The sequence below is a fragment of the Strongylocentrotus purpuratus genome, unplaced genomic scaffold (assembly GCF_000002235.5).
Source record: "Strongylocentrotus purpuratus isolate Spur 01 unplaced genomic scaffold, Spur_5.0 spur5_scaffold_9, whole genome shotgun sequence".
Taxonomy (NCBI): domain Eukaryota; kingdom Metazoa; phylum Echinodermata; class Echinoidea; order Camarodonta; family Strongylocentrotidae; genus Strongylocentrotus; species Strongylocentrotus purpuratus.
In genome coordinates, this window is record NW_022145615.1 from 9,868,426 (window position 1) to 9,922,256 (window position 53,831).

Consider the following 53,831-nt stretch of genomic DNA (forward strand, 5'->3'; position numbering starts at 1 on the left):
CGCTAATTTGTGCATGTTTAAATGTCCCGTTATTTAATCCATGATTTACAATCTTCAATAACGTTAACTTTGCTAATGCGTGTTTTCGCGTGTTTTTTGTATTTTTGAAGTTAAAAAAGGGATGAACTTACACAAGTTTATGTTCGCTTCTTCTACTCTTTACACATTCAACAATGGATGAGAAATCATTGAAAGGGACAGCGAACAGTTACTGTGATAACATTTTCTGCTGTAGGAATTCTAAGTCCCGAAATTCTATGCGCTCTTTTATCTCACCACCTGGTCAACAGTTGCAGATTAGCGCATAACTTTTTGGCGGCGTGGAGCATGGGGTCAAAGGAGAGCGGATTAATTCCAGTCCTTCTCTACCACGTCCCTGCTTAAACGAAGCAGGCGACAATCGGCGTAGCAGACGACACTTGATAGTAATTTTGTATGTGAGATTGCTTTGCTAAATATAAATTACTTTGTTAATAAATATCAACTCAAATTTCTTTTACATATCTTTAAACCATCATTGATATTTAATAATTCATGAGTGAGTAAAAGAAACATACCAAACTACATAATGATATAAAATACTTGGTGGCAATTAGAGGAGTTTGACGTGATGACCGATTGCACCCCTCTGTTAATAACCGAATAGTCCATGGTGTGTCATGAATATCCATGTTTTTGCTTACCTCGGAAAAATGTTTGCTTTTACTAAATGGAAAAATTACGGTGGGGGTTGGATGAAATGGACATAATGAACAAAGCAGAAGTGATCTGTGATAATTCATGCTTCTTATCCTTCGTGTGCTTGACCTATAATCTTACAATCGCTTGGCAGACTGAGTCCAAAGTTCGACTTGTTTCACATGTGTATTATAGGCAATGGCGAGCTTGCAACCTATTTTGAAGAATTACGGTGGGTGAACTTTCAAAATTCAATGGAAATGAGGGCTCCAATGAACGATCTAGTGATAACGTACGTCGGGGTAGATGTGCTTTTCGTTTAAACAAAAAATGAATTTTTAACGATTTTTTTTTTTAAACGTCCATAGGCTAACATGTTAGGCTGCTGACTCTGACGATAGGGGGCGTTGTGAAATGAGACTAAACGGAGCAATATGATAGGCAAGAGGTATAGCAATTGAAAACAGCTAGCCTTATGACGTAGATGACATGCACGAGATTAAAATATGGGGTTTACCAAAAAAAAATCAAACGTAATTTACAAAGTGAAGCAAAAAGCTCCTTAAGAGTTTTTCATTAAATCCAAGAAACATTTTATTCCGTGGTACTAAGGGAATGTCTATTGTTGGTTGGAACCTTCAATAAATAGTGAAGAAAAAAGAACGAAATATCTAATGTGTGGTTTAAGTGAGAATTACAGTTACTATAATTCATAACAAATACACGGAAAAATATCTGCAATATCTTATAATTATTAAAGATCATAAATTATTGTATGTGTTTGTGCTTATGGTCGGATTTAAGTGATATATAAGAATTACAATCAACTCAACATCATGTTTCTTTTCTTGAGTGACAGCTTACATGATTTCGCTCAAAGAAGTTATCAATATTGCAGTATGCAATTGATCGTGAAAATGAAATCGCATTCGTCCCAAGCCCGTTAGGATTACAAATTCATGTGGCGTGAGAAAATTAAATGGACTATCAGTAATGACGTGAGAAAATTAAATGGACTATCAGTAATAAAGGAGGCAGTAGCTTAGCTCGTTGGAGCATGGTCATAATCTTATTGTGATAGCTTACAACATCGAATTACATGCATCATTGACTTGAGATTCTTTTTTTTTTAATTATTAAAGCTCACCACCATATTAATGATGAAACAAGAAAATGTATTTGTTTAGCACGATCGACCAGTTTTGTCAGCTTTTCATAAAGATGACCCAAAATAAGTCGTATCATACTCAATGTAATTAGCAAAATTTAGGTGAAGCTACTTTTCTAGTCCTAATTAATTCTCCTTGAAGGAAAAACTAAATATGATGACATTTGCTGAATATGTCTTAATATTGCCCACTTGTATCAAATGATACATGTGCTAGCTATTTTCCGTCCATGGTTTCCGATATTTTTTTAGCAAGAACGACCTAAAGGAACTCAAGGCTATCGGCAACTTCTGTTTGCGCCAAAGCACATCGCTCTGGAATATTTTACAAGGAAGTTGGAATGAAACTCGTACTAATCCCCCCCCCCCCGGGGGGGGGGGAGGGGAGGTGCGTACTCAGATTTGGTTTGGACGAGGTTGTGCCGCTCAAGTCTCGAAACTCCTACCTAGTTTGAAGGCCCATTTGAGGAATTTTTCTCGAAATAAAGGCCCATTTTTCACAATTTTAGGGTGTGATGACAACACCCGAAAATTTTGGAAAAACGGACCCATGTTTAGTGATATTTTGTTAAAAATAGGACCCATGTTTAGGTTTTTGTGGAAAAGCGACCCATTAGAACGGCACATCACGGTATATCTTAATATGTGAGTGCCCCCCCGGACTAATCCGGGCACACACAGATCCCAATCAAATAGGTTGTTCATGTTGTACATGACATTGCCGCACATCCTCCCCCCCCCCCATTGGGTTAAATATCTGATTTTTTTTTTCTTCAAATGTAAATGGGGTCTGAAAATATGCACGCCCCCAGCTATCCTGGATCCTGGTAAATAGGCAGAAGGGAAAGTAAAGAGACAGAGAGTGAGCAACGACCCACTTAGGGTTGGACAGAAGCTACTCCTCCTGATGCTAAGCCGACATCAATACTTTTTAAAAGCCTGATCCTTTTTTAAGTCCATGAAAACAGAATGCATTTTGATGCTTTGAAAAAATAGGATTTCTCTTTTTGGGAGTGGTCTCTACCCTCTCGTTCAAATGGACTTTTGGTGTGTACCGGAAAGTCCCGTCACTGCCGCCATCGTAACAGATTGTTAACGAGTTACACCCTATTGATTGCATTGATTTAAACACTGAGCTTGCTCGCGCTTCTAAAAGCCTCGATCATAATAATCCAGATTTTCTTTAAAAAGGGTTGATTTAAATTCGGATATGATCACTGACACTCGAACTTATGGGGAAAGTACTGGCACACTTTCCAGCTTCATTAGCACGAGTCGAGAAGCTTTTAACGGAGATCAATAAGTGTTAAAAACCATGGCATCTATGAGAGCATATACATGTACATGTGTCAGCAACGCCAGCTGAACGCCATTGATTAGTCATTTTAATTGCACCTTGTTTAAATTAGTTCAGAGCTTATTAATGCTCTCTTGGTAGTTATATCCTTTCCATGGCCATCAATAATGCACGATATACATATATAAACCAGTTACATATTGGTGTGGGTTTTTTTATATTAAAGGCAGAGTATGCTGTCTTACACCATCGGGAAAGGTTGTAAAAAGTGAGTTTGACGCCAAATTAACCCCCCAAAATAAATATATTATTTTACGTAAAGCAACACGAAAGCGTATGACTATAAACACAGTATACAAAATATTGTTTGATTTCATCAAAATCCATTATGTAAAATATATCGACGCATTAAATTGTTGGGAATACAATAATTTTGAAAGCATTCATTAATAATTTAATTGACTTTCAAGATGTTAAACTAATTACCGTGACATATTCATAAGTCCTGCAAAGTTCTACAGAATTCGATGTTGGCTGCAAATGGGACATAGAACCTTTAAAAGGTCGCGAATATGAAGCATTACGTAACAATCGATGACAAAAATTCTCGCTAATTGAACGACCTGTAATGGCCATGCCTCCCTATGCACAATCGCAGCAAAATCATCGCCCTCGTATTTTTGGCGGGCTAAGGATACTGAACAATTTAGGGCTTTGCGTAGATCGTCCGTCTGCGGAGACATTTGCGGTGCTGACAGTGAGAATATACTTCTAATTTGCTAATAAACTACTCAGATTTGTGCTTTTTATTACGAATTCTTGTGTTTAGTCGGAGAGATATTATCGTTTTCCAAGATGAAGAGTGTGGTATTTTTTGCGGTTTCGTTTATTGTCATCGGAGCTGGTAAGTCTAATCATTAATATTACATTATCGTTAGGCGATATTTTGTTTACAGAAGTAATACTACGTAGAAACGTTTTTTTAAACACAGGTGTTTTCATACCAAATAATAATAACAGCACAAGAAAATATTGTGAGGTTTCTTTTTCATTAACGGGAATTATATAGAGAGTTCCTTCTACAGTCGATGAATTGTTAACTTTACTCGGGTGTGGTCTTTCGGGGACAACCTAAGCCGCATTAGTAAATAACATGAATAAAACGCTCATTTGCGAAAAGAAATTATTTTCAGTACAGTCCGCATAGAAATAACGATTGCCGAGGAGGAGGTAACTTTTACGCTTTAATTCTTTTTTTTATGGAAGTGTTAATTTAAAAGGGCGACTATAGGTAAGTCAGTAAAACAAGAGATTTGGAAACCCATACAAAATATTTTTGCGCCGCCCCTAACCATAAAAGTGGTAAAAGGGACACACATAAAAGGGTTTGGCGTGACGTGAAATTCCGGATATTTTGATGATGTGTCTTTGCCAGTAGATTAGTAATTCATTATTTGCTTCTGAAATGAGCACAAAAGTATTGTGGTTATTTCATTGAGCCCGCCTATCAAACACTAATTACTTTGTATATATACGAAATTTGGTCAGCGGTCAAGTTTAAAAACAAATCAAATGTCTAGCTTCCATCAAGAAATCTTAGGTGTACGAGACGGGAGAGGGAGTAAAGATACTGCCGCCCTCCCCCCCCCCCCCCCCCCCCCCCCTCGGTCCTTTGTTCAACTCCGATATGATTCCTCTTGTTGTCTAATGCAATGATTATAAGAAACCGTTTTAAAGATATTTATTGAAGATTTCCCTGTTTTGGAGGGTTCTCGTTGCAGCTTGCGAAATTTAGGAGCACTACGGATTCGGGCTGCATGAAACCCGAATAGCTTGATATTCGGCAGGGACGTGGCCGAATATATTACATCTTATCACTTCTTTTTCTCTCAAAACATCGAAACAGGTTGATTGCGAGCAACGAGTTAACAAGTAGCTCGAATATCCTCAATTAGGCTTCTAGAATGTATTCTGATGCTAAATAAAGCCTTCTTGTTTTCTTCTTTTGGGTAGAAACAGTGTGCTTGCTATTTAAGCAAGAGGCATCAGCCTTCCTTGCGAAACTGTTCATATGCGGTATACGCCTAATAGCTTTACATGGGCCTAATCTAATATTCCATTTATTAAAGGTAATTTAAAAAAAAATTGGTGTGGGGTCATTTGGTTTAAATGAACATATTGGAAGCATATGCGATTTTACAATATTCAATGATTGTTGTCGTGGTTGAAATCGAGTCTAAAGTGATGAAACTTTAGGTAATAATCTCATTATGTTGTATAGCTCCCTCTCTAGACTCATATCACTTTAGCTTTAAAACAATGTTTATTGACTACAATCGACCGATTTGCTATTCCCGTTTGGAAATTATATATCAGAACTGCATATTCTGAGATTTCCATGGTCGTAGCTACCGAAGGCGCGATTTGAAATATTTGACATTTACCGGGAGCACCGGTAAAATGTTGATTATTCAATTACTCAAAAGAAGGAGTGGTTTACAGTCTAAATTTTGTAGTGTTTATTATATATCCAAATGGGAATCCAACTATCAACATTTTAAAGAATTACTATCCATCCAATTTTCAAAATTTCCTTGAAGGTAAGCACGTGCTTGTATGTTTACTTGTTTTACCCATTACTTGTTTACTTGTTTACAAATAGGAGTATCAGTACAGACTCAAACTACGGATACTGTTCGCCTGTTCACGAACCTGTTTGCTAACTACTCTAAAGACATCCGACCTGTTGAGCGAGCCTCACAGAGTATCAACGTTTTCTACGGAATGGCCATCAGGCAGATCATCGACATGGTAAAACCTGAATACTTTCCACCCAAGGAATAATAATATTTAGAATTCAACTTATAGATACCCGGTAGGATGCGACCGTCATTGTTGGTCAAACAGTTTTTGAGCGTCATGTAACGCCTGGCTGGAATGCTCCCCAGGGAGTGGAGATTGTGCACACATTGTGTGCTGGCAAGCACTGAATCCAAAGACCGGGGTATTTGTAAAACGCTTAGAGACATTTGTATTAAGCGCTATATAACAATTAAATACTATTATTATTATTATTATTAAAGTTCAGCTCTGGTCATGCGATTGCATTTTGAAAGAAACAATGTGGAGTCGATCAAAAAAGGTTGATCATCTAGCATATAATTAGTGGTGTGTACTGCAAGGTTCTGGAATAATCAAAATGATAATAAAATCAGCCCCGTATCGGTATAGTTACAAGCACGTTGCACAGAAAGATATATGGGACTACACGAACATGTGGCGACCAAAAATCCGTCACGTTTGTATGCTGTTACATGTCATATTTAGAATATTAAGGCATTTGAAGAGCCATGCTTTTCAGGGAACATTTTTTTTTGTCTGACGTTCTCCTACACTTGCATAATAACAATGATAACGCTCACCAATTATTATTCGGCTCTTCCCAGAAATCAACCTTTTCTGTAAAGATTATTTCAATAATATATTGCATCGCATATCAAGTTCAAGTTCAAGTTAATTTTATACAGTGCGTCCCAGAAAAAAAACGAAACCGAGAATTATCGATGTTTTATCATAACTTAATCACAATTATAGTTGATAAATGACACATATTTGTAAAGCTTATATCCTCCTCTTTCATTTGATGCAACTTGTATAGTGCACATTTCACGCATGGATGATTAAAATGAATTTTGAAGAGAGGAAACCAAAAAGTCATTTGGCGAACGGTATCAGAAATTCAGATACCGTCCGCCAAATGACGTTTTGGTTTTCCTCTCTTCAAATTCATTTTAAACACTCATGCGTGAAATATGCATCATATGATTTGCATCATTTATTAATTATAAATGTGTCTAAGTTATGATACAACACGATAATTCTCGGTTTCGTTTTTTCTGGGACGCACTGTATAGAAAACATGTACGAATATGTCACTGTCATGTTCACAGAATCCAATAGGTGACGCACAAGGCTATTGATATTGCCCTAGGTTAGTTTTTGGTTATCAATGAAAGAAGATTAATGTACCAGGCTAGACCTCATTCCAAAGTTTCTAATCATCATCATTTACTCTCTCATCGTCTAGAATGTTGACAAGCAAAACCCTGTGGCTTGTCCAGCTCTATATCTAACCAGTTAAAAACATGTTTTCTTAAAAACCTGTGTAACATGGCAAAATGTGTTTGATAGTGGGTACCCCTCTAAATTACGTGATGGAAGTCCCTACGTATCCAGCTACCCAGTGTTGGCATACATTTCTAAGACTCACTTGTTGTATTGTTCATTCATATTTCTAAGTTAACATCATTGTGAACTTTTCTAAACCATATTAGGAGGCCTTATTTAATCATGCTGAAATGGTGACGAACACTTAACATTTTGTCTGGGGATTCAGGTCATGCCGGCAACTCAGTTTTAGACGTAGGTTCCATGCCTTCATAACAAACAAAAAAGAGTTTCTATTCAAAAGGATGAATTGTGTGATTAAACAAGCATTAACTGACATGCCAAATACTTTGAAATTCAGCTTAAATTGGAACGGGAAGGTAAAATTTCATTTTTATTTTTTTTCCTTTATTTGTCAGGATGAACGGAATCAAATTCTTACTACTAATGTGTGGCTGAGACAGGTAAGAAATGTGTTTATTGTCACATCGGCTGTTCTCTAAAAATAAATTACGTTGTCTGATGTTTTCTCTTTCGTGTGTGTGTGTGTGTGTGTGTGTGTGTGTGTGGCTTCGTACCACACCCCTCCCCCGCTCTCCCTTTCTCTATTTCTCTCTCCCTCTCTCTTTCTTTCTCGATGTTTATATTTCCTATTTCAAGACTATCGGTATATTTAGGTTTTCCTGTTACGTCCTCATCTTCGTTTTCCTTTGCGTCATCATTTTAGGCTTCTTTTGGTGATTGTTTTATGTATTTCTATATCATCTTTTCAAGCAAACATGTTCATGTGATATTTAAATTTACATTCATATATTTAACATATATAAACATTTTCATATTTATAATCTACAATGTGAAAGCCATTATTATTTTGCTCTGGGCTTAGAATTTTACATACATGAACTTTACTCAGCCCTTACAGCAAATTTTACCCCACACTTGTCTTCAACGTTATATATTGCTTTATTTAAAAGATTTTTTTTAAAAGAAAAACATTCATATTGCTCCGTTTAGTCTCATTTCACAACGCCCCCTATCTTCAGAGTCAGCAGCCTAACATGTTAGCCTATAGACGTTTAACAACAGAAAAATCGTTAAAAATTCATTTTTTTTGTTTAAACGAAAAGCACATCCACCCCGACGTACGTCATCACTAGCTCTTTCATAGGAGCCCTCATGTCTCATTGACTTTTGAAAGTTCACCCACCATAATTTTTCAAAATAGGTTACAAGCTCGCCATTGCCTATAATACACATGTGAAACAAGTCGAACTTTGGACTCAGTCTGCCAAGCGATTGTAAGATTATAGGTCAAGCACACGAAGGATAAGAAGCATGAATTATCATAGATCACTTCTGCTTGGTTCATTATGTCCATTTCATCCAACCCCCCACCGTAATTTTTCCATTTAGTAAAAGCAAACATTTTCCCGAGGTAGTTTAGTTGATATTTATTAACAAAATCATTTATATTTAGCAAAGCAATCTCACATACAAAATTACTATCAAGTGTCGTCTGCTACGCCGATCGTCGCCTGCTTCGTTTAAGGCACATATTTATTTTCTGGACTGTAAGGTATACCAGGGAGATTTGTATTTTCCTGCGGTACAACGTACAGCAGGAAAATGTTGTATAATTATGCGGATCCTTTTAATGATTAAGTAATGGAAGTGACGAGGCGGTATGGTTTGAATAACTTAGGCAGGTGAAAGTTATTGTATTGAGAAGGAAAGGAATGTTCACACCCGACGGCACGGTGGCCTGTACTTATAGCGAAGAAGAAGAAGAATGTATAATTCGCGCCATTGCTTGCGAACACATCACAACCAATGGCATACACCCGGTACCCTGCAACATAGTGGAACATTCTAAGAAATTTAAAGTTTATCTACAAAATAGACCTCTTGAATCATCTGAGACGTAATTACCCTATTCTGATAACTTCAATGAATGTCAAGATAACAATGGCTGCGTTTCCATCCAAAAATAAAACTAGTTTGCAATTAGAAATAGTCCATTTCTCGATAATTTCACAAAATATATTTGCCGCCGCATTCAATATGACGTCATTGACAGCTGATTGGCTAGTTTAGTAGTGACGTCGAACGAGCTATGTTTGTGTTGCAGTGATCCACCGAGCGAAAATGAGACAATCGGAGCAATATGATCGTTTGCTTTGTTTCAACTCACACCTCTCCCGCTCATGTCCCGTTTTATCTGCTTTTCTCACAACCTCCTCCGTTCTGTATCATTAGGGCTGGAGCGATGCCAATCTTAAATGGAACCCCGATGATTACGGCGGAATTACCAAGATCAACATCCCTTCTTCCAATATCTGGAAACCCGACATCATTCTCTACAACAAGTAATGTTTTTTTTTTAATTGTGCAATACTTATTAAGAACAATATCCCTGTCATAGAAACATATTATTATTGTTACAGCTGGCCACGCTAGCAGCCCCAGTAAACGCTTGTTCACATAATTATACTGCGTTTTACCACGGCATTTGTTAACGTGCCTTCTGTTCCAAGTAGTTCAAATTACTTTACTGCAAGGCCTTCTCGGATAATGCAAAATATTGGATAAGCCTCCTGAAACGTTCATACAAGCTACGCTTTGTTAACATAAACGTTAAATAATTCATCAATTAATCAACCAAAACTTAAAGGGATAGTTGAGTTCTGTTTTCAGATCGCAAATGCCTTCAATGTGCATGTTTATTGCTCTTATTCTTATCTATGACATTTCTAGTGCTCTTTTAGAACCTAAAATTGCTATAAAGGTAATTTCAGGCCCCAAAATGTGTGCAACTTAGCCAATACGAGCATACCAATTTAGCTCCACTTTCAAAAATACACGGTGGCCGTTAATTAATTATTTAATTAAAAATAACAATACATGGGCCGGCTGGTTGTGCGTAATATAAGCAACAAGAAAATGCCAACAAAAAAGCCAACATTGGCATTGCCTGAAATACGACGTAAAAGGCGTTATTTCATTTTTTTAACGGTTCTTTCAAATTTTTCAAAATATCTAATATTTGTGGTGGTACACAAGTATCAGAAATTGTTATATTTCAGCCGTCTCTGAACCGATTTTGATCCAAAAAAAATGATTTTGTCATGTAAATATTATGTTCCTTCAAATTTGACACTCACTTTTTCATTATCTCACCAAAAAATTATTTTGAGTAGCGCCCTCTGCAACAGAACTCAACTATCCCTTTAAGTTTATTCGTATTTATATCATGACAGCGCCGACAGCTCTTTTAAGGGAGCCATGAAGACCAACGCCGCCGTTTCCAACGATGGCATCGTCACCTGGTTCGCTCCGGCTATCTTCCGCAGCTCCTGCAAGATCAACATCAACTACTTCCCCTTCGACAAGCAGGAATGCACCCTGCAGTTCGGATCCTGGGCCTACACCACGGAGCACCTGAATCTCCTGAACCGCTCGGCCTCGGGAGACACTGACAGTTTTCTCGTCAACGGCGAATGGAAATTGGAAGATTTCCCCGTGATCCGGACCCTGCCGCAGTATGGCTGCTGCAAGTACCCGTACTCCGTACTCGATTTCGTGCTCATTATCAGGAGAAGGTAATGGAAGGACATTGGTTTCGTATATCAGTGGAGGATCTAGTTTCTCTAGAAGGGGGAGGGGGACGAAATCTAATAAAGCTAAATCTAATGAAAAAAAGTACCAGCTAAAGGGGTTATCTCATTTTGTAAGTTGTGTACTATTCCAAAATTATCTGACAAGATAGTAAGAAAAAAATGCTTATCGCAGTTCAGATGTTTTATTATTATCTATTTGATTATTATTATTATTACTCTGCTTTAAGATTGGTGTACATCAGCACTATAGAACTATACAATTTTTATGTTAATGTTGTAGGCATGTATTTGTGGGTAAATAATGCCTTTGTTACGTACATCACCATGCACCAATTTATCGCAGGACCTATTCTTCTTCCAACTTTCCAGGTCGTTGTTCTACGTCATCAACATGCTGGTGCCTTGTATCTTGGTGTCTGCCCTGACTCTCCTCACCTTCTATCTGCCAGCTGACACCGGGGAGAAGTTCACCCTCTGCATCACCATCCTCCTGTCTCTCACTGTCTTCCTCCTCCTGGCCGCGGAGACGATGCCGCCAACATCCGAAGTGGTGCCCCTCATTGGTGAGTTCAGTTTTTACGCTCGTAATGCCTCAGTCACAAATTTGCGTATTTGGCTTGCGTATTACTGCGTATTTATGGCAAGCTGTATTAACATTTATTCCTATTTTTTTTATATAAAAAATTGAAAGAATTGATCTGGGCATTGTTTCATCAATACAATGCAGAGTTATGCTTTTGGATTTAATGATTTCAAGTTAGGTTTAGGATTAAGTTTAGGTCAGGTACAGTGTTGGGTCCAGGATTAGTGTGACAGGAGCATTTTGTCGTACCTGAATTATGCCCGTTGAACGCACGGCGTCATTTTGATTGCGTTAATACCTGCGCTTTATAATCACGCCTCTAAAAGCGTATCCGGATACCTACCCCCTGGACATCGACCCCCGGATAACCACCCCAGTCAACTACCCCCTAGGACAACTACCCCCTAGGGCAACCACCCTCTAAGATGACTACCCCCTAGGATAGTTGTCCTAGAGGATGGTTGTCGTAGGGGTAGGTGTCTGGGGGTAGTTGTCTGGTGGTAGTTGTCCGGGGGTAGTTGTCCTAGGGGGCAGTTATCCCATAGGGGATAGTTAACTGGGGTGGTTATCCAGGGGGTGGGTGTCCAGGGGTACAATGTAGGTGTCCTAGAACCCTCTTAAAGTGATTGGTGCATACACTAGTAATTCAATTCAAAGTTTGCGCTGTTTATTTAGCGGCCACAATTCGCATTAATGTACGACTTCATTGCGATTGCGATCACAATGCGCGCCAAACATCACACCAGTCGCTGACGCAATCCTACGTCAGCCACATATCGCCTTGTTTGCAACGGGCATTAGTACATGTGCCAGTAATTGAACACAGCCCTTTGACTATTAGTATTCAGTTGGCATTTACTTTTTGTACGGTGCCTCTCTGCCATGACGCATCAACTGCCAAGCGGGTCACTGACGCAATCCAACGTCGCTCATGACGCATCATTTGCAATGGGCATTATAAAAAGAACTACGTCAGGAAGCGTTTCACCAGAGGGATCCTCCAGACTATCTATCATAGGAACAGTGTGTCGACGTGCAAATCTAAAAATTCCTATTGTGATGTGGGTGAACTTGTCCTTTTGACGGCTTCTTGAAACGATCGTTGCCCTGCTGTTGACAACAAAAAACTCTAACCGAAGCAAAAGCAAGTTAAAGTAAATCGGGCTATTGGGTTTATTTTCCGATTGTCTTTGTTTCTAAAGCTAAATTACATGTATATTTCGAAATCATGGTGTATATATCTTTCCTTCGACCGACGGAATCTCCTTGTTCATTGTTTCCTTATCAGCCCAGTATTACATCACCACTATGGTCCTCGTGTCCGCTTCAACTGTCCTCACAGCAATCGTGCTCTACATACACCACCGCGGGACGTACGTGGGTAGGGCGCCCTCTTGGTTCCGACGATTCACACTCGATTACCTGGCCAAGTTCATGTGCATGGGTGACTGTCATAATCCGGATGTCAAAGATAAGGTAATGGTTATGTTCTAGATATTACAAGATCAAAAGGAAATTGTGGATTGAATACTATTTCAGTGGGGAATAATATGTCCACAGTATAAGTATGGTATACTATTTGAAGAGTGGAATCATGTGTTCACACTACCGAAAAGACCTACTGCATTTACAAGTGTAGAATTTTATGGAATGCTGTGTTAGCAGTTTTAAAAGAATGTGGTCCCATCTGCTCCATCGGACAATCATCCCGAGGAAAAAATCCCCAAGATCATATCACCTGTGAAACTATCCCAAAGCAACTGCCTACTTAATAGAGTATCTTCACCTGAGTGTATAGTGTTGTGGATATTCGTCCTAAAGATATTGGTCCCACAGGCTGAAATTATTTATGGACAGGACTAATTTTCATATAATCGTGACATTTTCGGATAATATTCGTCATACAACCCCTCTTTGATGTAACAATCTTATGAATTTCATTTTAGATCCCTAAAATCAACTTCGAGAATGCTTCAGGAAGCAGTGGCTCATCCACAGGGGTCGTTGAAGCCGGTCTTCATAGCAACGAGATGCCCCTCGAACTCGATGTCGCGAACCTGCCGACATCGCAGTCGAGCACGTGCGTTCAGCTTGATCGCCGTGGTCGTATCCGCTTCATCATGTCCCAGATCGCCTCCTGTCTTCAGCAAGTCGTCGAACATTCAGAAGACGCCATCGTCGATGAAGAGATCAAGGGAGAATGGATGCGGATCGCGTTCGTGGTCGATCGCTTCTTCATGTGGTTGTTCGGTCTCAGCACCGCCGTGGCTACGTGCGGTGTTTTGCTTCAGGTTAAGGAATAATGTTCACCCATCTCTCTCTCTCTCTCTCTCTCTCTCGCTCTCTCACGTTCTCTCTCTATCTTTCTATATCTCTCTATTCATTTTAAGAATAGTCTCGTAAGGATTTCAAGAAAATTCCAATGACAATTCTTTTCTTTTTTAATAATAGGCTCTCATCGTATTACTACCTTCTTCTAATCTGCTTAAAGTTGAATTGATCTGTGCCTATACAATTTCCATAATTTTACTTAATATTCATTCTTTATGATTACAAAATGCTACATCATGTTCAAATTCGTTTTCAACCTCAACGTAAATTGATCAAACTATACGAAAACGTTTCAAAACAATACACCTTTATTTACTTAGTTATATGGTGGATATACTCTACATATAATGCATTTCATTAACAGGATTTTTTTCATGGTAATATGATGTTTTTGAGAAAATGGTTTTTGTATTGTTGCAAAAAAAGGGTCTTATAAATATGATGATACGTATCATTTTTCTAATGATTCGTATCACTTTACGGGTGTAGTATTATTCTTACTGAAAAATAATACTAAATGTTGATCACAATTCTCGGCACTTTTGAGAATTTTTACCGTAAGTTCTAGGGCAAGTCATGAGGAAAAATCAACTACATATTTAGATAGATATTTATTTATTTCGTCCACAATGTGGAAATATGCTTCCCACCAGCGTTGCAATAACAGAAGAAACAGAGTACAATAATATGAAACATGCCAAACTACAAGACCATGTCAATTTTCAACATGTTAAAAAGTATCTGTTAGTATAATATTACTTTATGAAGTTACAAGATTTTAAGTAATGCAAAAAAGAAATTTCTTTTATGACATGCGCTATGTAAAATATACTTTTATGCTTTGTATCATTGTATTAATCATTATTATCATTCAACATAAAGTGTTATCGACTGAAGTACATGTATAGTCTAACATATTTTTAAAGTATTTTCCGAAATTTGCCTTCATTCTTATTTTTAGTATTTATTGTTATCAAGCCACAGAGTATTTGGATGTCTGATTGAACCACGTTGTTGTTCCTATAAATCTAATATAAATATGGTAAACAGAGGGCAGTGCATCTTATCAATGCATTGAAATCCCTGAATGTATTTGATAAAATATTTGTCTCCTAACATTCGAACCACAATGTTGTGATAACATCGGTCTTTTACAAGGGTTTGATTTATCATGAATCATGGTATTCTAGGATGAAGTGCTCGTCTTTATTAAAATCTACGCTGTATCCAGGGATAATAACTTTCATGAATTTGACGATGTATTTAAGTTAAATGAATTTATCAGTGAAATTATAGCAGACCCATTGCAATGTTACAGTGAGTCAGAGGTCATAGAGATAGTATCGACGAATTAGGAGCACTGGAAACAAAACAAAAATAAGTACCATAGCGCCTACAAAATAAAAGAATGTGAAAAGAGACATAAAATTCATAAAACAGGTGAATATGTTATATTTCTGACGGAAGTAGTATGTTTAAAGGGATCTTTTGAAAGCGGCAAGACAACTTAATTCTTCGATTGAAATGGGGATAATTTTCGAGGACCATTGTTTGTTACACATCATTTTATACACCGATGACCAGACCAACAACACACTTCAAAAGAATTTACAAAAATGACCAAGGATCCGTCGGTCTTGAGTCGGTTTGACTCGGGTATTAATAGTTCATTCTTTACAAACCCTAAAATCTGTATTAGCTTGCACTGTTGTATTATTAGACACATTGTCAAAGGTCTTATTTCCATTTGATAAAGGTTTTGTGTCTACTTCCTTATTTCGATGTTCACCTTGATATAGAGACGAAGTCGATCCTATGTATGTCATTACTTTGTACATAAATAAATGATGTTAAAATCGTACATAATGCACTGTCCTTACATTCATTTCATCAACAAGAGGGTACGATCAAGAAAGACCCCCTTCCCTAAAAAAAATACTGTAATGAGAATATAAGTAATTATGATAATAATATAACGACAATAATGATAATTAGTAAGAGGAAGAAAAGGAGAGGAAGAAGAAGGAGAAGAAAGGAGAAGAAGAACAAGAAGAAGAAGAAGAAGAACAGGAAGAAGAAAGTTTAAAAAGAGAACAAGAATAATAAGAAGAAGAACACGAAGAAGAAGAAATGAACAAATTATAATATTGATAATAACATATTAAAATATTTAACTGGAAGAGGACATATGCCGCTACGAAAGTATCCCTTGTACTTTTCGATTCCCGGCTGCGGGGGGGGGGGGTTCTGTCCCTCTGTTAATTAGTTTTTAGTATAGGCCGCAGTAGGTATCCAAACAAATAATGGGAAACAAGGGAAAGAAAATGTTTATTGGTGTAGTTTAACATAGGCAGACCTACATTATAACGATTTCACCACGTAAAACAAAACAGAAAAATGGCAAATGGCTCCGGTCGTCTCATTTTCGTTCGCTGGATCACTGCAGCACAAACATAGCTCGTTCGACGTCACTTCCAAACTAGCCAATCAGCTGTCAATGACGTCATATTGAATGCGGCGGCAAATATATTTTGTGAAATCATCGAGAAATGGACTATTGCTAATTGCAAACTAGTTTTATTTTTGGATGGAAATGCAGCCATTGTTATCTTGACATTCATTGAAGTCATCAGAATAGGGTAAGTTACTTCTCAGATGATTCAAGAGGTCTATTTTGTATATAAATTTTCAATTTCTTAGAATGTTCCACTGTGTTGCAGGGTACCGGGTGTATGCCATTGGGTGTGATGTGTTCGCGCGCTATAAGTACAGACCACCGCCCCGTCGGGTGTATTCTCGTTAGTAGGGTGCTTTAGTAACGAGACGGAAGGCAAAGAGGACGGGAGAAATCACTCAACCGAGATCAAATAATGTATGCAGTTAAGATTCTGTCTATTGAAATACTATTATTCGTATCAGGTGAATGAAATAATTTGTATTGAGGCACTTCACAGAGACGTATGCATTTAATTTGGTTACATTACGAAAATGGTCTATTGTACGGCGATACAACTCTTCCGTCGAGTTTAGGGAACGAACGCTATTATGGCTGAGACAGGTCGTGAAAATCAACAAGACGGAGACAATTCTGGTTCGCACATGCGCAGATTGATTATTTTGCTCGGTTACCCTCGTCTTTGCCTTCCGTCATTTTCGTAATGTAACCAAATTTAATGCATAAGTCTTTGTGAAGTGCCTCAATACAAATTATTTCATTCACCTGATAAGAATAATAGTATTTCAATAGACAGAATCCGAACTGCATACATTATTTGATCTCGGTTGAGTGAATTCTCCCGTCCTCTTTGCCTTCCGTCTCGTTACTAAAGCGCCCTACTGATGTAGGTGCAAAGCTAGAATGGCTTCCACGCCCATTTCCCTCTCTTATTATGCCTTTCTGAACATTCCTTTCCTTCTCAATACAATAACTTTCACCTGCCTAAGTTATTCAAACCATACCGCCTCGCCACTTCCATTACGTAATCATTAAAAGGATCCGCATATACAACATTTTCCTGTTTACGTTGTAGGAAAATACAAATCTCCCTGGTATACCTTATACATTCCAAACGAGAAATATGTGCCTTAAACCAGGGAGGTGAAAGAAAGGAGGCGAAACTCTTGTAATTTATTCACACGCATTCGTGAGTTCTAAAGCGTAATAATGAGATGTATAACATTCCACTTAGCTTTGAAGTTCCATGCTCCGAACCGCGTTTCCACTGCGGGGACTTTCGGAAGCCAGGCACTAGTTTTACATTTATTACAAAATATTAAATTACCGGCAAAATTGCAATGTAAATCAAAAACTTTATATGGGGATTGTATTGGGAATAGTGCATCAATCAAGTTTTCAAATTTAGTACTCCGTCCTTCCTATAATTTGTGTTCCAGAGTTGGTAAAAGAAAAATTACATCCTGACAAAAACTCAATATTTTAGGATAATGCGCTAATTTGTGCATGTTTAAATGTCCCGTTATTTAATCCATGATTTACAATCTTCAATAACGTTAACTTTGCTAATGCGTGTTTTCGCGTGTTTTTTGTATTTTTGAAGTTAAAAAAGGGATGAACTTACACAAGTTTATGTTCGCTTGTTCTACTCTTTACACATTCAACAATGGATGAGAAATCATTGAAAGGGACAGCGAACAGTTACTGTGATAACATTTTCTGTTGTAGGAATTCTAAGTCCCGAAATTCTATGCGCTCTTTTATCTCACCACCTGGTCAACAGTTGCAGATTAGCGCATAACTTTTTGGCGGCGTGGAGCATGGGGTCAAAGGAGAGCGGGTTAATTCCAGTCCTTCTCTACCACGTCCCTGCTTAAACGAAGCAGGCGACAATCGGCGTAGCAGACGACACTTGATAGTAATTTTGTATGTGAGATTGCTTTGCTAAATATAAATTACTTTGTTAATAAATATCAACTCAAATTTCTTTTACATATCTTTAAACCATCATTGATATTTAATAATTCATGAGTGAGTAAAAGAAACATACCAAACTACATAATGATATAAAATACTTGGTGGCAATTAGAGGAGTTTTACGTGATGACCGATTGCACCCCTCTGTTAATAACCGAATAGTCCATGGTGTGTCATGAATATCCATGTTTTTGCTTACCTCGGAAAAATGTTTGCTTTTACTAAATGGAAAAATTACGGTGGGGGTTGGATGAAATGGACATAATGAACAAAGCAGAAGTGATCTGTGATAATTCATGCTTCTTATCCTTCGTGTGCTTGACCTATAATCTTACAATCGCTTGGCAGACTGAGTCCAAAGTTCGACTTGTTTCACATGTGTATTATAGGCAATGGCGAGCTTGCAACCTATTTTGAAGAATTACGGTGGGTGAACTTTCAAAATTCAATGGAAATGAGGGCTCCAATGAACGATCTAGTGATAACGTACGTCGGGGTAGATGTGCTTTTCGTTTAAACAAAAAATGAATTTTTAACGATTTTTTTTTGTAAACGTCCATAGGCTAACATGTTAGGCTGCTGACTCTGACGATAGGGGGCGTTGTGAAATGAGACTAAACGGAGCAATATGATAGGCAAGAGGTATAGCAATTGAAAACAGCTAGCCTTATGACGTAGATGACATGCACGAGATTAAAATATGGGGTTTACCAAAAAAAAATCAAACGTAATTTACAAAGTGAAGCAAAAAGCTCCTTAAGAGTTTTTCATTAAATCCAAGAAACATTTTATTCCGTGGTACTAAGGGAATGTCTATTGTTGGTTGGAACCTTCAATAAATAGTGAAGAAAAAAGAACGAAATATCTAATGTGTGGTTTAAGTGAGAATTACAGTTACTATAATTAATAACAAATACACGGAAAAATATCTGCAATTTCTCATAATTATTAAAGATCATAAATTATTGTATGTGTTTGTGTTTATGGTCGGATTTAAGTGATATATAAGAATTACAATCAACTCAACATCATGTTTCTTTTCTTGAGTGACAGCTTACATGATTTCGCTCAAAGAAATTATCAATATTGCAGTATGCAATTGATCGTGAAAATGAAATCGCATTCGTCCCAAGCCCGTTAGGATTACAAATTCATGTGGCGTGAGAAAATTAAATGGACTATCAGTAATGACGTGAGAAAATTAAATGGACTATCAGTAATAAAGGAGGCAGTAGCTTAGCTCGTTGGAGCATGATCATAATCTTATTGTGATAGCTTACAACATCGAATTACATGCATCATTGACTTGAGATTCTTTTTTTTTAATTATTAAAGCTCACCACCATATTAATGATGAAACAAGAAAATGTATTTGTTTAGCACGATCGACCAGTTTTGTCAGCTTTTCATAAAGATGACCCAAAATAAGTCGTATCATACTCAATGTAAATAGCAAAATTTAGGTGAAGCTACTTTTCTAGTCCTAATTAATTCTCCTTGAAGGAAAAACTAAATATGATGACATTTGCTGAATATGTCTTAATATTGCCCACTTGTATCAAATGATACATGTGCTAGCTATTTTCCGTCCATGGTTTCCGATATTTTTTAGCAAGAACGACCTAAAGGAACTCAAGGCTATCGGCAACTTCTGTTTGCGCCAAAGCACATCGCTCTGGAATATTTTACAAGGAAGTTGGAATGAAACTCGTACTAATCCCCCCCCCCCCGGGGGGGGGGGAGGGGAGGTGCGTACTCAGATTTGGTTTGGACGAGGTTGTGCCGCTCAAGTCTCGAAACTCCTACCTAGTTTGAAGGCCCATTTGAGGAATTTTTCTCGAAATAAAGGCCCATTTTTCACAATTTTAGGGTGTGATGACAACACCCGAAAATTTTGGAAAAACGGACCCATGTTTAGTGATATTTTGTTAAAAATAGGACCCATGTTTAGGTTTTTGTGGAAAAGCGACCCATTAGAACGGCACATCACGGTATATCTTAATATGTGAGTGCCCCCCCCCCCCCGGACTAATCCGGGCACACACAGATCCCAATCAAATAGGTTGTTCATGTTGTACATGACATTGCCGCACATCCCCCCCCCCCCATTGGGTTAAATATCTGATTTTTTTTTCTTCAAATGTAAATGGGGTCTGAAAATATGCACGCCCCCAGCTATCCTGGATCCTGGTAAATAGGCAGAAGGGAAAGTAAAGAGACAGAGAGTGAGCAACGACCCACTTAGGGTTGGACAGAAGCTACTCCTCCTGATGCTAAGCCGACATCAATACTTTTTAAAAGCCTGATCCTTTTTTAAGTCCATGAAAACAGAATGCATTTTGATGCTTTGAAAAAATAGGATTTCTCTTTTTGGGAGTGGTCTCTACCCTCTCGTTCAAATGGACTTTTGGTGTGTACCGGAAAGTCCCGTCACTGCCGCCATCGTAACAGATTGTTAACGAGTTACACCCTATTGATTGCATTGATTTAAACACTGAGCTTGCTCGCGCTTCTAAAAGCCTCGATCATAATAATCCAGATTTTCTTTAAAAAGGGTTGATTTAAATTCGGATATGATTACTGACACTCGAACTTATGAGGAAAGTACTGGCACACTTTCCAGCTTCATTAGCACGAGTCGAGAAGCTTTTAACGGGGATCAATAAGTGTTAAAAACCATGGCATCTATGACAGCATATACATGTACATGTGTCAGCAACGCCAGCTGAACGCCATTGATTAGTCATTTTAATTGCACCTTGTTTAAATTAGTTCAGAGCTTATTAATGCTCTCTTGGTAGTTATATCCTTTACATGGCCATCAATAATGCACGATATACATATATAAACCAGTTACATATTGGTGTGGGTTTTTTTATATTAAAGGCAGAGTATGCTGTCTTACACCATCGGGAAAGGTTGTAAAAAGTGAGTTTGACGCCAAATTAACCCCCCAAAATAAATATATTATTTTACGTAAAGCAACACGAAAGCGTATGACTATAAACACAGTATACAAAATATTGTTTGATTTCATCAAAATCCATTATGTAAAATATATCGACGCATTAAATTGTTGGGAATACAATAATTTTGAAAGCATTCATTAATAATTTAATTGACTTTCAAGATGTTAAACTAATTACCGTGACATATTCATAAGTCCTGCAAAGTTCTACAGAATTCGATGTTGGCTGCAAATGGGACATAGAACCTTTAAAAGGTCGCGAATATGAAGCATTACGTAACAATCGATGACAAAAATTCTCGCTAATTGAACGACCTGTAATGGCCATGCCTGCCTATGCACAATCGCAGCAAAATCATCGCCCTCGTATTTTTGGCGGGCTAAGGATACTGAACAATTTAGGGCTTTGCGTAGATCGTCCGTCTGCGGAGACATTTGCGGTGCTGACAGTGAGAATATACTTCTAATTTGCTAATAAACTACTCAGATTTGTGCTTTTTATTACGAATTCTTGTGTTTAGTCGGAGAGATATTATCGTTTTCCAAGATGAAGAGTGTGGTATTTTTTGCGGTTTCGTTTATTGTCATCGGAGCTGGTAAGTCTAATCATTAATATTACATTATCGTTAGGCGATATTTTGTTTACAGAAGTAATACTACGTAGAAACGTTTTTTTAAACACAGGTGTTATCATACCAAATAATAATAACAGCACAAGAAAATATTGTGAGGTTTCTTTTTCATTAACGGGAATTATATAGAGAGTTCCTTCTACAGTCGATTAATTGTTAACTTTACTCGGGTGTGGTCTTTCGGGGACAACCTAAGCCGCATTAGTAAATAACATGAATAAAACGCTCATTTGCGAAAAGAAATTATTTTCAGTACAGTCCGCATAGAAATAACGATTGCCGAGGAGGAGGTAACTTTTACGCTTTAATTCTTTTTTTTTATGGAAGTGTTAATTTAAAAGGGCGACTATAGGTAAGTCAGTAAAACAAGAGATTTGGAAACCCATACAAAATATTTTTGCGCCGCCCCTAACCATAAAAGTGGTAAAAGGGACACACATAAAAGGGTTTGACGTGACGTGAAATTCCGGATATTTTGATGATGTGTCTTTGCCTGTAGATTAGTAATTCATTATTTGCTTCTGAAATGAGCACAAAAGTATTGTGGTTATTTCATTGAGCCCGCCTATCAAACACTAATTACTTTGTATATATACGAAATTTGGTCAGCGGTCAAGTTTAAAAACAAATCAAATGTCTAGCTTCCATCAAGAAATCTTAGGTGTACGAGACGGGAGAGGGAGTAAAGATACTGCCGCCCCCCCCCCCCCCCCCCCCCCCCCCCCCCTCCTCGGTTTGTTCAACTCCGATATGATTCCTCTTGTTGTCTAATGCAATGATTATAAGAAACCGTTTTAAAGATATTTATTGAAGATTTCCCTGTTTTGGAGGGTTCTCGTTGCAGCTTGCGAAATTTAGGAGCACTACGGATTCGGGCTGCATGAAACCCGAATAGCTTGATATTCGGCAGGGACGTGGCCGAATATATTACATCTTATCACTTCTTTTTCTCTCAAAACATCGAAACAGGTTGATTGCGAGCAACGAGTTAACAAGTAGCTCGAATATCCTCAATTAGGCTTCTAGAATGTATTCTGATGCTAAATAAAGCCTTCTTGTTTTCTTCTTTTTGGGTAAAAACAGTGTGCTTGCTATTTAAGCAAGAGGCATCAGCCTTCCTTGCGAAACTGTTCATATGCGGTATACGCCTAATAGCTTTACATGGGCCAAATCTAATACTCCATTTTTTAAAGGTAATAACAAAAATTGGTGTGGGGTCATTTGGTTTCAATGAACATATTGGAAGCATTTGCGATTTTACAATATTCAATGATTGTTGTCGTGGTTGAAATCGAGTCTAAAGTGATTTTAGGTAATAATCTCGTTATGTTGTATAGCTCCCTCTCTAGACTGATATTACTATAGCTTTAAAACAATGTTTCTTGACTACAATCGACCGATTTGCTATTCCCGTTTGGAAATTATATATCAGAACTGCATATTCTGAGATTTCCATGGTCGTAGCTACCGTAGGCGCGATTTGAAATATTTGACATTTACCGGGAGCACCGGTAAAATGTTGATTATTCAATTACTCAAAAGAAGGAGTGGTTTACAGTCTAAATTTTGTAGTGTTTATTATATATCCAAATGGGAATCCAACTATCAACATTTTAAAGAATTATCCATCCAATTTTCAAAATTTCCTTGAAGGTAAGCACGTGCTTGTATGTTTACTTGTTTACCCATGACTTATTCACTTGTTTACAAATAGGAGCATCGGGACAGACTCAAACTACGGATACTTTACGCCTGTTCACGAACCTGTTTGCTAACTACTCTAAAGACATCCGACCTGTCGAGAAAGCCTCACAGAGTATCGACGTTCTCTACGGAATGGCCATCAGGCAGATCATCGACATGGTAAAACCGGAATACTTTCCACCGAGGGAGTAATAATATTTAGAATTCAACTAAAAGATAAAGTTGAGTTCTGATCATGCGATTGCATTTTGAAAAAACACAGTGGCGGAGTCGATCAAAAAAGGTTGATTATCTAGCATATAATTATTGGTGTGTACTGCAAGGTTCTGCAATCATCAAAATGATAAGAAAATCAGCCCCGTCTCGGTATAGTTTATGGGATATATGGGATATATATATGGGACTACGCGAACATGTGTCGAAAAATTTCGTCCCGTTATTATGCTGTAATGCTGTTACATACCATATTTAGAACTTTTTCTTCTCTGACGTTCTCCCACACTTGCATAATAGGGACTTTTAGAATTGCAAGACGATATAGTGGACTGCTACGTGTGACGTCCAGGGGCGTTGCTAAACCTTTTTCAGTGGGTCTTATAGGAAAGTGAAACTTCGAGAAAATACATGTAATTGTAGTCACTCTTGAAGTCGTCACAGCGGATAAAAAGTCACAGTTCCTAGAGAAAAAAAAGTTGTCGGCCGACCGATAATATACATCTCACCGACTTCAAACTTCTGCATTGATATAGTAATAAAAATGATAACGCTCACAAATTATTTGTCACCTCTTCCAAGAACTCAACCTTCTCTTTAAAGGTTATTTCAATTATACAGTGCATAGCACATCAAGTTCAAGTTCATTTTATATAGAAAGCATGTACGAATTATCATATGTCACTGTCATTTTCACAGAATTCACTAGGTGCCGCACACGGCTATTGAAATTGCCCTGTGTTAATTTTTGGTTATCAATGAAAGAAGATTAATGTACGAAACAAGACCGCAACATCGTCATTTACTCTTTCATCGTCTAGAATGTTGACATGCAAAACCATGTGGCTTTTCCAGCTCTTTAAAAACATGTGTAAATAGCGGAATGTGTTTGATAGTGTGTACCCCTCTAAATTACGAGGTGGAAGGCCCTACGTACCCAACTACCCCTTTGTTGGCAAACATTTCGAAGACCCACATGTTGTATTGGTCATTCATATTTCTAAGTTAACATCATTGTGCATTAAACCATATTAGGGGGCCTTATCTAATCTTGCTGAAATGGTGACGACCACTTAACATTTCGTCTCTGTATTCGGGTCATGCTGGCAACTCAATTTTAGACATAGGTTCCATGCCTTCGCTCATCTGGCCTTACTCTCCAGGTGCCCATTACTCATCTCAAAGGGTATGGAAACCGGGCATTTTCCTATATTGCTCCTAGCCTGTGGAATTCCCTCCCATCATCTATTCGCGAAATTGACAACCTGGACCACTTCAAATCTTCGCTCAAAACTCACATCTTCCTTCAGACATTTAAATGCTAATTTTATTGGAGGAGCTCGCGCTTTTGAATGTTTTTTGAAACAGATATATGGCGCCGTACAAATGCTGTTCATCATCATCATCATAAAAAAAAATAATTGTGTGATTTATGATTTATTTGTGAGCAATAACTGACATGCCAATACCTCAGCTTAAATTGGAATGGGTAACGTACAATTTCATTTTTATTTTTCATTTTGTATTTCCCCTTTATGTGTCAGGATGAACGGAATCAAATTCTTACTACTAATGTGTGGCTAAGACAGGTAAGAAATGTGTTTATTGTCACATCGGCTGTTCTCTAAAAATAAATGACATTTGCTGATGTTTTCTTTTTCGTGCGTGTGTGTGTGTGTGTGTGTGTGGCTTCGTACCACCCCATCCCTCTCTTTCTCTGTCTCTGTCTGTCTCTCTCTCTTTCTTTTTCTCTCGATGTTTATATTTCCTCTTTCGAGACTATCGGTATCTTTAGGGTTTCCTAAAAATGTCATCATCTTCGTTTTCCTGTGCGTTATCCTTTTTGGATTCTTTTGGTGATTGTTTTATTGATTTCTATATCCTCTTTTCAAGCATACATGTTCATGTGATATTTAGATTTACATTTTCATATTTAACATATATAAACATTTTGATATTTATAATCTACAATTTGAAAGTCATATTATTTTGCTCTGGGCTTAGAGTTTCACATAGGCTACATGAACTTTACTCAGCTCTAACAGCACATTTTACCCCACACTTCAACGTTATAAATATTGCTTTATTTAAAAGATTTATAAAAATTAAAAAACACATTATCTTTTGCTTTGTTTCATCCCACACCTCTCCGCTCATCTCGCGTTTTCTCTGCTTTTCTCACAACCTCCACCGTTCTGTATCATTAGGGCTGGAGCGATGCCAATCTAAAATGGAACCCCGATGATTACGGCGGTATTACCAAGATCACCGTCCCTTCTTCCAATATCTGGAAACCCGACATCATTCTCTACAACAAGTAATGTTTTTTTTTTAATTGTGCAATACTTATTGAGAACAATATTCCTGTCATAGAACAACGTATTATTATTATTACAGCTGGCCACGCTAGCAGCCCCAGTAAAAGCTTGTTCACATAATTATACTTCGGTTTACCACGGCATTTGTGAACGTGCCTTCTGTTTCGAGTAGGTCAACAAAATTACTTTACTGCAAGGCCTTCTCGGATAATGCAAAATATCGGATAGGCCTCCTGAAACGTTGATACAAGCTACGCTTTGTTAACATAAACGTTAAATAATTTATCAATTGATCAACCAAAACTTAAGTGTATTCGTATTTATATCATCACAGCGCCGACAGCTCTTTCAAGGGAGCCATGAAGACCAACGCCGCCGTTTCCAACGATGGCATCGTCACCTGGTTCGCTCCGGCTATCTTCCGCAGCTCCTGCAAGATCAACATCAACTACTTCCCCTTCGACAAGCAGGAATGCACCCTGCAGTTCGGATCCTGGGCCTACACCACGGAGCACCTGAATCTCCTGAACCGCTCGGCCTCGGGAGACACTGCCAGTTTTCTCGTCAACGGCGAATGGAAATTGGAAGATTTCCCCGTGATCCGGACCCTGCCCCAGTATGGCTGCTGCAAGTACCCGTACTCCGTTCTCGATTTCGTGCTCATTATCAGGAGAAGGTAATGGAAGGACATCTTTTTCGTTTATCAATGGAGGATCTAGATTCTCTAGAAGGGGGAGGGGGACGAAATCTAATAAATTCTAAATCTTATGAAAAAAAAGTACCAGCTAAAGGGGTTAACCCATTTCTGTAAGTTGTGTTCTATTCCAAAATTATCTGACAAGCAGCGCTCAAAATACACGGGGGCGGTGGGAGATTCGCCCCCGTGAGCTCCATAATCGCCCCCGTCAGGTTGCTCACGGGGGCGATTGCAAAATTAAAAATCGCCCCCGTGGAATAAAGATTATCGTTTCTGATATAACTTTAACACAATATTGAGTATCAATTTTCAAACCTAAAACCAATGAAATGGAACTGAAATGGCACTTTCTCTCCCATCGCTATGAGTATTACCGATACAAACAACGGAAGCTCGTAGTGCAGCTAGTGCGGCCGTCAGCAGTGGCTATACTGCGCCGGTGTAACGCCGCTGACGCCCAATATCTGCTGGAGCTGGAGACGATCGCGCAAGGACATGGAGAAGTTTTTCGTTGTGAAAAGTGTGAATCCTCTGAAATCTGGTTATTCTAAAAGACCAGCAAATATTGTAACTCGACCAGTAAATCAGTATTAAGAAGATCACCAAAGATGTGAGAAGGCTCACGGGGGCTCTTTTTTTTTTGGAAGAGCCCCCGTGGACAAAAAATTAATTTGAGCCCTGCTGACAAGATAGTAAGAAAAAAATGCTTATCACAGTTCAGATGTTTTTATTATTATCTATTTCATTATTATTATTATTACTCAGCTTTAAGATTGGTGTACATCAGCACTATAGAAATATACAATATTTATGTTAATTTTGTAGGCATATATTTGTGGATAAATAATGCCTTTGTTACGTACATCACTATGCACCAATTTATCGCAGGACCTATTCTTCTTCCATTTTTCCAGGCCGTTGTTCTACGTCATCAACATGCTGGTGCCTTGTATATTGGTGTCTGCCCTGACTCTCCTCACCTTCTACCTGCCAGCTGACACCGGGGAGAAGTTCACCCTCTGCATCACCATCCTCCTGTCTCTCACCGTCTTCCTCCTCCTGGCCGCGGAGACGATGCCGCCAACTTCTGAAGTGGTGCCCCTCATTGGTGAGTTCAGTCTTCAGGCTCGTAATGCCTCAGTCACACATTTGCGTATTTGGCTTGCGTATTGCTGCGTATTTATGCAAGCTGTATTAAAGGTAAAGACCAGTATCGGAAACGCCCCAATTTCAAAAAATGAAATGGAAGCTCTCATTACCAATCATGTGAAAGCATATGTTTTGACTAATACATGATGATAAAAAATTTGCCGGGAAACCGCCTACTAATTCATATATTTGGTAAATTTATTTCTCTCATGGTTTGGTGAGAGAGATAGGTAGTCCCATATACATCTTTCTGTGTATAGTGCTTGTAACTTTACGAAGAATGAGCCAAATTTCTTATCATTTTGATGATTCCAGAACCTTGCAGATGCTAGATGCTAGATGATCGACCTTTTCTGATCGATTCCACAACGTTTCTTTCAAAATGCAATCGCATGACCATTACTGGTCTTTACCTTTAAAGCTAAAGGGCGGTATTCTGAACCCTGTGTTATCTCTAATATTGTTGTATCTTTGAAGATAAGATAAAGTTGGTATTCTGAACATTGTTGTAACTTTTGTGTTATCTTTTGTTGTATCTTTTCTCTCATCTTATTGGCCGCGCCTGCGCTCAAACTTTGGTGCGCTTGTAATTGTGCGTATTATTAATAAAGTGGCATTTAATCCTCATTTGCATATGCGCACGGGAGATAATATGTCGAGATAATTGGTATTCTGAAAGTTGTTGTATCTTTTATCTTATCTTATCTTGCATGGTATTTACAACAATATTTACAATAGGTAGGGGGTTGTTGTATCTTTCATGGTGATATAATGGCGGCAATATTTTTTGCCCAGAACCAACTTCGTGCCAATAGACGAGTTAGAAGAAGATTGTGTGTTGACCGGAAACATCACAGATGAGAACTTTCTAAGATATTACATGCTAGGATATGATGATTTTAATGCTCTCATCTTAACCAATATAGTGAAAGCGTGATTTGTCTTCATGATCCACATTCAACAGCGCATAATGATGACGCGCGTAATAAGTGCTCAAATAACTAATTACGCTCAAGATTAGTATGCGCTATAGGCGCATCTTCAGATATGGCATAAAGTATTCCTATCGGTTGACCTACTTATCATGCTTATATAAAACTGATTTTGATTGGTAGGGTCCATACAAATGGGCGTGTCAACAGTGGTCAAAGATAAGATAGAGGCGGTCCTTACAGAGATAACACAGGGATAAAACAATGTTCAGAATACCAACTTACAACAATATTAGCGCTGTGTTATCTCTGGGAGATACAACAAAATATAACACAAAACTTACAACAATTTTCAGAATACCACCCCAGTTATGGTCATGCAATTGCATAGTGAAAGAAACGTTGTGAAATCGATCAGAAAAGGTTGATCATCTAGCATAGATGTACTGCAAGGTTCTGGAACCATCAAAATTATAAGAAATTCGGTCAAGTCTTCATTAAGTTAGAAGCACTGTACACAAAAAGATATATATGGGACTATACACACGTGCGCGACACGTGCATTTGTATCTCTCAACAGGCAAGAGATATACTAATTTACCAAATATATCAATTAGTAGGCGGTTTCCCGTCAAAATTTTATCGTCATGTAATATTCAAAACATATTCTTTCACATGAAATAAGAGCTTCCATTTCATTTATTTCCAATACTGGCCTTTACCTTTCACATTTATTCCTATTTCTTGATATAAAAAATTGAATTCTTGATATCAAGAAATATTTTGTTGTTGTAAAACAATGGTAATTCTTGATATCAAGAATTCAACTTTACTCCGGCTAGAATTGATCTAGGCAGTGTTTCGTCAATAATATGCAGAGTTATGCTTTTGGATTTAATGATTTCAAGGTTTAGGATCAAGTTTGGGTCAGGTTCAGTGTTGGGTCCAGGATAAGTGTGACAGGAGCATTTTGTCATACCTGAATTTTAATTGCGTTAATACCTGCGTTTTATAATCACGCCTCTAAAAGCGTTTCCGGATACCTACCCCCTGGACATCGACCCCCGGATAACCACCCCAAATCAACTACCCCCTAGGGAAACCACCCTCTAGGATGACTACCCCCTAGGATAGTTGTCCTAGAGGATGGTTGTCGTAGGAGTAGTTGTCTGGGGTAGTTGTCTGGTGGTAGTTGTCCGGAATAGTTGTCCTAGTGGTAGTTGTCTGGGAGTAGTATTCCGGGCGGTAGTTGTCCAGGGGGAAGTCGTCCTACAGGATGGTTTCCCTAGGGGGTAGTTGTCCTAGGGGGCAGTTGTCCTAGAGGGTAGTTAACTGGGGTGTTATCCAGGGGGTGGATGTCCAGGGGTACAATGTAGGTGTCCTAGAACCCTCTTAAAGTGAGTGGTGCATACACTAGTAATTCTATTCAAAGTTTGCACTGTGTATTTGGCGGCCACAATTCGCATTAATGTACGACTTCATTGCGATTGCGATCACAATGCGCACCAAATATCACACCAGTCGCTGACGCAATCTTACGTCAGCCACATATCGCTTTGTTTGCAACGGGCATTAGTATATGCGCCAGTAATTGAACACAGCCCTTTGACTATTAGTATTCAGTTGGCATTTACATTTTGTACGGTGCCTCTCTGCCATGACGCATCAAATACCAGGCGGCTCACTGACGCAATCCTACGTCGCTCATGACGCATCGTTTGCAATCGGCAGTATAGAAAGAACTACGTCAGGAAGCGTTTCACCAGAGGGATCCTCCGGACTATCTATTTATGGCATGGTATGCTTCTAGGAGCCCACTTTGGCGTACAAATCAACAAGTAACGGCAGTCTGGGCAGCGGTTCAAGGAAGTTCCTCGACAACCCACAGAAATGCGTGTATTAAATTCACCTCTTGTTTCAATAGGGACTTTTAGATTTTCAAGTCGACATAGTGGACTGGTACGTGTTACGTCATTTTAAGGCACTGTGATGTCCTTTTAAGGCACTGCCATTTCCTTAAGAGGACGTCACACGCATAGCAGTAAACTATGTCGACGTGCAAATCTAAAAAATTCCTAATGTGATGTGGGTAAACTTGTCCTTTTGACAGGGTTGGGCGGTAAATACCGGTGGCGGTAATTACCGGCGGTAAATACCGGTAAATACCGTCCGGTAAATAAGATGCGCATCCGGTAAATATGTAAAAAACGGGAAATATGATTTTAATTCTCTATTTATTAATAATTTTACTTGTTTTTAGCCTCATTACTGAAAATATTGTTCTGAAATACTTAGCAGCACAAAACTCATAGTAGGAACACACAAACAGATTTATAAAATCCTCACTGCATACATGTACACACACCCAAACAAATGGCATTTTGTTCATATGCTAATTAATAGGTATTCATGAACATGGTAATTAGTAACTGGGAACCAAAACCTTCATACAAGTTACTTTTATTGTAAAGTTTAAGATATTTGAATAAAATCAGTGAAAATTTGAACAAAATCGGGCAAGGAATAAGGAAGTTAAAGGTTTTTGAAATGACTAGTCACTAGAGGGCGATATTCAATTTGATGATATCATTTGTGAACAACTCTCCATGCCTTTTGTACATCAAATTTCATGTTTTTCCTCCTTTCTTGTGATTGAGATAATAGAATGCAAAATGATATTCTACTTCACATGTTATGATATCCGACCAAGAACACAAATAAATAGGAAAAAACGAAAGAATTGTGAAATTTGACGTACAAAAGGCATGGAGAGTTGTCCACAAAATGTCATCAAATTGAATATCGCCCTCTAGTGACTAGTCATTTTAAAAAGCTTTAACTTCCTTATTCCTTGCCCGATTTTGTTCAATTTTTCACTGATTTTATTCAAATATCTTAAACTTAACAATACAAGTAACTTAGTATGAAGGGTTTGGTTCCCTTTAATGAAGAACATCATAGATTAGGTGTATATTTGGTATCTTTTTCCTGTATTTTTTTCCCAGCATTACATAATTACAGACATAGACAAACACACGAACAAACACAAACACACGCACACACACACACACACACAAATAGTACACACAAGAGCAACCATACTGACCACCATTGTTCAAAATTGGACAATCCCTATGAACAAGTGAGTGGAAAAATATATTTCCCGAAATTCCGGTATTTCCCGGTAAAAAGTGGTAAATACCGGTAAAAAGCGGTAAATACCGGTAAAAACCGCTTATTTCCCGGCGTCCGGAAATATGCCAACCCTGCCCTGCCTTTTGACGGTTTCTTAAAACGATCGATGACCTGCTGTTGACAACAACACAAACTCTAACCGAAGCAAAAGCAAGTTACAGTGAATATTCAGGCTATTGGGTTCAATTTTCGATTGTCTTTGTTTCCAAAGCTAAATTGCATGTATATATTTCGAAATCATGGTGTATATATCTTTTCTTCAAACGACGGAATTTTTTTGTTCGTTGTTTCCTTATCAGCCCAGTATTACATCACCACTATGGTCCTCGTGTCCGCTTCAACTGTCCTCACAGCAATCGTTCTCTACATACACCACCGCGGGACGTACGTGGGTAGGGCGCCCTCTTGGTTCCGACGATTCACACTCGATTACCTGGCCAAGTTCATATGCATGGGTGACTGTCATAATCCGGATGTGAAAGATAGGGTAATGGTTATGTTCTAGATATTACAAGATTAAAAGGAAATTGTGGATTGAATACCGTTTCAGTAGGGTAATATGTCCACAGTATAATTATGGTATACTATTTGAAGAGTGGAATCATGTGTTCGCTGTTCACACTACCGAAAAGACCTACTGCATTTACAATTGTAGAATTATATACAGTATGGAATGCTGTGTTAGCAGTTTTAAAATAATGTGGTCCCATCTGCTCCATCGGACAATCATCCCGAGGAAAATTTCCCAAGATCATATCGCCTGTGAAACTATTCCAAAGCAACTGCCTACGTAATAGAGTATCTTCACCTGAGGGTATAGTCTTGTGGATATTTGTCCTAAAGATATTGGTCCTACAGGCTGAAATTATTTATGGACAGGACTAATTTTCATATAATCGTAACATTTTCATCACTTATCAGGATAATATTCGTCATACAACCCCTCTTTGATGTAACACTCTTATGAATTTCCTTTTAGATCCCCAAAATCAACTTCGAGAATGCTTCAGGAAGCAGTGGCTCATCCACTGAGGTGGTTGAAGCCGGTCTTCATAGCAACGAGATGCCCCTCGAACTCGATGTCGCGAACCTGCCGACATCGCAGTCGGGCACGTGCGTTCAGCTTGATCGCCGTGGTCGTATCCGCTTCATCATGTCCCAGATCGCTTCCTGTCTGCGCCTAGTCGTCGAGCATTCTGAAGATGGCATCGTCGATGAAGAGATCAAGGGAGAATGGATGCGGATCGCGTTCGTGTTCGATCGCTTCTTCATGTGGTTGTTCGGACTCAGCACCGCCGTGGCTACGTGCGGTGTTTTGCTTCAGGTTAAGGAATAATGTTCACACATCTCTCTCTCTCTCTCTGTCCATCTCTCTCTCTCACTCTCTCTCTCTATCTATCTCTTCATTTAAAGAATAGAGATTGCAAAATGTAAAGGTTTCGTAAGGATTTCAAGAAAAATTCCGATGAAAAATTTGTTTTTTAAATAATAGGCCAAAGAGAAAAAGGTTTACTCTCATCGTGTTACTACATTCTCCTTATCTGCTTAAAGATTAATTCATCTGTGTCTATTGAGTTTCCATAATTTTACATAATAATCATTCTTTATGATTTAGAAATGCGTCATCATGTTCGATTTCCTTTTCAACTTCAAGTTAAAGTAATCAAATAATACAAAAAAAAAGTTTACAAACATTACTCTTTCTTTCATGGTAATATGATGTTTTTGATGGACATAGATTTTGAGGAAAATGGTTTTATATTGTTGCAAAAAAAAGTCTAATAATATGATAATATGTATCCTTTTTTTAATTATTTGTATCACTTCACGAACGAAGTATTATTTTTACTGAAAAATATTACTGATCTTAACGTCTCATAATCATTTTAAATGTTTATCACAATTCTCGGAACTTTTGAGAATTTTTGCCATAAGTTCTAGGGCAAGTCATGAGGAAAAAATCAACTAGATATTTAGATAGATTTTTTTTTTGTCGGCCACCATGTGGGAATATGCTTCCCACCCGCATTACAATAACAGAAGAAACAGAGTACAATAATATGAAACATGCAAAACTACACGACCATGTCAATTGTTCAACATGTTAAAAAGTATCTTTTAATATAATATTATACATCTTTATGAACTTACAAGATTTTATGTAATGCAAAAAAAAGATTTTCTTTTATGAAATGCGCTACGTAAAATGTACTTTTATGTTTGTTATCATTGTATTAATCAATATTATCATTCAACATAAGTTTTATCGACTGAAGTACAAGTATAGTCAAAGATTTTTAAAAGGTATTTTACGAAATGTGCCTTCATTCTTATTTTTATTATTTATTGTTATCAAGCCCCAGAGTGTTTGGATGTCTGATTGAACCACGCTGTTGTTCCTAGAAATCTAATGTAAATATAGTAAACAGAGGGCAGTGCAACTTATCACGCTTATTTTAAATGTATTGAAATCCATGATTGTATTTAATAAAGTGTATGGCAAATACATGAATGTATTTAATAAAATGTATGACAAATCCATTAATGTATTTTATGAAATATTTGTCTCCTAACATTCGTCGAACAATGTCAGGAATCATGGTATTCTAGGGTTAAGTGCTCATCTTCGTTAAATTCTACACCAAATCCAGGGATGATATAGTATAGTAGACCTATCTATATTGCAATGTTAAAGTAAGTCAGAGTTAATATTAATATTAATTCATGATTCAACATCTGAAATGGGAGAGCCTGGAGAGGAGAAGAAATGCTGCAAGCCTCCACCTCATGTACAAGATCCAAAACAACACAGTAGCCATCAATGCACACCATTACACAGCACCCATGATTGCCAGCAACACACGACAGTATCACTCAAAGAAGTTGCTGGCTATCCCATCCCGCACCCAGCTCTACCAGAACTCATTTTTCCCTCGGACAGTAACTGCGTGGAATGCTACTTCACTGGAAGACTTCAAGGGAGCGCTTCCACCCAGCATCTAGACCAAGCACTAGATATTTTATTCCTAAGCACTATACATCCTGACTTATGGATCCTGTTGAGTATCGTCGTAGAAGTAGTAGTAATAACAATAACAATAATAATATCGACGAATTAGGAGAACCGAAAACAAAAAGAAGTACCATAGCGCCTACAAAATAAAAGAATGTGAAAAGAGACATAAAATTCGTGAAATAGGTGAAAATGTTATATTTCTATTAAACGGAATCAGTATGTTTAAAGGGGTCTTTTGAAAGTGGCAAGACAACTTAATTCTTTGATCGAAATGAGGATACTTTTTGAAGACCGTTTGTCTGTTACACATCATTTACACCGATGACCAGACCAACAACACACTTGAAGGGAATTTACTCAACAAAAATGACGACGGATCCGTAGGTCTTGAGTCGGTTTGACTCGGGTATTAATAGTTCATTCTTTACAAACTTTATAATCTGTATTAGTTTGCACCGTTGTATTATTAGACACATTGTCAAAGCTCTTATTTCCATTTGATAATTAAAGGTTTCGTGTCTTTTTCCTTATTTCGATATTCACCATGATATATAATGCACTGTCCTTACATTCATTTCACCATTAACCCTTTCGGGGCAAGCATTCCACATTTTGTGGTTTGGCTCTAGTGGTGACTTTTGATTCAGAGCCCTAAAAATATACCAATTGCATAAAAAGAGAGCGCGAAAGTTCAGGCACAAATTGTCATCATTTTGGTTGCAAACCCACATTGTTTTTGAGATCAGGAATTTTGTAATGAAAATCATCTTCAATTCCTCACATTGGCCACACTTAGAGAGATTCAGATTGTTTGTTTTTCGATCAATTTTTTTTCTCGTCTTTTGGACAAAGATTTCATTGATGTATCAAAGCCATTCCCTTTAATTAAAACAGAGTAGGATTAAAAGAAAAAATGTTATTGTTGCCAATTTGAAGACAAAAATGTGATCAATTATTACCCGTATCAGACATCTGAGCTGGTCATTTACAAAACCGTATTGCCCTAGTTTTCACTAGCAGTGGGAACGGAGGGGTATATTCTTTGTATTTTCCTGGGTCTCCCTGCTCGTATAGACTTTGCGTGTAGAGACGAGTGAAAATATACCTTTGTATTTTCCACGGTCTCGCATCCGGGCATCTTGTATTGACCGCGCCGTATTTTGTCATTTTCATTGCGCATCTATTATGCGTACGAGAACCTGCGCACTTTGCGCGCACTCTATTGTGACGTAATAATCATACCAAATGCACACTGTTTGCAGTGTATCGAAAATTTCGTCAAGCACTCGATGCACAGTGCTGGTTTGATAAAGTTTGTTCAGTTCTTTGAAATTGTCATGGTGGATTTCTGTATTTGCTCTAGATGTCTGATTTGGATAACAATAAAAATATTGACTGGCTTTACTTTCGGGGGATATCAGAAATATTGACCGCACTAAGACCATATTGCCCTCGTCTTTCGACTCGGGCCAATATGATCTGAGCTTGGTCAATATTTCTGATATACCCCTCAAGGCCAGTCAATATTATATAATTAATCCCTCCAAAATATTGTTCTAAAAGGGGCATTTGGGCACTCCATAGAGGCCGAAACGAACATTCACTCCCCGTTTGATAACATTAAAGCACTTTTAAAAGGGCACTCCAACCCTTTGTATAATTTAATTTCAATTGAAGCAACAGCAACAAGTTACATAAACAGAATGGCGAAGTTTGAAAGAAATCGGATCAATACAGATATTTAGTAATGTTTGAAATATGAGATTACTACAGCTATGTGAATCTCAAATTGGCAATTTTGTCACTGGATTGTGACGTTGTGAAGGATAACTCTCCAGTTTGTAGTGTACAAAAATATCACTAATTTATGTTTTTTCTACTTCATCGCATTCAAATAGGCCTACAGAGATTTATCTCCTTAAAAATCATGTAAATTGCCTAAATAATGATAATAATAATTATTATGATAATTTGTTTAATAATAGTTATTAAAAAAAAATTAAATCATTTATAAAGAGCGCCTTTTCATAATACCTATAAACAACATTTAAAAAATATTGAAATACAGAGATTAATCTGCCTAAAAAGCATGTAAACTGCTATAATGATAATAATAATAACACTAATAATAATTGTAGTAGAATCTCATTTACAAAGCGCGTTTTCATAAAATATAAAGTATATAATACAGCAAATACCTACACACAAAAAAAAGAACTTTATCATATATAGCTGGCATTAATTAAAAAGAGGAATATTGAGAGAAATTAGAAAAGATGTGTGGCCAGACAGTTTTTGAAAGCTGCGAGAATATTGCAAATCTTTAATACAGGGGGTAAGGAGTTCCAGGTTTTAGGGGCAATCACAGAAGTGCCTCAATGTTACCAAAATATTTTTTTAAAGTATTAAATCATAAATATCAATAACCCTTGTTGGTAATACCTCTTCCATTTTTCAACTCTGTGCGTTTGTTTAAATGGATCTTCACCACAAAACAGTGTAAAACCTTCATCATGTGTATACATCTCCTTAATAATTAACATTTGTCATCATTAATCTACAAGTTGTTAATTCTTGGGAATGATAGATTGATGCATAATCTACGTCAGATATTGCGGATATAAGGAGTGAGAAACGCCATAGGTTCTGCCTTCTCGGTATGCCTGCATAAGGATAAAAAGTAAATACAAATTATCATAAATTAAAGACAAGTCGTTCGGATTCAATATCACGGATAAACGTAAGGTCGTCTACAATATGACAAGATTATGTTGCAAGGCACGATGTCAGCATTAATATCTTGCATGTCTGAAATATATAGAACATAATATATTGACAATATTTTGGTTGATCTATATTCAGCTTATATTATCCACTCTATAGACATCTATCATCCATATTAGATTTAACTTCCTTTTTCGTGTGCTTTTTTTCCCTATAAAATGAAATCTAAAAATATAATTAAAAAACAACAACAGTTTGTGAGGTGTTTTGAACATTTTAAAGCTTAACATCCTCGACAAATATTCGTTTAAGCAAGATTTTGGTCAAACTCGGAAGTTTCTATCTTGTTTTGTGACTTTAGCCTTCCAGTAGAAATATTTTTTTCTTTCTCTTCCCTCTCACTTTGTCTTCCCTTATAACGCACACTCTTTCCCTCTTCTTATTATTCCCCTATATACAGAGTGAGTCAGAAAAAATGTCCACTTTTTAAAATTTGTATTATTTGAAGTATGAATATTTAATCATGCGTTTCATGATATGTGTTGATAGAGTTATACTCCCAGTACATTTAGGTACCATTTTCATTTGAATCCCTGCATGCATGACTGAACATCAGACAATCTTTAGAAGATTGCCAGATCTCACTTGCGCCAAGTTACTGGGTGAGGAATAAAACAGTGGATTGAACAAAGGCAGTCAGACAGACACAGACACACACACACACACACAAACGCACACACGTACACGCATTTACACACACACACACACTCACCCACACGCACACGAACGGTAACAATTGCTTCATAATTTCCCCTTTTCTGATTAAGCATTCATTTTGATCAAGATCGCTGAATTTTAAGTGGCATTTCCCTGACAATCTTTCCCACTACCACCATCATATCATCATCATCATCATTGTCATCATCTTAATCTTTATCATCATCATCATCATCATCAACATGAAGACACATGAATCTAATGTGCTATCTCAATACGTAGGTACATTATTAATCGCTGGCTATGTCCTTTGTTGGTGTGTGGATTTGCGTGTGTTTGTGTGCCTGTGCGTGTGCGTGTTTGTTTGTGCCTGTGCGTATGTGTGTGTGTGTGCGTGTGTGTGTGTGAGTTTGTGTGCGTGCGTGTGTGTTTGTGTGTGTTTTTCTGTCTGGCTATCTTTGTTCAAAACGCTCTTTTATTCCTCACCCAACACCTTGGCGCAAGTGAGATCTGGCAGTCTCCTAAAGATTGTCTGATGTTCAGTCATGCATGCATACATTCAAATGAAAATGGTACCTTAATGTACTGGGAGGATAACTCTATCAAGACATATCATGAAACCCATGATTAAATATTCATACTTCAAACAATACAAATCTTAAAAAGATGGAAAAATTTTCTGACTCAGTCTGTATATTTATCTTTATCTCTCTCTTATAAGGACGATCGATAGGTCTATGAAAAGCAGAAGAAAAAAATAATATGGGCCTAGGTTGTAATTTTTTATTGAACTGTCCGCGTTCTATAATGATACATTATTTCTGTTTGTCATGAGCGCCAAGTTGAAGAATCAATCACAATCATTATTAAACTATTACTATCATGCACCATCACTATCATTATTTTGTTCAAATGTATTAATTTTACATACATGGCGTAATGTCACCGCAATCTGGCCATCAGCTGTAGAGATTTTACCGAGATACTCTTCAAAGTCTCCCCCTTCGTGAGTGCCGCAGTACTGAAAACTGTTTAGAGGACAAAGTGCAAATCAGCAAAAACAAATTCTCGGTCGTTAGAATGCCAAGATCATAAATAAAGGTTTATGGACATTAAAAGTTATCGCGTAAATGTAGTATTGGGGTAGCATTGCAAATATCAACAACATACCTTAAATGCCTTCACCTTTTATTTTATTTTCATGTCCCCATCGAGCGGATTTTCTGGTGAAGGGGCAAGCGACTTAGAGGCCTAGCTTAATTATCATTGGTAGCCATCACTAGAACCCCATCCATTAATAAATTAACATTAAAGTCAGTTTTGCCGTATATTTTGCCTTGTAATATGCACTAATTATGCTTCCCAAACTAAAGCTCTTTTCTTCAAAGAAACATTGTAAGGATAATAGGACAAAACCCTACCCGATCTCCGTCATGCTAGGTATCTGCCTCAGCCTGGTAACGAATGTCTTCAGATTCTTCCAATGCATATTGACGTTGTACAATTCCAGCTTCTCCAAGAGAGGTGTCTCTGACTCTAGGCTATAGATAAGCGTTTTGGCGTTTAAGATTTGACCACTGCATCCACTCACAAGGAGACTGCGTAGCTGACGATTGCAGTCCCCAAGTCCAACCATGACATATTCCAGGACCTGCTGGAGATTGTCGAAGTTTGGACTACTCTCCACTCTGAGGCTTGAGACGTTAGGTACGGCAGTGATGAGTGAGGAATGGTCATTGAAGTTGTCCAGGTGTCCAATTGTAAGACGCTTGACGAAAGGAAGTTTGGACAATTTGGGATTTTCTAGACAGCACTCCCATACCTTCATCTCTTCCAGGTTGGTACAAGATCGCAAACCAAGCCAAAGGGTTCGTGTCAGGTTTGACCTCAGATGACAATACGTGAGATCCACAGACGTGATCTATATGATTACGAACAACATGGTATAGGTATAGCTTTATACACGAAATAGATTGTACATATCAACACACACCAAAAATGTTGTCAGCATCGGAAATATGAATAGCTTTTATCAGGGACAATATGGAGCACATCATTATTCTTGTCATAATCGTCCACGCCAGGCCGGTATTGTAAAGATTTGAATTAGTGTTGCGCTAAACATGAACATTATTATTTACCTGTTTTCGTACATTTGGCGGCAGTCTACCCAATCCGACGACTGCACTTGCTGGCAATGATTCTAGACACAGCTTGCCATCGTCAAAGAAAGTTGGAAAGTTAGTCTTTGATTTCGATATGTCACCTTTAGCTTCACCAATACAGTCCAGAAGTAGTCTGTGCTTGATTTCTTTGCTGATTACTGTCTCCTCAAGTTCCAGGATGAGTTGAATAGAAGACATCAGCAGATTGTCACCCGAACCAGCCAGGAAGCGGAGTACATCAGCATACATGAGCGGTGTGGCACTTCTGCGTGCATTCCTCATGAACTGGTCGAGGTCGCCCTGGGAACCGGCCAAGAACTTGCTTGCACAATACTCCTGTGCCATTTTGTGAAAGAACTCGACGTACGTCTTCGAGGCTTCCCCGTTTATTATGTATTTGACTGGAATTGTCTGCTTTGACAGCAGACCAAGTTTGATACCAATGACTTCGTATTCTTCGAACCCTTGGAGATCAGTATCTTCAAATACCACCTTCTGCTCGTCCTTCAAGAGTCCAGTGAGTGCCACTTTTCCGAGGTTTTGAAGGAGGGCGTGATAGTCACATTCAAAGGTATCGTCGTTGGATCTTGAATGAGTGAGTAGAAACTGGATGATGTTGTCAAACAACCCTGTCAGGGAAGAAACCTGGTTAAGAAGGCCTTCTTCCCAGAGATGGCATATCATCATGCAGAAGAGTGGTATGCTGACGATAGTATCGATAAATGCATTGCCATGTAGGAACTCTGTTAATTTGCCAACTTCTTCCGGTTTTGACTTTGACGTGAAGTATTTCTCGATAAAGGACATCGCTTGGGATTGTGTGAAGCCCTCAATTTCCATTTTCGTGTAGACTCTGGTCAGTCTTGGAATGTTAAACTCCTTCTCTAGATAAGGCCGACTGGTGACGATAAGGCGACATCGCCTGTAAATCTTGTTTCCAATAGCCAATATGATATTGCTCTTTGGGTTCTTCGTAGACAACTTACCCTTGTATTCATCATACCCATCCAGCGCTAGCCCACAATCATCTTCATGTCTGCCAATGAACCCTTCAAGAGATTCTGGGGTCACTCCGTGGATGTTCCCGAGGGTTTCGGACAGTATGGCTTCTCCTAGAGACATGTCTTCATCAACTACTCTCAACTTCAAAGCAAAGAAGAGAGGAATGTCAATGAGTGGGGAGCTCTCTTCTTGATATGACCAGTCATATGCCATCTTGGCAACGGCGCAGGTCTTGCCCCTTCCCGCTTCTGCGACTAAGAGGATTCTGCTTGGTAGACGTCCATTGACTCTCACCCGAAACACATCACTGATAGACCCAGGAAGAATCTCTCTCATACCTGCTCCTGTCTTCTTGTTTACAAAGTAGACGATCAAGTTTGTAAACAGGTTCTTCAGATCAGCAAAATCTTCTGGATCCCACGGTTTTCTCTGTATCTGACATGTCTCGGTCTTGTAATAGTCAATCAGATGCTTCCTCAGGTAGGCTGTTGCAGTAGCTTTTGCACTAAGGATATCCAAGCAAGGTTCTGTTAAAAAGAAAATGTTGAACCTTAAAGATTGAAACAGAAGAATCTTCATTACTGTAAGCAAATTACAGGTAAATGTTAATCCAAACGATTTCGAAGACAAATTTCTTCCTTAGAGCTAGAAGTAAATATCTCCTACCACAATTTCAACTCGAACAACTATCGAGTGGGGATGGTCATATTCGTAAATACTTTCCAAAAATCAACCTAAGACAAATTAAATAGCGTTCTGCATCATCTACTGAAATGTGCGAAATTACAGTGACTTTATTCGAACATGATTTCTTGAAATAGTAATAAAGATTGTAGGAGTTGTCCTTAAGTTGACTTCTTGAAAGGCTCTGCCATCGTATTGAAAAACAACTACTGCCTTTTAAACAATACATTATCATTAATAACTTCCGCCATTCTGGACAAGTAATTGTCCTAGGAAGGTGATCGTCCAGTTGACTGCTGTCCGGGTGGGACATCCTGGTGAAGGTGTACATACATATGGACGAAATCAAAACGCATCAAGTTGACACATTGATAAGATATCTACCTTCGGGCTGCAAGATGTCGGGGAAATGCCTTTCAGCAAGGAAAACGAGACCAGCTTGACGAAGCGCTTTCTTCAGTCGAAAGGGTAACTCCGAAGGAACAACTTCTTGGCGCCATTCAAATAACATGTCCGTGTTCCCTTTACACGTAACCATCCCTTCTATCCTGTTCGAGGCAGCAAACCTATCCAGGACACCCTCCGAAAAACCGAGCTCTCGTCCAAGAGCGCACATTTGGTCATCGCTTTCTATGTCTCTCGCCACACTTCTCAACGTACTCCCGTGTTCATCAACGCTGTCACTGCACACTTTGCAAACAAACAGAGAAATGAGATGGCAGTTTTGTTATTATTATTATCTTCCGAAGGAGAGAGGTTCCACATAATCCGAAACGTGGTTTTGCTCTGTTGATCTTGCATTCATATTTTTAAAAACAAAAATAATACAATTTCAACTGAAACACGTTAAAGTACATACACTGTGTAAAGGGAGGAGGAGAATGGTGCACTTACGATTTTTAGCCAGCCCTTGAACATCTGGGAAGTACTGATCTGCGATCATGACGAGTCCAGCTCTAATCAGGGCTTCTTTAAATGAAGCACGTTGATCCCGTTGTCTCACTGTCTGACGCCAATCGAACAGCATCATGCGACTCCCTCTGCTGGTCTTAATTCCCAGTATCTTGTTTGTGCCAAGGTACCGGTTTATGTCAGCCCTGGAGAAAGTCAGGGCCACACCGAGGTTCTCAATCTGAGCATCCGATTCGATGTCCTCAGCAACGTTGAAGACCTCTTCATCGGACAACGGTTTGCAGGAACCCTCTACAAAGTCAATTCCACTTTCAGAACTTGATTCTCTCACTTCCTTTCTCGTCGCCACGTCATTCAGTTCCTGATTGTTTCCATTGTCACTGTTCTTTGCAGCGGTTGCTGAATCCGTCTTAAGAGTGTGAACTTCATTGCATGGCCCGGAGAAGAAGGAATTTTTCTTTAACGTTGTACTTCTACCTGGATCTTCTTCTCCTTGTCCGCTTGAATCAATGCTCGAAGTTTCAGTTGATCCTGAGCCAGGACAAATGTCTAAATATATTGTTCTTCTGTCCACCCTCGGTTTTTGTTCACTTACTGAGCTTACTGATTGAGCTGAATAGTCACTAGACACAAGATCAGTATCTTCACAACTTGTTTCATTGACAGCATCAACGGCAGCGGTTGCTGAATCCGTTTTCAGAGTGTGAACCTCATCGCATGGCCTTAAGGAGAATGGATTTGTCTCTATCGCCGCACTTTGCCTTAGGTCTTCTTCTCTTTGTCCGTTTGAATCATTGTTCAGGATCAAGGGTTCACTTGATCTTGAGCCGGGGAAGACGTCTAAATATATTGTTCTTCTGTCCACCCTGGGATTTTGTTCACATACTAAGCTTACTGATTGAGCTGAATAGTCACTAGACACAAGATCAGTACCTTCACAACTTGTTTCATTGGCAGCATCAACGGCAGCGGTTGCTGAATCCGTTTTCAGAGTGTGAACCTCATCGCATGGCCTTAATGGATTTGTCTCTATCGCCGCACTTTGCCTTGGGTCTTCTCTTTGTCCGTTTGAATCATTGTTCAGGATCAAGGGTTCACTTGATCTTGAGCCGGGGGAGACGTCTAAATATATTGTTCTTCTGTCCACCATGGGTTTTTGTTCACATACTAAGCTTACTGATTGAGCTGAATAGTCACTAGACACAAGATCAGTACCTTCACAACTTGTTTCATTGACAGCATCAACGGCAGCGGTTGCTGAATCCGTTTTCAGAGGGTGAACCTCATCGCATGGCCTTAAGGAGAATGGATTTGTCTCTATCGCCGCACTTTGCCTTGGGTCTTCTTCTCTTTGTCCGTTTGAATCCATGTTTAAAATTTCACTTGATCCAGAGCCAGGGAAAATGTCTAAATATATTGTTCTTCTGTTTTCCCTGGCTACTTGTTTACATGCTGAGCTCACTGATTGATCTGAATAGCCACTAGACACAAGATCAGTACCTTCACAACTCACTTCGTTGACAGCATCAACGGTTTTTCTCAGAGCCGCCTTGCCTGCAAATTAATTACAAAAAATGTTAACCGTAAACTGCGATATTCAGTGGCGGAGCTAAGATTTTTTTGTAGGTGTTGCGGGCATTGTCATGATCATTTCCAGAAGCACCGTTTTTTTAGGTAGAGGACGTATAGGAGGGTTCTTTTTACAGGTTCTCTTTCCCCCTTTGCTTTCTTTCTTCATTTCTTCTTTCACCATTCGATCGTACCTTCTGTACCTCATTTCTTTGCTCTACGAAAGAGCAGTACTGAATAAGGGACTGTAGCAATTTATTATCAAATAATTGATGCATAAAAACACTGATAGATAGTTTACGTAGTTGATACACATTAATGTTTAACTTATGGAATATCGTTTTTAAATGTGCCCTAAATGTTTTATCTCTTAGTGCCATCTTTTGGCGTGATAATAAACATTTCATATCAATTCATAATTGCTTCCCCAAGCCTCAATTTCATATGTAATATGTGGTTGAATATATGCTTTATAAATAACAAAAATATAATTCTAGTTCTGAAGGAAATGTTACAGGAAATCGACCAGAGGCCATCCACCCAAAAGATGGCTTGACTGCATCTCAGAGGACTGCAAAGCAAGATCCATACCAAGACTGACAGATGCATCAAGACTGGCTGCAGACAGCAATACCTGGCATACCATCACCATACAGAAGCCACCACGAGCTCCCTGGCCTGCGTGGACGGCATAAGTCAAAGTAAGTCAATTCTAGTTTTTAAAATGTCTTAATCTATAAAAAAAAAAAAAAAAAAAAAAAAAAACACCAATCTGTTTTCTAATATTTATTTACTCTTTCAAAGTGAGATTTTCAAGTCAAAAGTTTGTTCATTTTACACCACGTGGACACCTTATCGAAATGCATAATAACTACATTCATATATATTATATTTAACCTTAGTAGAAATGTATGAAACAGGTTAGAATCATTAGCAAAAAGCCAAAAAGTAATCTGTCAAGTTTGGCAAATCATTTATATGATTTTAAAAAAAATTGAGGTACTTATACTGACCCCTGAGGAAGACCACACGTTGTCATCTACCGTAATGAGCCATATCCATCATAGTTCATGAACTGAAATCTTTCATGAAGATAATGTTTAAACCACTGAAGTGGCAGTCCCCTAATTCCATAATGTTCTAGTTTACTAGCCAGTATTTTGTGGGCAATCGTATCAAAAGCTTTCTGAAAATCTAGGAATATGCCTAAGGTCATACTATCCCTAAAACGACTGCATTTCACCATTAACTAAATTGCTTAACGACATCTTGGTACTATAGTATTTACAAAAAACAAATTGGTGCTTATACAAGACATCGTTTTTTCAAAATAATCAAGTAGCCCCTTATTAACTAGTTTCTCAAATAACTCTGAGATTGGTCGGTAATTACCTGGTATTTTTATCTCTCCCCTTTTTTAAATAGGTGTAATTTTAGCTACTTCCATCGCCTCTGGAACCCCACCCAACAAGGTAAGCCAATGGTCTTGCAATTAAATCAGCAGCGTACACATGTACCTTGACTTGGCAGAGGCAACCTAACCTTCATGAGTTTTACACCTGTTGCACACGTGGTGTCATTTGTCTGACGTATAACTGTGTCGGCGACTGACCTGGCCTTCGACGCGCTATTTGAGAATGGTATTGAACCAAAAGCGAATGTGTAATTTTCTCTGAACTCCTGAGGTGAACACTAATTGCCTTTTTCAGGTTTGATTAGCATAAGTATATTTACAGCGCATGAAACCTTGTCACGGGAATGGTCATGACCAGGGGTTGGGCAATGTAGTTACCTGAGAAATATTCTCGAACGTTTCTCTCTCTTTGTTCTGCCTTGTTAAGCCTGTCAAGTAGGTCCTTCGTGGCGTCTTTATATGGAGGTTGTTCATTTCGCCATCTTCGAAGCAGCATCATCGAAGCCTTCTCTGTATTCGATTCGCAGGCAGTCAATACCTATCCGAATCACACAAAGAAAGTGATGTCAAACATAGACGTGATATCTATCTAATACTGGCATGCCCTCTAGCGCCGTCTCAAAATTTCGTGAATATCAAAATTAGTTTGAGCACGAGAGTAATAATGAACATGAATGTAATTAAATTGAATAACAACGCAAGAGTTGCCCATTCAAGCATCAAAGGGTTTAAGTATCTGATCCTCTTTAGAACTTCCGTCTAATCAAATTCAAATATAAGATTTCCCGGCGAAATTCGTCAGTTTGTCATTCAAATTCTTATACTTTGCATTTAAGTAAGAGCAGATCGGCTTTGCCATGCCAATTATCATTCAATTTTTCCGTTTTTGTATTGAATTTAAAATTTTGGTCGAAGGGTTTCATAGATCTGTATCTGTAATAATGCACTAGCATTAAAATTAATCGTCACTTGTCGAGGCGTCATATTTATCATTTAAATTAAGACCTGTCATTCGTATTCGCTGTTTATTGAAGTTAGGAATCCGCCAGTAGATCGATGGCTAAAGACTTAATCATGCCACTTCGCTGGCCAAAAATATTTATTAACATTTAACATTTAACGGGCCCCTCCTCCTTGCTCAAGGGGGAGGGGTGCGTGTTGAGTTAACCCCCCCCCCCCGTTGAGCAAAACAAAATGAGTGCTCCTTACCCCCCCCCCCCCCCCCCCCCCCCCCCCCCACCTATGACCCCAGTGTACCATTTCCGCTCCTTCTGTATTATGTTCTGTAAATCGCATAGAGACGGTCAATTATGCCTAGCCTATGTGTGTGCCCTATACAAACAATTTTAACTATTATTATTTTTAGGCATTTGTTTGCCCAATAGAGTAATGTTTTATCTAACACTCTGATCATACCAGATATTAGACGAGGTTTAGTATAAGGGGTTTTAAATTAATGCCCATATAGTAGGTCGGACACATGAGTTCCCTTTAGGGGGCACTTTTTTAACTAGAGGTTTTTTTTTAAACAGTGCACATTATTAAGAAATTGGTATTTATTTATTTCTAATCTTTTGTCAGGGTAGCCCATTCCCCAATAAGTAGTGGTCTCTCATGGGGCCTTGAATAAACATATTAACATAAAAAAGTATAACGTTTATACAGAACAGTTAAAATAAATTCCATAGTACATTTAGAAAGATATAACACAGCTATAATAGACGTGGCACAAACGAATACTCGTTTGCAAAATAAACATATGTCAGTAAACTAGTTCTAATGTAATGCCAATAGTAAATTGATTAAGTCGCAATTATGAAAATAAATCATGTTAACATTACAATATATGCACGTAGTGTATATTCGGCTAAGCCATTCACAAATTACAACTTTGTTTTGAACGTTTCCTATATTCCTATGTCGTTATGGGAATCATAATGGTATGATTTTTTGTTGTTGATAGGTTAGTGAAATATTTATATAAAAAATCCTACTTCTTCAACTTCGTAGAATGAGAAGCCGAGAACATGGCCAAGAACGACACAAGAACTCATGGTTATTCGGTGTGAAATAGCCCACAGCTCGCCGTCTGTCAGATCATCTGAGGAAGACGACGACAACGATGATGTCGGAGCCCGAGCCATCACGGATATTGTTTTTTCCTATGTCAGCTATAGTTGTGCCTTCATTTTATCAGTGTTTCATGAGTGCCAATATTCACACTACAGAATATGCATGTGAATTCGAGTACCACCTCAATTGATGATCAATGTTTACTCCTGCATGTACCTCATATAAGTCACATTCATCAAATTCAAATTAGACTAAAAATAATCGGCGATAATGTTCGGCTTCCCTTACACTATTGCTGTAGAAATGTTGATAATCTGTTCACTTCTTGATGGAATTTCAGTTGTCACAATTAATAATACCAGTGGCCTGGACTTTGTTTATGGCTTTTTAAATTAATACAAACACAGTGTCTCGAAGCTTTTACAGACAACACATTACAATCATTGCACTGATCATCGGATTAAGGCCTGTCCATATACGTGCGCACATTGTGAAGTCTCCAAGGATCATTCGAGCAAGTCGCCATTTTAAAGGTGCGCATATAACGCCGATGAAACCACATTGAAGTTCGCGCCCTACATCGGACCACAGAACACCATACATGAATATAATGTAAAGGGCCTACCGATTTCTCATTTGTGAGAGAAACAAATATTTTGCAAAAAGGCAGGAAACTGTCAGCGGCAATAGCGTCTGCCGACGGCTGCAAATAAAGTTCAAACAATAATCAAGAAAGAAAAATCTTCTTCTTCTTTTAACTTGATCTAAGCGGACGCACGCTGTTTATGATTGTTAGCCTTGAATCTATATTATACTGGTACCTTTGACTATCAAATGTTCATCACAAATATATATTTTTCGATATTAGATACCAGGATACCGGATCAAGTTTAAATTCCTCTTTGGATCCCGGATTTTAGTTAGTGACCCATGAATCATCGTCAAGGACAACAAGAGTGCGGTAACACATTTGAATGGATATTGTTTTTATACTGGCAGGCAAAAAGGGATCATCTTTTCCTCTTTTTTCGATTTAAGGACTAGACTCTAAAAATGTAATCAGCGTTGTGCGCCCCACTCGCCCACCCCCCCCCCCCCCGCCAACCACCCCCCTCCCCCTTCACAGCATCCTAGATTCAGTTATAATTTGACAAGAGCGATTGTCTGTGTGTAAACAATAATAATTTGTCATCGCTATTTTTGCAAAGCATCTGCTGGCACAAACTACCTATACATGTCAAAAACTGTCAGACGGTCAACCAATTGAAAAATTGTCTAAAGACACATTTATTCAAATTTGCTTTTGATGATTAACTTACTCTGTTCACCTGTCCCTACCCGCTCAAAATTGTGCCCTTATAGTCCATAGCCTAGAGAGACAACACATTGTTGCCTTATTAATCCTGTAATATCATAGGGGTCGCAACTGGCCTACCGTCGTCTCAACTGCACTGGATCAAATAAGATGAACTGGTTCTCAAATTTCTACTATGATCCGTGATTTTTGTAAAAGAGGGGGTACAGTCTGGACTCTTAAAAATACTGAAAAGCAAAAATAACAATAGCAAAACTATACAACATTTTTTTTTTAAATGGTCACCAGGATTTGATTTGAGGCACTTTGGTATATCGAGAAAGAATTGTAAAGTGAGAGACAGGAAAGTGAAGATCGGGGACGGGAGGAAATATGGAACATAGATAACTGTATTCACATTTCGGAATACCGTCTTTACACTAGGGGAAATTGTGGTCGCTTTTCGAACTCATGCACACTTTGTAAATTGTGTTGACTGACGTACAAGAAAACTTGTCCTCTCCGTAGAAAATTATCCCCGGACAACCATGGGCTCCACGAAACATCCATCCCAAGGACAATCTCCCCCAAGAAAGACAATGTCCCCTGTGAAACTATCCCAAAGCAATTGCCTACTTGATGAAGCTGTCCCCTCGGATCCTGAACCCTGGAGGTAGTCATGTGGGTATCTGTCCTAAAGACAATTGTCCTACAGACTGGCATTTAATATGTTCAGCACTAAGTTTCATATAATCATAATATTATTTTTTACTAATCGAGATAAAATTCGCCATGCAGCTCTCTTTGATGTAATTCTTTCACTCATTTCCTCTTTAGATCCCCAAAATCAACTTCGAGAACGCTTCAGGAAGTATTAGCTCAACCACCGAGGTGGTTGAAGCCGGTCGTCATAACAACGAGATGCCCATCGAACTCGATGTCGCAAATATGCCGACATCGCAGTCTAGCAAGTGCGTCCAGCTTGATCGCCGAAGTCGTATCCGCGTCATAATGTCCTAGATCGCCTCTTGTCTTCGCCAAGTCGTCGAGCAATCCGAAGACGGTATCTTCGATGAAGAGATCAAGGGAGAATGGATGCGGATCGCGTTCGTGGTCGACCGCTTGTTCATGTATATGTTCGGACTCAGCACCGCCATGGGTACGTGCGGTTTTTTGCTTCAGTTCAAGGAATAATGTTAACACATCTCTTTCTCTCTCTCTCTCTCACACACTCACTCTCTCTTTCTCAATCTATTTCTTTATTTTAATAATAGAGATTGCAAAATGTAATGGTTTCGTAAAGATTTTATGAAAATTCCGATTTAAATAAAAATAACCGTTCAGTTCAGTTCAGTTTATTGAATTCCATCTTTAAAAACATTTTTACAAAGTAAAAACATGCAATTTCATGTACAATATAATACATAAATTGGGATAGTATATACATGTGAAATGAATTAATACAAAACAGAATAAGGCATAGCTGTAAAAAAAAAAAAAAGTTTTGTCTGGACAGCTTCCTATCAAATTAGATATAATAAACATAGTAAGAAAACAAGTAGCAAGTAAAGTTTCGTAACAATAATCAATTAGGAGAAATAAGGCTTACTCTCACTATATTACTGGTCTATCCTCTTCTAATTTGCTTAATGATTAGTTCATCTATGCCTCAGTTTACATCATTTCACATAATAATTATTCTGTATGATGTCAAAATGCTACATCGTATTTATATTTCTTGTCAACTTCAACGTAAAGTAAATCAAACTATACAAAAACGTTTAAAAAAAAAGTACAGCTTTATTTCTGAATTATACGGTGGATATACATTACATTTAACTAATTAACCGAAATACAATATATTTCGTGAAATTGACTTTTAATGGTAATACGGTGTTCTTCAAGGACATGGATTTGGAGAAGATTATATCTATAAATATAAAATAATATGTATCATTTTGTTTTAATTATTCATATCACTTCATGGGTGTAATATTATTCTTACTGGAAAATAACACCTATCTTTACATCTTAATGTTGATCTCATTTCTCATCGCTTTTTATAATTGTTGTCATATATTCTAGGGCAAAGTCATGAAGGAAAATCAAACTATACGAACATGTCAAATTGTTAACACGTTAAAAAGCACCTTTTAATATAACTTTACACGTTTTTTTTTTTGATGAACTTCCAAGATTTTATGTAATTCGAAATGAAATATCTGTTATGAAATTCTCTAAGTACAATCTACTTTGTTTTATTGTATCGTTGTTTCAATCATTAGTGTAATTATTATTCAAAATTCATTTTATTACCTGAAGTATTCTTAAATGTTTTCAAATGGTATTTCACGGAATGTGCCTTCATTCTTATTTTTTCTAGTATTTATTGCTACCAAGCCACAGAGAATTTGGATATCTCATTGGACCACGTTTTTGTTTCTTTGAAATCCACTGTGAACGTGGTGAACACAGAGCAACGAAACTTATCACGCTCATTTTAAATGTACTGAAATCGATGAATGTATTTCATAAAATATTTGTCTCATAATATTCGTCGGGCAATGTTGTGATGATATCGGTCTCTTACAATTATCACTGCAAGTATAACAGACCTATTGCAAAGTTACAGTAAGAAAGAAGTAATAATTTAATAGCGAACATTTAGGAGCGCTGATAACAAGAAAGGTGCCATTGCGCTTACACAATAACAGACTGTGAAAAGAAACACAAAACTCATAAAATAGGTGAATCATGTTATATATCTTACGAAAGCAGTACGTTTAAAGAGATCTTTTGAAAGTGGTAAGACATTTTAATTCTCTGATGGGAAGGGGGATCATTTCCGAGGACTGTCTGTCTGTTACACATCATTTACATCGAATACCAGACCAATAACACACTTGAAGGGAATTAACTTTACGAAAAATTACCAAGAATCGATTCATTTTGAGTCGGTTTGGCGGTTTGACCGAGGTATTCAATTCAATTCAATTCAGAACTTTATTTTTAGACTCAGCTGCACAAGGCTGAGGTCCATAAAACATATGTTACATATAGATAGGGAAAAGAGCTGAGTATGAACATGATGAGTATAATAACAACAATTCGTACAAATACTAAAGAGTATAACAAACTAAACTATACTACGTATATACAATGTAACATGTAACCTGTAACTGCAAGATTGGTAACAGTAGGCCTATAGCAATCTAACCCTAAGCTGTACTTGTAACTGCAAGATTACAATAAATATATGTATAAAAAAATGAAGTTGTAATTTAATTGTAACAATCTCCGCTTAACTAACTAGAACAATATACTAATAATAGATAACTAGATATTATAACAAGCAACAAGGACTATACTGCAACCATGAGAGGCTGGATAGTACTTGGTAACATCATGCAAAATATGATCAATTCCCATGTGTCAGCAGGCTGTTAAGCCAAAAATTTCCAGAGGCCCGATATGGGGGTTAGGGTTAGGGTTAGGGGTTCACTAACATCTTTACAATACCATTCTCAGAGACATCCACTCTCTGTATGAACTTATACATGAGATTTCGTAATACAGCCGAACAGACTGGAACATTCAACTCAGCAAACATTTGACTAACACTTAAGTATCTAGGTACCCTAAGAAGCATTCTCATAGCATCATTATAGGCCACAGTAAGCCTGTACAAACTGCTCTTCTTAAAATTACACCACAGATGCGCAATGTGCAAAGGTGTACAGTATGCCCTTAATAATGCCACCTTCACATCCGGAGAACACATATGAAATGTTCTAACGAGCATATTACCTTGAGCATATAATTAACGACACTGTCGACTAATATATCTTTATCATCACACAGGTCCTCAGTAGAGTTTCGGACTTGCAAACTTTAAATGTTCAGCTGTTGAAGTATCAAGACCACATTCATTCATTCATTCTTTACAAACGGTATTACCTGCATTAGTTTTCACTGTTGTAGTATTAAATACAGCAATTCAGGGTCTTATTTCCATTTGATAAAAGTTTTGTGTCTTTTTCCTTATTTCTATATTCAGCATGATATACAGACAAAGTCGCACCTATGTATGAATTGACTTTGTACATAACTGTTAATAAATGATGTTCAAAATAAATGATTTTCAATTCGTAAATTTTCGGGGCAAGAATTCCACATTTTG

At 38.0% G+C, this 53,831-nt stretch overlaps 2 protein-coding genes across 2 annotated transcripts; both read left to right on the forward strand.

Moving 5' to 3' along the window:
• The first annotated feature begins 3,807 nt into the window (after positions 1-3,807).
• LOC100889802 (neuronal acetylcholine receptor subunit alpha-10) lies at positions 3,808-14,225 on the forward strand. The gene is made up of 8 exons (XM_030976949.1): positions 3,808-4,047; positions 5,806-5,954; positions 7,730-7,774; positions 9,567-9,676; positions 10,568-10,909; positions 11,297-11,490; positions 12,799-12,986; positions 13,457-14,225. The coding sequence occupies exons 1-8, from the start codon at positions 3,999-4,001 to the stop codon at positions 13,811-13,813; spliced, it is 1,434 nt and encodes a 477-aa protein (XP_030832809.1). The 5' UTR covers positions 3,808-3,998; the 3' UTR covers positions 13,814-14,225.
• A 6,902-nt stretch (positions 14,226-21,127) lies between these two features.
• On the forward strand, positions 21,128-34,619 carry LOC576549 (neuronal acetylcholine receptor subunit alpha-10). The gene is made up of 8 exons (XM_030976950.1): positions 21,128-21,837; positions 23,588-23,736; positions 25,335-25,379; positions 25,998-26,107; positions 26,443-26,784; positions 27,720-27,913; positions 32,381-32,568; positions 33,061-34,619. Exons 1-8 carry the CDS (start codon positions 21,789-21,791, stop codon positions 33,415-33,417), a joined length of 1,434 nt encoding a protein of 477 aa, XP_030832810.1. The 5' UTR covers positions 21,128-21,788; the 3' UTR covers positions 33,418-34,619.
• Positions 34,620-53,831: the final 19,212 nt, after the last annotated feature.

Coding starts and splice junctions, on each gene's coding strand:
- LOC100889802 (XM_030976949.1), top strand. CDS start 3,999: ATGAAGAGTGTGGTATTTTTTGCGGTTTCGTTTATTGTCATCGGAGCT. Junction 4,048..5,805: donor GTTTATTGTCATCGGAGCTG/GTAAGTCTAATC, acceptor GTTTACAAATAG/GAGTATCAGTACAGACTCAA. Junction 9,677..10,567: donor GACATCATTCTCTACAACAA/GTAATGTTTTTT, acceptor ATATCATGACAG/CGCCGACAGCTCTTTTAAGG.
- LOC576549 (XM_030976950.1), top strand. CDS start 21,789: ATGAAGAGTGTGGTATTTTTTGCGGTTTCGTTTATTGTCATCGGAGCT. Junction 23,737..25,334: donor TCAGGCAGATCATCGACATG/GTAAAACCGGAA, acceptor TTTATGTGTCAG/GATGAACGGAATCAAATTCT. Junction 27,914..32,380: donor TGAAGTGGTGCCCCTCATTG/GTGAGTTCAGTC, acceptor TTTCCTTATCAG/CCCAGTATTACATCACCACT.